Source organism: Podarcis raffonei, chromosome Z, assembly GCF_027172205.1.
Source record: "Podarcis raffonei isolate rPodRaf1 chromosome Z, rPodRaf1.pri, whole genome shotgun sequence".
NCBI lineage: Eukaryota > Metazoa > Chordata > Lepidosauria > Squamata > Lacertidae > Podarcis > Podarcis raffonei.
The window spans coordinates 18,585,450-18,657,538 of NC_070621.1; the positions used below are offsets into that span (position 1 = coordinate 18,585,450).

The window sequence follows — 72,089 nt, forward strand, 5'->3', positions numbered from 1 at the left end:
CATATTCCAGTAGTTTATTGCTGTTTCAAGCTACAGGCAGATGATCTCAATCCTAAAATCATAGAATTGTAGAGTTGGAAGAGACCACAAGGGTCATCTAGCCTAATTCCCTGCAATGCAGGAATCTTTTGCCCAGCATGGGGCTTGAACACATTATCCTCATGCTCTACCAGCTGAACCCTTTGCAGACAACCAGATTAAAAGCAGTAAGAGAACTTTCTGTGCTTTGTCTATCCAAAGAACTCAAGGTGCCGTGCATAGTTCTTCATATCCCATTCATCCTCACAACAACCCTGTGAGGTAGATTATTTATCTGTGTACGTGTGTGTGTGTGTGTGTGTGTGTGTGTGTGTGTGTGTGTACACACATACATATACATACATACATATACACACACACAGAGAGAGACAGACAGACAGACAGACAGACAGACAGACAGACAGAAACAGAGAGAGATTCTTTTAGACCTTACTAGAAAAAAGTAGATTGCTCTTGCTGTTCTTGATATTGGTCTGTGTGGCTGTGGGGAAGATATTCTGCTTGATTTACTGGTAGGCTGGCCTTGACAGGGACCAGATCCCCAGACATATTTTCTTTTAAACCCTGGGAGGTTGTCTGCTCTGCCTCACAAATGGAATTAAATAATTATTCTCTGTTCCTTGCCTCCCTCCAGGATGAGGCTTATTAAAGGCAAGAGCCGGATTGCAGACTGTCTACTATCTCCTCACAGCCTGTCTAGATTGGATTGTGTTCTTTTATCTCCATAATCCCCCAAGCGTTTTAATGCTGGGAAAGTAATGGCATCCTAAAGCCAAATTTAATTTAAGACTTTCCCTCGCTTTTCAGAGTTGGATTTTTTGCAGAGACAGCGATAAGTCTTGCTCACTGTCTGTATTTAAAATATCAATCATGTTTTGAAAGCGAGGGATCTTTGCGCGCGCGTACGCACACACACACACACACAGCAGTCTGGGCTAAAGAGACAGCTGTATGGGTACGTGTTGTATTGAGATGTGATCAAAAGCAGGAAATTGCTCATTTATAGAATCGTAAAGGGACCCAAAGGGTCATCTAGCCCAACCCCCTGCAATGCACAACACTCAACTAATGCATCCTTGAAAGATGTCCATCCAGCCTCCAAAACCATGTGACAGCCCTTTATATATTCAAATATGGCTACCCTGTCTCCTCTCAGTCTCCTCTTTTCCAGGCTAAACATTCCCAACTCCTTCAACCATTCCTCATAAGGCTCAGTGGGAGAGCATCTGCTTTGCCTGCAGAAGGCCCCAGACCCAATCCCCAGGTAAATCTTGGGGAAAACTCATCTCTGGAGAGCTGCTGCTGGTCAATGAACAGAAGAACTTAAGAAGAGGCTGCTGCATCAGGCTAAAGGGAGTCCCATCTAGTCCAGCATCCTGTTCTCACAGTGGCCAACCAGATGCCCTGATGAGAAACCCACAAGCAGGACCTGAACCCAAAAGTCCTCTCCCCTCCGGCAGTTTCTAGCAACTGGCAGTCAGATGCATAACTGGTTTTGATGATGGAGGCCAGATACAGTGGTACCTCGAGTTGCATATGCTTCAGGTTACAGATGCTTCAGGTTACAGACTCCGCTAACCCGGAAGTAGTACCTCGGGTTAAGAACTTTGCTTCAGGATGAGAACAGAAATCGTGCAGCAGCGGCAGTGGGAGGCCCCATTAGCTTCAGGTTAAGAACAGTTTCAGGTTAAGAACGGACCTCCGGAACAAATTAACTACTTAACCCGAGGTACCACTGTGTAGCCATTGTGGCTAGTAGCCATTGACAACCCTGTCCTCAATGTATTTGTCCAATCCTCTTTTAAAGGCGTCCAAGTTGGTGGTCATCACTGCCTCCTGTGGCAGTGAATTCTATAGTCTAACTGTGAAGAATGGTTTTCTTTCTTCTGCAGCATTTCTTCCTAGGGGAGTTGCTCCACCACCATTTTTTTTTCAGTTTGGTTGCCCTTTCCTGGACCTTTCCCATCCCTGCTTAATCTTCTCTGAGTGTCTGAATAATGAGCAAGATGGGCCTAAGACAGCTTCTTATAATATGAATGACCAAAAATTGTTGGAAGGTTGGAAGGCATCCTGAAAAATCAAACACACATGAGGTTTTAATTTTAATTTTTTTTCAACCATTCTGCCAAGAAACATTCATGAAAAACTGTGAGCAGTTTTTGGCTCAGCCAGGACTGCATCAAATCTAAAAATATAATGCTATGTGTGAGATAATTACAGGCTATTGGACTTAGATCAATGTTAGCTTTTCAATGCAAAAACAGAGAGGCATTATGGGGGGAGAACAAGTGGGAAAGTTTGTTTAAGAACAGTTGCTCTGGCAGAGGCCCTTGTTCATAGAATTGAAAGAGAACCCTAAGGTTGTCTAGTCCAACCCCTGCAATGCAGGATTAACATTTAAATAATCCCTGATAGACAGCCACCCAACCTCTATTCAACTAAAGCATCCTTGACAGGTGACCATCTAGACTCTGCTCAAAAACTTCCAATGAGGCACACCTTTCCATAATAGGTGGGATATAAATATTTTAATAAAATATATGTTATTCAGACTGTCATTTTTTAAAACCAACCATTATCAACTGATGGCTTTTTAATTGATGTTTATATTCCCCTCGTTGATATTTTACCTGGCGTGTGTTGCCTTGCTGTAACTTTATGAAAGTGTAGATTACCAAATACCTGCATTGTATGGGGTTGGACTAGATAACTCTGTGGGTACCTCCCAACTATAAAATTCTATGATTCTATGAAATAAAATAAATAAAGGAATTACCTCCCCACCCCCAACTACAATTAAACCTGACCTTCATAAACCTTCTATCTGAGTGTGGGAGGTGAGAGGTGCCCTTTCTTGCCAATATTCTTCAGCAAAACACTTTCTCCTGATTATGTCCACCACCCTGAGCAGGACTGCATGCTGAGCCTTGCCCTGGAAGAGATGAGATTCTCATGCGTAACAACTCCATCTGGCTATCTTCATGAGCGCAAACCCCGAAGAAGTGTCTCAACTCCCTTTAAAACTTCAGTTGGGATATTTTGTTTTGATGCACACACATGCACACACAGAAAGTAGTGTGCGTGTGTGTTGTTGTTTTTACTGCTCAATTATAATAAATAAAGTCATCTGATTCTCAACCATTGTACCTCAGTATAAGGAAGTTGAGAGCCTAAGCAAATGAAGATTTTGTATTCTGCAAAAACTCTGCAACACTTCCGATAACTTTTTTTTAGCATGAAGCTGGTCAATTATTTCCAGGTGTTACTTGATTTGGTTAAAACATGCACAAGAACATGAGAAGAGCCTGCTGCTGGATCAGAACAAAGGGGGCATACCCAGTCCAGTTTATACTTTCCCCAGTTGCCAACCAGGTGCCTATTCTGGACCTTAGCACAACAGCTCTCCTCCCTTGCAGTTTCCAGCAACTGGTGTTCAGAAGCACTGCTGCCTCAAACCGTGGAGGCAAATAGCCATCAATAGCCCTCTCCTACATGAATTTGTCCAATACTATTTCAAAGCCACTTAGATTGGTGGCCATCACTGATTCCTGTGGCAATGAGTTCCATAGTTTACCTAATAGGTCAAAAACTAGATGGACATCCAAATCATTGTTGCATCTCATTATATACAACACGTTTCATTGTGCAATGTCTTGCAAACCCATTTTCCACCCCTGCCACCCCAATAAATTCACTGGTGGTGATGATAGTACTAATTTTGGATATATATCCCTGCTTAACGTTAATATCTCATAAACTATGGAACTTACTCCCACAAGTGGCAGTAATGCTCACCAGCTTGAACAGCTTTAAAAGAGGATTGGACAAATGAAGCTTTTGATGGCTACAAGCAATGGTGGCTTGGCTTTGCCTCCCCAGTCTAGAGGCAGCAATGCTTCTGAACACCAGTTGCTGAAATCGTAGGAGAGGAGGGGGCTCATGGGTTCAGGTCCTGCTTGGAGACTTTCCATTGGAGCATCTGCTTGGCCAGTGTGAGAGCAGGATGGTTGGCTAGATGGGCTGCATTTGGCCTGATCCGGCGGGCCAAATGGACTTCCTATTGGGGCATCTGCTTGGCCACTGTGAGAAAAGGTTGCTGGACTAGATGAGCCATGGGTCTGATCCAAGAGGGCTTTTCTTACGCTTTTGCATTACAAATTGGCTAAAACATACAAAACTCTTGTCAGCGCATTGCTGAACAGAAACACACATCCACCAGAATTTGCCTCCTCCCTTGCAACCTGCTCTGTTTCAATCCACTGCGTAGCACAAAAGCCCAGTGGAAGTATTTATTTCCAGACGGTCTCTCTTCCTACACTAACGGAAGTAAAATTAGACTTCGGGGAACAGATTGCTGGAGGGGCGGCAGACTGAGGCTGCCAAATCACTCTCCAAGCGCGCCATCTCAGGCTTTGTAGCAAAATGACTGTCATTGTCACCATGAATTAAAACAAACTCAACTGTTGATGGATGGTTTCTTGAGAATGGCTGAGGGAGAGAGGGCGGGTCTGATGGATGGATGAACAGTGCCGTTCTAATTCATGCACTCCAAGGAAATTTTAATTAACGCAAACAGGAACCATTTTGTATTGATACAGCAAGCAGCAGTGCTTAAGAACATATGAATGCAAGTGCCTTCTGGGTCATCCCAAAAGGAGCCCATCTAGTCCAGAATCCTGTTCTCACAGTGGACCACCAGCTGCCCTAATGGGAAGCCAACAAACAGGACCTGAGCACAAGAGCAGCACCTTCTCTTCCTTCAGTTTCCATCGTTATTCAGAATCATGACTGCCTCTCCAACTTAAAACAAAGCAAGATGCTAGTCCTCATAGTTCCAAACAAATGGACTGGATTACATAGGCACATAAGAAGCTGCCTTAGAATGACTGAGAAAATTGGGCCCATCTAGTTCAGCAATGCCTACACTGACTGGCAGAGGTTCTCTGGGGTTTCAGGCAGAGAGTCTTTTCACAGCCATGTCTGAGACGCCATTGGGGATTGGACCTGCGGCATTCTGCATGCAAAGCGGATGCTCCACCTCTGAGCTACAGCCCCCTCCATGTTGTTATTATAGAAGCACTTCTTCTAAACTGAACAGCGCTTGGATTGACTCGTTTATTACTTTTCTCTGTTACAAGGCAGCAGATGCTACATAAAAGAAAATTAAAAATCCTGCCATGTTAACATATAGTGGGAGTGGAATTGTAGGTGCAGATTAAATACAACAAACCTCCCTAGCCTCCTTTTCTCACAGTGGCCAGCCTGATGCCCAATGGCAGAACCTGAGGACAAGAACACTCTCCTCTCCTGCAGTTTCCACCAGTTGATATCTAATTGTAGAGGCAGAAAACAGCCATTGTGGCTAGTAGTCATAGAAAACCTTCCCCCCCTCCTCCTCCTCTTCCTCCATGGATTTGTCCAATTCTCTTTTAAAGCCTCCAAGTTGGTGGCCCTCACTGCCCCCTGAGGGAGTGAGTTCCATAGTTTAACTACATGCTGTGCAAAGGACTTTCTTTTATCCATCCTGAATCTTCCTACACCCAGCTTCATTGCATGTCCCCAAGTTGGGGGGGGGGACTTTTCTGTATAGACTTTCTCTGTGCCATGCATAATTTTATAAACTTCCATCGTGTTACCTCATACTCACTTTTTCTCTAAACTAAGAAATCCCAAATGCTGCAACCTTTCGTCATAGGGCTGTCACTTCTTTGATCTTTTGGGTTGCCCTTTTTCTCAACCTTTTCCAACTCTACAGGGACCCCTGACTATTAGGTCCAGTCGCGGACGACTCTGGGGTTGCGGCGCTCATCTTGCTTTACTGGCCAAGGGAGCCGGCATTTGTCTGCAGACAGCTTCCAGGTCATGTGGCCAGCATGACTAACCCGCTTCTGGTGAACCAGAGCAGTGCACAGAAATGCCATTTCCTTTCCCGCCGGAGCAGTACCTATTTATCTACCGGTACTTGCACTTTAACGTGCTTTCGAACTGCTAGGTTGGCAGGAGCAGGGACCAAGAAATGGGAGCTCACGCCATCACGGGAATTTGAACCTTCTGATTGGTAAGCCCTGGGCTCTGTGGTTTAGACCACAGTGCCACCCGCGTCTACAATATCCTTTCTCAGGCAGGTGAGTGACCTTCACAGGCCAGCCTGTAGACAGATAGATAATTAGATTTACTTACTTACTTATTTACTTACTTATTTCAACAGATTTATACACCACTTGATTGCCGCCACCCCCCACTCAAACCACAAAGCAGTTTACAAAGAGAATGAAGCAATTTGTAACTCATGTAAAATATTTGCCCATAACAAGATACATTACCCAATAAGCCATCAATTGCCTTTAGGAAGAGAATCTAGGAAGAGACTGATTGCAGCGTTAGCTGGTAGAGAAGGTGTCCAAGTCGACACTTACTCTTCAGAGCCAGAGGTTGGAAAATAAACAACAGGATGGGAAATTCACTTTCATGCCTAGCTTTGAAATTCCCACTATTATTATTATTATTGTGGTGTTGTTCCTGGAAATAGTAAATGGTACCAAATTTTTGCTGTGATCTAGCAAAGTCAGTCTTGCTGCTAGGCCCAAGGACTGAGGAAGTTATAACTATCAATTATTTTATTTTATCATAAAATTTATACACTGTTTGATTGTGTTTTTTGGAGGGGGACACAACCTCAAAGGGGTTTACGAAAAGAGTAAAACAATAAAGTTGTCAGTATATTTTAAAAATCAGCAACACACTAAAAACAGATTAAAATGTACATCAACATTCTACATGGGGTAAAAAGGTAAAGGTACCCCTGACTGTTAGGTCCAGTCACAGACGACTCTGGGGTTGTGGCGCTCTTCTCGCTCTATAGGCCAGGGGAGCCGGCTTTGTCCGCAGACAGCTTCCGGGTCATGTGGCCAGCATAACTAAGCCGCTTCTGGCGAACCAGAGCAGCGCACAGAAACGCTGCTCCCACCGGAGCAGTACCTAGTTATCTACTTGCACTTTGACGTGCTTTCAAACTGCTAGGTTGGCAGGAGCTGGGACCAAGCAACAGGAGCTCACCCTGTCGCGGGGATTCGAACTGCCGACCTTTCGATCAGCAAGCCCTAGGCTCAGTGGTTTACACCACAGTCCCTTCTACATGGGGTAGGCTTGCCTAAATGAAAATGTTTGTAGTGGACTCTGAAAAGAGTACAATGAAGGGACCTGCCTAGTTTCAAGAGACAGAGTTCCAAAGTCCACAGGTGCTGCCACACTTAAAAAAACAACAACAGATTTCTTGGAAATGTGGAATGGTTATTCTGTGCCAGTGGTTGAGTGAGTGCAGGTGGGGCAAGGCAACATTGCGAGTAAACCGGTCCCTGTATCTCGCAAGATTTGGCCCTTTTTCCCTACTGCAAAGCTCACCTATTTCAAGCACTGTGTGCTATCAAACTTCTTCCAGGAAAATGCAAGTGGTGAGGAACAGGGCCCAGCTTCTCCAGACAATTAAAATCAGTGTGTGTCCCTTTAAGAGGGGGCTCCCCATCCCTCAGGCAGAGCATAAAGCTAATGCAATGAGGCAGTTGCCACGGTAACAGCACCAACATCCTTTTTTGAAAGGGGTGGGGAGAAAAGAAAGCAAAAGGGAGTCTTCTAGAGCAAATTGGCATCCAGCAGTAAAACCCACATCTGATGCCAGCGCATATGTTAATCTGGCCGATGGGTAACATCTATTTAAGAGATGGCTCTTCCTTTAAAAAAAGAAAAAAAGTGTATTTGTGTTTCATGAGTGTGTCTGTGTGTGCCAGAATTATGCGTGTTTTAAACTGCTGCTCACACCAGTAGATTCTTCCCTCAATCCCCAGAGCCTGACTGCTTGCTAAATATTATTTTTTTCCTATCCTCCTCCTCTTTCTCCATTGCTCTATGAAGCACATTAAGAGTACTGCCATTATTTATTGATTTATTTAAATTTATTATAATAATACCGCTCACTATAGAATATTAAATTATTTGATGTTGTTATTTATTTATCTATTTATTTTTAAAAAATTGTACACTGCTGTGTCATAATAAAAACATCAGAGTGGTTTACAGCAATGAAAACATAAAAACATACACTAAAAGCATCAAACAGTTTAAAACAGACATCAATTAACCACTGTGGAAGGATAAACTCGTGTTTTGTTGAAAATAAATGTCATTCATAAAAAAGAAAAGATCACTTGTATCCTTTCTATGTTTGCATCCGTGGTCAACACTGTTTCTCTTCTAGAAGAGTCAAAGATGAGGATGTCAAAGAATCATAACTGGGTGTAACTGGAAAGGCACCCAAAAGTCACCTAGCCCAGCTAAATAATCCCTGGCACATGGCCACCCAACTTCTTCTAAAAAGTCTCCAGTGAAGGAGAGTCCACCACCTTCTGAGGGAGTCCTTTCCACTGCCAAACAGGATGCAGCTCAGAGGCATATCTAGGGGTTGGTGAAACTGGTCCCCACCATGGGCACAGGCACAGGGTGGTACAAAAACCACTTCAGAAAACCATCTCCAGTTATCTGTGTAAGGTTGTGAGTTTAGACAAGAGCTGGGAGCTGAGCCGTAAGAGAAGTGCCAAGGTGATGTGAAGGTAGACCACTGGAGACTATGGCGTGTATAATGTATATTATTGTGGCAATGTGACACCTCTGTCATGGTGAGATCTTGCACCATGGCACAAAGATGCGTGAATTTTTTTGCCCTTCCTCCTTGCAACACAGTTACTCCAGATGCTTCGAGAACTTGAGTCACATAAAATGTAGTCATTTCTAATGTGGCTATTGCAGTAAAGTGTGTGGGGGTTTTTTTCCTGTAGGGGTGCTGATACAGCTTGCCAAAGGCAAAAGGGACCCTAGGTACACCTCTGAAACTTCCTTATACAGAGTCATGCTGGTCCAACTAGCTCAGTGGTGAAGACACTGACTGGGAGCAGCAGCAGCTATCCAGGGTTTCCCAGCCCTATGTGGAGACACCACTGGGCTTGAGCCTGGGAACTTCTGCAAGCAAAGCTGGTACTCTTCCACCAAGCTATGCATCGTCGCAGAAATATAAAGTACAATTCTAGTCCTCATGGTTCTGAATAAAGAACTGAATGAAACAGGAAGGGAGAAATCTGCCTTATATCTCAGCATTAATTATCTACACTGGCTGGCAGCAGAGCTCCAGGGTTTCAGGCAGGGGGCATTCCCAGCCCTGCCTAGAGATGCAACTGGGGTTTGAGCCTGGGAACTTCTGCATGCAAAGCAGGTGTACTGTACGTTGAGCTACCTCTCTTCCACAGAGGGACTGCTCCTCCTGGGAAGGCTATTACTGCCAGGGCGTGTCCACTCAGTCGCTGCCCCCCACCCACCCACAAAGCTCCTTCACCTTGCATATTCAAAGCAAAGCAGTTGAGATTATTGGGGGGGGGAGGACCCAGTATTTCCCAGTTTATCTCTAGTAAAGGTTCACTGAGCACGTGGATCTGCCCCTGAACTCCCCCATCCGTGGGAATTTTGGGGTGGGGAGGGCATGAAGCTTAGTTGAAACGGGAGGTTTAGAGGAGGGGCTACGTTTTCCCATATGGAGCTGGGGTGCATCTTCAGAAGTGGAGGTCTGACCATAGAGAGCTGTTCTCGATCTGGGGGGAGGGGAAGTCTTTCCAAACACCCTGGACCCCTGGTCAGCCCCCTTCCCCTCCCTCCCAATGCATCCACCCACCCGATCCAGCCTCACTTTCCCTCTGTTTAGTCAAATTCACCCCGCCTTGGCTGATGTCACATCCTGCTCCGACAGCCCCCCCCCTTCCCAGTCAGTGCCTTGCAAAGCTTCCTCTCTTTCTCTCTTTTTCTTATTTTTAATCCTTACTTTAGCCCCCCCCTTCTTTCCTCCTTCCTCCTCAACCCCCCCGCTTTTTTTTCCAAGGCAAACTTTTGGCAGGAGAGAGAAAGGAGAAAGACACACCATCCTTTGGGGTTGGCTTGAAATCCTTCCTCTCCGATGCTTTTCCGATCAGGGGAGCCATTGAAACACCCAGTGGGGGGGAATCATATAACCAGAGACCGGGCAAGGAAAGAGCTCTGAGAGGACGAGAGATAGAGGGGAACTGGGGGGCGCATTGCCAGAAATAGAGGAAGATGCCCGGGGCCGCTGAAGCTGGTCGCTGTCCCTTCCCAGGGTGGTGCTGAACCTCCTCAAGAGAGGCAGCGAAGCATCCTTTGCAACGGGCTGCGACGGAATCCGGGAGCAGAAGAGGCGGCGGCAGCAGGAAGGAAGAGACCCCCACCCCACCAAGCCCCGAGGACGAGGCGGCTCAGTCTATGCCCGAGCCTGGAGCCCCCCGCAAGAGCCATGCGACCCGCCAGCAAGCTCCTCAGCCTCCTCTTCCTCCTCCTGATGGGCACAGAACTCACCCAAGTAGGTGCCTTTCACCCTAACGTCACCCCATCCTTCCTTCCCCCTCCCATTAATGCCATGCACAACCAACACCACTCCACACACACACAAACACACACACACCAAAGCACAGAAGCTTTTCAGCTGTCCCTTCTCCACCGTTTCCCCCTCACCCCACATTTCCAAACCAGCATGCCATTAAAGGTCATTATTTTCTCCTCCTTCTGTGGGGCGGGGGGGGGCTAAAATTGGTCTGGAGAGGGTGGGGGTGTCTAAGGCTGATGTATTTCATTTGTGGAGAACCGCTGCATCTTTGGAGACCAGATGCCTGAATGCTCCCCCGCGCGCGCACACAAGCTGCAACTTCAATTAAAAGTTGAGGTCCTGCCCCAAAGGGCAGAGTCCCTTTTTCTGTTGTGCTTTCGCACTTTTCGTTTGGGGCGAAAGAGTGGGAAGGAGAGGAGACTGAGGTCAGCGGTGGCAGGAGCTATCCGATGTCCTGAAGACGGGTGCTGGGTGCTTCCCCCACCACCCACAATCTTGGGAGTGGTGCGGAGCAGGTGGGACGCTAGGGAGGGAGGGAGGGAGGGAGGGAGGGGGGAAATGGGGGCGTTGCTTCTAGGGGAAGCCTCTAAAGGAAATCTGGCCTGGCAGATGCTTCTCAAGTTACTTAGCAAGAGGATAAGCCAGGAGGAGATGGGCAACCAAGACTTGAAACTGAAAAAGAGCTGCAGATCTCAAAATATCTATTATTTCATAGATTTCAAAAATTGTAGAGTTGGAAGGGACCCGAGGTGTTTTCTGCTCCAACCCGCTGCAATGCTTCTGACTATGTATGCTTCCAAGTTCAGATTCTATAACCTGTGTCTTTTCCTACCCTTTCAAGAAAAATCATAGGAAGTGGAGGGTGTTGGGATTTGCAGAGAGTGGTATTCAAATTTGGATGTTTCTTGCTGGAAGAGTGTGGGAGCCCTTCCCCCACCTTCACTTTCCCCTCCCCCAACCAGGTAAATGAGTCTGCAAGGGAGAAAAAAGATGACTTTTTCCATAGGGAGTTATTTGCTTTTCTTCAGCCCGTTTTTCCACCCCGTGCTGGGGAGAGGGCATGGTGAGAAGTCCTCTGGATATGCTGTATCCAAGCTGTGTCTAAAGAGAGAAAGGAAGGGAGTAAATAGGAATAAGAAAAGGACCCTCTCTTAAAGAATCCCTGTTCTCTACTCTGTTCAGAGGGGGAAATCCTGCCATTTTCCTGCCTTTTACATCCCTTCCCTTGTTTCCCTGCCTGGTTTCCTTTGAACCTGAAATGTATTGAAGGGAACACATCTTTAAAACTGCTTCCAACACAGGTCTGTTAATAATACAGAGGACTGGTGGCTAACTGGGAGGGTGTTAGAAGGATGTGTTTTTTAAAAAAAAACAGGGATGGGGAGAGAGGGTTTGGGAGTGGGGATGTCTGGCTTTTGGGGGGAGGCTGAAGAAGGCTTGCACCTGGCAACCAAAATTTCGGTGTGACTGTGTGGAGAGGGGGGGTGATCATGCCTGTTAAGGGAAACTGCGCATGTCCCAGGGTTGGACAAAGGCAAGGGTGAAACGGGAAAGACTTGCCCTGAAATTGACAAAGAGCAGCTGGTCTGTTAATGTGCTGAGACAACACTGTGTTAAAGTATCCCTGCTGAGTGGTACAATTCTCTATCTCCCACCTACCCCCATAGATGAATAGGGGAGGCATTTCTTTCATGGGGTGTCTCAAACTGGTAGCTGGTGCCCCTTCCCTACCCACCACCCCCATCCCTCCAGTGCAGCCCATACTCCTCCAAATTGCATTTATGATCGGAGCACCTGTTCTCCCCACACTGATTCCCCCCTCCCCATCTATTTGGTCAAGGACAATGGAGGCATTTGTCAGGGAGAGGGAGGGGAACAGGTCCTTGCATTCTGCATCTGGACACAGGAATAGTGAGGGGAGAGGCAGGTAGGAAAGTAGATGAGGAGGACCAATGAGACAGGGACAGGCTTCACTCAGCATCACTCTCAGGTTTATTGCATATACCCCAGAGATGGAGGGTGGTGGGTGAACTGGGTGGCAGAAAGGGCATGGCTTGTTTCCTGTGTCCTGAGAATGGTGGTGGTGACAATAATAAGGAATCAATTATTATACACACACACACACACACACACACACACACACACCATGCTTAATTGGGGAAGGGCCATGGCTCAAGTGGCAGAACACCTGCTTTGCACGCAGAAGGTCCCAGCTTCAGTTCCCAATGGCATCTCCAGGTGGAGATGAGAATGTTCTCTGCCTGAAACCCTGAGGAGCAGCTGCCAGTCAGTGTCTAACTCAGTACAAGGCAGCCTTCTGTGTTCCTATTCAAATTAGCCTTTTACTCAGAACCATGAATCTTAATTTATTGGTGGGGGGAGAGAGGGCCACACAGCTCAGTGGCAGAGCATCTGTGTTGTATGCAGAAGGTTCCCCCATTTCTATTTATTCAGAACAATGAGGACTAGGTTGTTACTTTTTGTTTAGGGGAAGGGCCATAGCTTAGTGGCGGAGCATCTTCTTTGCATGCAGAAGGTCCCACATTCAACCCCAAATGGCATCTCCAGGTGGGGTTGCCTGAAGTCCTGGAGAGCTTCTGCTGCCAGTCAGTGTAGACAATACTGAGCTACATGGACCAATGTTTGGACTCTGCACAAAGCAGCTTCCCATTAACTGAATTATGATTTGATAAATGCATATCCAGAGATTAATATTAATGTTGTTGTTATTTCCAAACCAGAGCAGCACTGATGATGACCACAAGTTGCACAACAGTTTACGGTACTGAAAGCATGTTACAGGGATTCAGTCATCCTTACATAACAACTCTGAGAGGCAGTTCAATATTGTTGTTACTTATCCCCTACAATGCAGGCTGAACGGGGGGTGGGGGGTGGCAGATAGGCCAAAATGAATTTATGGCTGAGGTGAGATTTGGAGGAGGGTGTCTCCTGGTCCTCTGTGGACTCTTTGCCAGAAAGGTGCTGGTGTGGTAATGGTGGCATTGGAAAGAACGTCTCTGAATGTGTGGGTTTCATTCTTCTGGCTTGCACTGCTCCATTCCCATCACAGGCCCACTTCCATCATCCAGAAGACCTCCTGATAGGACAGTGTCTGCAGGGTGCCTTCTCCTGAACAACACAGGGGTTGGTTGGAGATGTAGGGGATTTTTATTTCTTTATTTCATGAAATTTATGCACTGCTTAATTTAAAAACAACAACAATCTCAACGTAGTCCCCCCCAAAAAAAAAAAATTTGGCGAATAAAATTATCAATAAGAAAAATTAAGAGTAATTTAAGATTTCCAGAAAAGTTAAAATAACAGTAGGGATAAATCAGATTAAAACTCGGAGCAACTTTCTAAACATCCAAGTAGGTTTGTCTGAACATAAATGCTTTTAGCAGGTGCCAAAAAGAGAAGGTGAAGATGCCTGCCCATTTTTAATAGGCAGGGAGTTCCAAAGTGTAGGTGCTGCGACACTAAAATATCAATTCCTTACAAATGCACAATGGTTATTATGTGGCTCTTGTCACAGTGACAGTTCTACCCATCACAGCAGTCAAGTGGGCATATATGAGGGATGATGTGATCTTTTGGGAAATCTGCATAAGGCTTTATACACCAATACCAGCACCTCGAACCTAGCCAAGATTTATTATGTGAATATTGTGTAGTAGATTGGAAGGCGTGGTTGTGTGGGCTTCCAGGAGAATAGCAAAAGTTCCTGCCTGCTGTAGTTGGTTGTTGGGCATGCAAACAGAGCTGAGGCGAGGGCTGTGGAAATATTTCCATTTCCACAGTTCCAAGTTAGAAGCAGCAGGGCGGTGTTGGGAGCTCACTTCTGGAGGAAATGCTTCTCTCACACACATTTCTGACTGTACATCTGACTGGATGCTGCTAAAGCATCTCCAGGCTCCCAGTTAAATCCTGATGAATATAAGGGTATAGGAAGATAGATGGATGGATGGTCCATTGCTGTATACGGCAACTTTCTAAATTCTATTGTAATCTCACCCTTTGTTCAGAACAATGAGGACTGGAATCTTGCCTTATAGAGGTGAAGGGCCAGCACTTAAAGGTAGATAAACTGCTTTGTGTGAAGAAAGTCCCAGATGGCAATTGCCCCAATTGCATCTCTAGACAGTGCTGGAGAAAGGCTCCAACTTGAAAACCTGCAGAGCTGTGGCCACTCAGTGTGGACCCCACACTGAGCTAGATGGACCAATGATCTAACTCAATATAAGACAGCTTTCCTATGTCTCTGGGAAGGGCAGTAGCTCTCTGCTTTGCATGCAGAAGATTCCAGATTAAACCCCTGGCATCTCCTGGTAGGGTCAGGAATTTTCCCTGCCTGAAACCCTGCTGAGATGCTGCCAGTCAATGTTCACAATTCTGAACTTGATGGACCAAGGGTTCTATGTCCCTGCTCCTTGCTTTGCTAACTCAATGCTATTTGATTTCTGCAAAGGAATCAAATTGAAGCTCTTGCTCTTTCACCACATAGCCCAGTTTCTAATTCCTGGACTCTGCAGGGGTTTCAGGTTTCCATTAATCTTGCTCACCTGACACACACAGTCCTCACTAATGGCTTTGTTCCAGACTCCACCCAGTCCCCATTGCCTGCAGGAACTCATTTATATTTCTGTGCCAAATCTACATTTCCAATTCCTTCTCCTGGCCATTCTCTTTCTCCTCCAAGCCACTGTCTCCCCATCCCTGCTGAAAACCAGCCCAAGAAAGGCATCATTGAACTTTAAGGAGATATAATGTTTTGGTCCATGGGGAAAGGTTTGTGTTTGTTCATGATGGCTCAGAAAAACAATGTTCATGGCTAAATGCAACAATATGCACTCTGCTTTCGGAGCCAATGGAACAGACATTGCAATAGTGTAGCAAAGGCGCCGGGTTAACCCAAAGTTTGGGGGGGGGGCTGATGCACATTGCACTCATGTGACATCATACATGTCTCCCAACACTATGCAGGCCAGACCAGCACATCCTAGCAGAAAGTTGGACCAGCCTGTGTGGTGTAGGGAGACACCACGCAGGCTGGTGCAGCCTTCTACTAGGCCTCACTGGTCCCCATGGCATCAGAAGATGCTGCAGGGGCTGGCACAGCCTAGCACGAGGTCGCACAAGCCTGTGCGGCATCTCCCAACACTGTACAGGCCAGTTCAGCCTTCCACTAGTGTCAGGAGATGCTGCACAAGCAGGTGCGACCTTGCATCTCCCCACAGTATCTCCTGACACTGTGCAGGTCATTGCAGCCTTCCATTGATGCTACGCTGTGCTCGGCTTGGCAATTCGGCCTTCTTCACCCTCTCAGTATTTGGGGGACTGAGGCCCCTGTTAAGGAATATTGAGGAGGCTGATGACACCTCCCCCCCCCTAAAGTCTACAGCACATGCCTGAGTAGAGTAGGAAGATTGGCTCATAAGAGCATAAGAAGAGCCTGGCTGCTTGATCAGGCCAACGGCCCATCTAGTCCAGCTTCCTGTTCCCACAATGGCCAGCCAGATGTCTCATAAAATGGTGAATGAAAGCAGACCAGAGAAGGATGAAATGGGAAGTGGAATTAAAGAGGACTCAGAAACTTTGTAGAACAGTATGAACGATTGCTAAATTAGGAGGGCGAGGTGGTAGAGTTGGAGGCAACAGATGGTAAAATGGAAAAGTCCTTCACACAGGTGTCTCGAGGAACGGAACAGCCAAACGGCGGAGTTGTGATGTTGGAGGAGTGGAATAGAGCCATGGAGAGATGGAGAGACATTCTGAGCTGGCAGAGATAGAGTTGAGAGGGAAAGGACTCTGTGTACAACTTGGAGTGAATTCAGAGGGGAAAGCTATCAAACCTCTGGCACTTTTCTTGGAAAAAATAATGAAAGAAGTGTAAATGGAAGGGATAATTTTTAAAATCAAGATGTAAAACCACTGCAAATACAACAGGAAATGGGAATGGAAGATACAGATTTGGGTGCAATCTAATTAATACATAATAAGTAAAGAACTATGGAATATAATTTAATTAATTTAATATATTATCATAGCGGAGGGACTCTTGTGTGGACAAGGCTGGAAGGATTTGATTTGATTAGAGAAAATCTATTGCTGGCATTTATTAATTATTATTATTATTATTATTATTATTATTATTATAAATATATTTTTGGACTTTATTATATAAAAAAGAAAATCTGTTTTGTCTGAAAGGGAATCTGTCTGGGTCTGAAGACTGGGAAAATATTGCCTAACAGAAAGTTGATTGGTTGGGTGTCATTCTCGAGTGAATATTTTGAATAATTTCCTTTATGTAACTGACAGGTGGAAAATTGGAAATCCTTTATATTTTCCTATTTTTTGAGTTTCCTTTTCTCTCCCCCCCCCTCTGTTTTTGTTTTTATTTAGATTTGTTTCTTTTATCTTCTTGTAATCCAAAAAAACCTGAATATTTAAAAAGCAACAATGATGAAAGGAACCAGGTTCAGTCCCTGATAACATGCAGCTAAGGCTACAGAAATAAAACCCTGGAGAGCCACAGCCTATCAACAGTACTTAGCTAGACAAAAACAATGGTCTGACTCTGCCTAAGGCTGTTTTCAAGGTTCCTGTTTAATGCAGCAATTCATTCCAAACTAAGGGCCACATCTCTCTCATAGAGCACCTGCTCTGCATGCAGAAGGTCTTGGATTCAATCCCTTATGGCATCTCCAAGTGAGGCTGGGAATGTCCCCTGCCTGAACCCCTGAAGAGCTGCTGCCAGTCATTGTAGGAAGAGTTGAGCTAGATGGACCTGGGGTTTGACTCGGTATCAGGCAGCTTGCTTCCTTCCTACGTAATTCATCAGAACTAGGTGGAACAGAATCTTCTTTAGTTTGGTGGTCAAGGGCCATAGCTCAGAGGTAGAGCACCTGCTTTGCATGCAGAAAGTCCCAGAATTAATCCCCAGTGGCATCTCCAGGTAGGGCTGTGAATGTCCCCTGCCTGATGCCCTGGACAGATACTGCCAGTCAGTGTAGACAATATTGAGCTGGATGAACCAGCGAGCTGACTCAGTATAAGGCAGCTTTTTACATTCTAGATTTGTCAATTCATAGCAAGTCCATGACTGAGCTGGGTCTTTTCATTGCTTTTGATTGCTTTATTCCGACCTGTTCTCTTATGAGGTGCGGGAACCTATAAACTGAGATAATGCACTAGACATGTTGGTAATGAGTAGCACTTAGCAAACTGTGTGCAGATCACTTTGCATTCATGATCGTAATAATCTTTATAGTAATCAATTATGGTAGGATGTGTTTGGGGGTCTTTGCTTTATTTTGCCACCCCTTCCCGTGAATCAGACTATTTCATTCCATTTCTCATTTCTCCCGTCATAACTTTATTCCCAACCCCTGCCATTTCTGCATCAATATGCAAAAAAGAAATATCCCTTGTAAAGATTTGCCTGTGTTTTCACACACTTCTCTCCTAATATGCCCCAAAACATGTACATTTTTGCAAGAAATTTTCCTTAATCAACGTAATGTTATATGCCACCCCAATCTCCATGAGTGGTGTGAGATTCCAGGGGTTGCAAGCAGGGCCAGATTTAGTTTTGATGAGGCCCTAAGCTACGGAAGGTAATGGGGCCCTTTATGTGTCCAGCTGTCCTTTATCAACAACAAATTGTCGGGGTTTTGTGCTGAATATATGCTATATGGTAATTTATTAAACTAATATTTTATGAAATCCCCATGACAGGGTGAGCTCCCGTCACTTGGTCCCTGCTCCTGCCAACCTAGCAGTTCAAAAGCACATCAAGTGCAAGTAGATAAATAGTAGGTACTGCTCTGGTGGGAAGGTAAACGCCGTTTCTGTGTGCTGCTCTGGTTTTGCCAGAAGGGGCTTAGTCATGCTGACCACATGACCTGGAAGCTGTCTGCGGACAAACGCCAGCTCCCTCAGCCAGTATAGCGAGATGAGCGCTGCAACCCCAGAGTCGTCCGCGAATGGACTTAACGGTCAGGGGTCCCTTTACCTTTACCTTTACCTTTTAATAGGTATCTAAAGCCATTTGCACACCACAAATAGGAGCCTACACAACACAAGATACTGTTGCTGTGTGTAGGTTTTATTTTATTTGTTTTATATTTTGGAAATGTACATCCAGGGTTTTTTTCCTTAAAATTTTTTTGGGACCTCCAAGAGAGAGGGGCCCTAAGCTACAGCCTGTTTAGCTTATACATAAATCCAGCGCTGGTTGCAAGTAGTTTATTTACACATACATACAACCTGCACCTAGATGGAGAGAGTGCAGGTCATTTACATCCCAAGAGGGTCCTGTTTCTCCCATTGCTGTAGCCTCAGATTCCAAGAGACCCCAAACATCATGTCTGACCCTCTCTGCAGTATAAAACAGACTGCCTGACTTCATTCTCTGTGGCTCCCCCCTGCTTGCAAAAGGAACACTTCTTTTCCTATATTGCTTACCACATCGCCCACTGTAACCCAGGAAACTTTCCCCACCCATCTCTGGCATTGTCTTTTGCTAATTACCCAGAGCTCAGGGCAGGGTGTCCTTACTCATTGAGCTCCTGCTAGGCTGGCCTGGGTCGTTAGCACTAGCAGGGTCTAGGGATTTCCAAGTTTGGTACAGTTTAATCAAACCTTGATTAATTCTAACTTTTACTAAATCCAAGAATTATTGGGGAAGATCCGGCACCAGGAGTTTAAGGGATCCTTGCCCCCTCAAAACTTATAACAATAACATAAGCATTTTGGGTGCACACTCTCCTCTAGTTTTGGAGTCAGAGTGTGTTACCAGTGTCAGAAACTGAGATATGAAAGCTAGGAGCTAAATGGTACCTTAAACCTAGGTTATGGGCGCAACAATGGAATGTCTAGGCATACTTCTTTACAACAAGAATACAAAGCTGAAAATGAATGAACTGCAGCTAAAATATTATGTTCATTTTTCACATGGTCTAGTCCTTCCCCTGCCTACCCCCTTAAAATTATTAAGAGGGTCTCTTCTCCAGTCTTCAGGGAGTAGCTGGAAGAGGGGAGGCAGAAAAAAGGTCCTCCTTTCTTTCCACTCTGTTTATATCCCTGCCTTTCTGCTTGAAAGAGCCTGGAGTGGCAAAGAACAGGCAATAAAATCATAATAAACATCTTTAAAACAATTATAGTGCAGATGCAGACTGGGAAAGATCTCCATTTCAAAGGCTTGTTGGAAGAGGAAGGTATTCAGTGGATGCCAGAAACAGTGCTAGTCTAATACCAAAGGGAAGTGAGTTCCAAAGGGAAGGTGCAGCAATGCCAAAGAACTGATTCCTTTCACTGTGCAGAACAGACCTTCTGATAAGATGGCATTTGCAGGAAGCCCTCTCCCACACAGCACAGTAATTGACTGGGTGTGTAAGGGGTGAGACAATCATTCTGGCATCCTAGTCCCAAGCTCCATGGGGCTTTATGCGCCAAAAACAGCACCTGGAAATTAGCCCGTGGTCAGGTGTTGTGTCTACCTAGAGAGCCAGCCAAAGAGCCTCCTCTCGTCATCACCAACAGTCCAAGAGAGGGAAGGACAGAATGGATACAGGATTCAGCAATGGACTAGAAAGAAGTGTATGTGTTTTATAAGCAAAGTTCTGTTTATCTTGAGTGTAGGTAAGTAGATAGTTAGATAGATGATAGATAGATGATAGATAGATATAATTTCATTTGTCATTCCACACTTTCATGAAAGTCTTGGTGTTTTCTTCTATTCTGTTATGGGCTATGGGATAATGCAATAAACACAATTCACTCATTTGTATTGATTAAAAACTCTGGAAGCTCATATTGAAGAAGGTCTAGTCTTGTGGAGAAATCCACTTCCCTTCAAAAGTGGCTATATATATATATATATATATAGAGAGAGAGAGAGAGAGAGAGAGAGAGAGAGAGAGAGAGAGAGAGAGAGAGAGGCCCCTGGAACCCAGAGCGACTGGGTACTGAGATCTCCAGCCTCATCTTGGCATGCACAGGATTGTGTTGAGCACTCCCACTTTGTTAAGCAGCATGGAACCAGGTGCCTGGTGTTGTGAAAGAGGGTCTCATCCATGCAGGATTCAGCAGTGGAAAAAAGGGCTGGACTCTTTGGCCCTCCCCACAGCTCCCACCATGCCTGGTCATTTGACACAATGACAGAGTCCAGAAGCATCTGAAGGGACCAAGCTCCCTGACCAATGTTAGAAGAGGGACCTCTTGATACCTTCATGTTCCTGGTGGAGCACAGGGGGCCCTAAAAGAAGCCAGAGTGACTTGGGTCTCGTCCTCCTCTCTGCTTGTCCTATGCCTAGAAAGCATGGGGTTGAGAGGGGTTTTTGCTTGTCCCGTGCTTTCTAGCCACATGTCTGAGTGGTCTTTTCTGTTTGCCCCACTACTTTCCCCAGGAAAATCCACTGTTTACGACTGAACCAGAGCAAACATCAATCCATGGAAAACCCAACAGGCGTATGCTCTAATTCAGTGATAAACAGTGGGTTTTCCCAGAGAAAAGCGACTGAACAAGTGGAAGTGTGGACGAGCCCTTAACCCAGGGGCAACAATTCAAATGGGCAAGTTGCAAATTGGATTGTGGTGGACTGAGTTCAGATCTTGCCTCTCTGCCACAGATCAGGCCAACCAGCTCCATATCTTTGCTGCTCAATCAATTCCAGCAATGCCTGTGGCTCAAATCGGGGGGGGGGGGGGAGGAATAATCATGCCGCATGATATTCCTTGCCACCTGGCCATAAAAGAGCAAAACAGATGAAGGCCATGTGTGGATCAGGAAAATTAACTTCGAGCCCCCCAAATTTGGGATCCTCTCCAAACTGGCACCAAGGATTTTTTTCCTGCAGCATTTTGCAGCAAAAAACCCCGTGTTTTGCAGTGCTCCACAAGCTGAGCAATTGGTATATCAAACACGGGGTTTGTACTTAGCATGAACTATGAACCCCGACATTCTGGATCCTCTCCAAATGGTGCCAAAGTGTGAATCCACAGCCAAGCAAATGAAATGGATGGCTTCTTGTTCATAAGCTAACCTTGGGCCCTCTCCACACAGACACACACACACCCCTCCACTGGTCAATGCCTCTTACGCTCTTCACCTGTCCAATTCAGTTCAATGGCAATTAGTTTGGCATCACTTTGCACAAGGACACTAATCCTGATTATGAGGACAGATAAGACCAGTAATAAATATAACCTGAGGCTGAAAATGACCTCTCTCTCTCTCTTTATTGGTGGAAGCTGAAGTTGGTGAAATGTGACATGAATTGGCTCATGAGATGAGGCAGCTACCTCAAGTGATGGACTGGAGGGTTGCCATTTGATTCTTCCTCTGTTTCCACAGGTATCCTCCTCTCATCATGCTGATAACAAACAGGTGTGAGGAGGAATCAAGGGCAGAGGTGCCTTAACAGGCAAGGCAAGATTTGGGCCATCATTATAATTTATAACATAGCAGGGCGAGAGGCAGGCAGGCATGATATCTGGGACACAATCCGCTAGCAAAAATGGAAATTTGCTGCCAAACAGCAACTGAGCTAAGTTAAAGGCACTGCTTCAGTTTAGGACCTGGATACACCAATCGAGCACTGCACTCTGCAAGTGAAGGCCTCCTGTAGATGCCATCACCACACTGGCAGAGGAAGGGGCGTGCGGGGGGAGTGCACTGCCCCTGGCAGTGCGATCCCAGCAGGGTGCCATTGTGGCTGCACCCCCACCCGCGCTGGGCACCACGCTGCTACGGGCAGCACACCACACCTCCGGAACACGCGTCACGTCCCTACAGGCGGCACGCTCCACCTCCTGGGACTGGAGCATGAAGCTCTGCCCCTGCATCACCCCAGGATGTCCCTTATGCACAATATAGGAATCAGGCCTTTAGTGTTGTGCTGCCTGCCTTTGGAATGCCCTGCCCTTGGGTGTTAGATATGCTCTATCTCTGCTGTCTTTTCGGCAACCACTGAAGACCTTTTGAAGAGCCTTTTAAGTGGAGATCTTTCACAGTCTGCATGTGTACTGGAATTCTTTTTAGCATGCTTTTATTGTCTTATCGCTTCCTGATTGCCACCCTGGGCTCCTTTTATTAAATATAAATTTAAATACTGTAAATAAATAAATAAAGCTATCTAATCATCTCTTCCCTGTCTCTTCTTCTGGCTACAAGTATAAGCTGACCCCATCCACCTTTTCCTCGCTGGCCCTGATTTCAAGGCCACACAATATCTTTGTCCCCTTCCTCTCGGGACATGCTCCAGTGTGGTCAATACCCTACTTAAAACATGGAGTCCAGTTCCTGAATAATTTAAACCCAACAGTACAAATTAAGCAAATGTTATTTGGTCAGATGCCATCAGATTTGATTTATGAGGCAGACACCTGAGCTGGTGTCATCTCATGGATCAGTCCAAGCTTTGCTTGCATGAAGACGCTGCCAGAGGATGACGCAGGAAGCCCCTTCAGTCTCTAGTGATCTTGGGGTGATGAAACCCCACGTTCTTTTAGGGGAAGAGTCAGTCAATAACCAAAACTTCAAGAGAAAGAATAGAAAGGAAAGGAAGGGAGCAGATAAAAGAAAGGACTGCTTCACACAGTGCATCGTTAAACCATGGAAATTGCTTTTTCTGCAGAATGCAGAGATGGCCACCAACTTGGATGGCTTTAAAAGAAAATTGGACAAATTCATGGAGTTTTAGTAGAAAGCTCCCAGTAGCTACTAGCCACAGTGGCTATGCTCTGTATCCACAGCTGGAGGCAGCAATGCGCCTGAATACCAGTTGCTGGAAATAACAGGAGGGATGTTCTGTTATTGTGCTCAAATCCTGTTAGCTGGTTTCCCACAGGCAACTGTTCAGTCACCGTGAGAACAAGTTGCTGGAGTAGACGGGCCCAGTCCAGCAGCCTCGTCTTATATTCTTAAAGCTTACTCTCCCACCCCAGTCCAACTGAATGACTATTTTGCAATTTGTCTTGCAATTCACATCTTTAGCAACTTTCCAACTGATCCAAGTTTCTCATTTTGCTCTTAAACAGCACAAAGCCTGATCAGCTGGAATGTTGCTAAAGATCTCACGAAACCCTCAGCTGCTTAGGCATTGCCTAGGGAGGGCTTATTCCAATCAACTAAAGCAATGGTTCTCAAAGTGAACAGGGACTAGGGAGGGCTAGATGGCTTTAAAAGAGGTTTAGACAAATTCACGGAGGAGAGGCCTGACAATTATGTTCTTCCTCCACAGTTGGAGGCAGCAATGCTTCTGAATGCCAGTGGCTAGAAACTGCAGAAGGCGAGAGTACTGCTGTGCTCAGGTCCTGCTTTTGGGCTTCTAATTGGGGACATCCGGTTGGCCACTGTGAGAACAGGATGCTGGACTAGATGGGCCACTGGCCTGATCCAGCAGACTCTTCTTGTGTTCTTATGTTAAGGGAGGTACTGAAAACTTATTGTAGGGAGTTTTTTCCTCTCTTTTGCTGAGTTTGCTGGGGAGAGGAGGGGACGTATTGTCAAAAAGAAAGGGAATAGGAAGAATGGATTTTGTGTGTGGACCTTTGGGAAAGCAGGATGGTCATGCCCCATCGATATTTGCAAAGCCAGACCAAAGTAGGCACCTCCTAATTTAATTTTAAAATCTTGATAGAGAGCCACCTGTTCCCATTTAAAATTAATTGTCATTTTTTCATGTACTCAAAATGAAATGAAGACTTTCCCCGTCAGCTCTGCTTTATTCTGGGGCCTTCACTGCTCAGCCTACATGCTTCTGCCATATGTGGCTTGTTCCATTGCTGATGTAAGGACCAGCTGCTCTGAGAAAGGAAACATCCTCCGCGCAAAGCAGAGACATCTGCCAAGTGGGAAGAGGAGCATCACTAGATGGGCTTTAAGGATTTCAAAAACATCAAAACACGTCTTGATGTCCCTCTGCCAGTCCTCGGTGTGGCAGGTGGTTGGGTGGGAGGCAGGTTGGAAACAGAGCCTAAAGTTGCATGGAATAATCTCCAGTTTCTTTTGGGGTTACCAATTGCAATTTAAGAGGAGCAGAAATATTTATTGACAAGAAGGGAAGGGGAGGGACAATTCACATGAACTCATGCAATACTAGGCTGCATCAACAGAAGTCTCCAAATCAAGGGGCAGAATAAGACTGCTGTATTCTGCCTTGGTCAGGCGCCACCTGGAGTCCTGTGTCCATCTCTGGGCACATAAGTTTAAGAAGGATATTGACAAGTTGGAACATGTGCAGAGGAAGGTGACCAAGATGATGAAGGGTCCAGAAACCAAGCCTTAGAAGGAATGGTTAAGGAAGCTGGGTATATTTAGCCTGAAGAACAGGAAACTGAGAGGAGCCGTGAGGGCAATCTTCAAATATATGGAGGTCCATCCCATGGAAGACGGAACAAGCTTGTTTTCACCAGTACTTGAGGGTAGGACCCCAAACCAATGGATTCAAATGTGAAGAAAGGGGATTCTGACTAAAACTTAGGAATACAGTGGACGCTTGGGTTGTGAACGTGATCTGTGCGGGATGCACGTTTGCAACCCGCAGCATCCACAACCCGCAGTGGTGCGTCTGCACATGCATGGGTTGCGATTCGGCGCTTCTGCACAGGCACAAATCACGATTTAGCACTTCTGCACATGCACGACCACCAAAACCCGGAAGTAACCCATTCCGGTACTTCTGGGTTTTGGCGATTCGCAACCTGAAAAACGCAACCTGAAGCGTCTGTAACCTGAGGTATGACTGTAGCTTTCTGGGGGTGAGAGCCATTTGACAGTGGAATGAACTCCCTCAGGAGGTGGTGGACTCTCCTTCACTGGGGGGGTGTTAACCAGAGATTGGATGGCCTTTTGTCAGGGATGCTTTAGCTGTGATTCCTGCAATTGAGAGGGTTGGACTAGATGATCATAGAATTCATTCTCTCAGGCAATTGTTTTAGGGCTGCAGAGAAAAGTCTTTCTCAGCCATCAAATACCTGGGTAAAGAAAAACATTTAAAAATTCCTCCTGAAAGTCAGTAATGTTGAAGACAGGCACACCTCACCAGGGAAGCCATGCCACAAATGAGGAATTTGCACTGAAAAGGCCCTGACAGGGGTTAAAGCCAGCTGGTTAGCACCCCAGTGGTGTCACCACCAACAATGCCATGTCTGTCAATCATAGTATATTATTGTTACAGTTATTTAATTCAGGCTTGTGTGTTCATGATACGATTTTTATTGCATTGTGTTTTGTTATGTTTTATCATATATATATTGTAAAGAACTTTTGAGACTTCCTTTTTTTACGTGTATTGCAATATGCAATAAATCAACTCAAAATCAAAGCCCTGTACACATGCAAATCACACACAGAGATACAAGAAGGGGAAATTTGGTTCTGCAGAAGTATTAATATAAGCATCTAAAGACAAGTTGAGCATAAGCCATTCGTGTGATGCAGCAGTTACTAAAGCTAATGCAATCTTAAGGCTCTATTAACACAAGCATCGTGTGCAGATCAAGAGAGGCCATAGTTTCATTCATATTTGGTGCTGGTCAGATTAGTCCTTGAGCTCTGCACCCAAGGTGTGGGCACCACTTTTTTGACAAAGAATTGACATGGGAGCCTGTCCAGAGAGAATGCATAACCATGATGTTTATGCAAAGGCTTTATTAAAGGGAAATCAATGGGCATCAAGAACCCAAAAGGGAGGTGCTGTAGCTCAGTGGTGGAGCAGAACACCCCAGGTTCAATCCTCAACTGCCTCTCCAGGTAAGACTGGGAGAGATTCCTTGCCTGAAACTTGAAGAGTCCCTGTCAGGCAGTGCAAGAAATCCTGAGCTATGTGGATCCAGGGCAGTAGAAGGCAATTGCCTATGATGATTTATTTACACATTTAATCATAAAATATTTATATACCACTATATCACAAAAATAATATATATCAAAACAGTTTACAATGGTAAAACTAAGACATAACAATACAATAAAAGCATAACAAGCTAAAAACAAAAATGCTAAAAAAAAATTATATATTGTAAATAACTCTTCATTCCTTTATTCAGAATTATGAATATAGCCCTTTTTCAGGTAAGAACTGTAGCTCAATGGTAGAGCATCTGCTTTGCATGCAAACGGTCCTGGGTTCAATCCCCCAGTGGCATCTCCAGGTGGAGCGGGAAATGTCCCCTGTATGAAACCCTGGAGAGATGCTGCCAGTCAGTGTTGGCAGTACTGAAAGAGATGGACCGACGGGCCAACTCAAAACAAGGCAGCGTATATATATGTATATATATATATATATATATATGTATATATATATATATATATATATATATATATATATTGCCTATACAATTATATTTATTTATACTCCATCTTTTTCTCCAGACAGGCACTCAAGGTGGCTTACAGCTAAAATAAGAACAGCTAAAAACATGGGGGGAATCATTAAAAATCAATTAAGCATTAATGAAATTAAATCTATAGCTATATACACAGAGAAAGAGAGATAGCTATAGCTAAACAAATATGGAGAGACATATACAGAGATATGATATATTTTTAAAAATACAGACTGTCCCAATAAAAACAGCACAGCACCATCCACCTCATTAAAAGCAGTCAGTTCCCTAAAGCCTGTTGGAACAAGAAGGTCTTTGCCTACCGGCAAAAAAACCAGCAATAAAGGGAGCCAGCCTGGCTTCTCCAGGGAGGGCGTTCCAGAGTCTGGGAACAGCTTGTTTATTTAGAATCATAAGGACTGGGATCTTAGTTTTGAGGGAGAACCATAACTAAGTGGCAGAGAACCCCTTTTGCATGCAGAAGGTCCCACGTTCAATCCCCACTGACATCGCCAGGTAGGGCTGGGAGTGATTCCCTGCCTGAAACCCTGGACAGCCACTCCCAGTCAGTGTAGACAACCCTGAGCTAGGTGGACCAAAGTTCTGAATTGGCATAAGGCAACTTCCTTTGTTCCTATTTAATTCACCCCTTCTAACTGCGGCACCTCCTTGGGGGGAGACTGCAATTCCAGTCTACTCTAGAAGGTGGCACCAGAGCCCAGCAATTCCTCAACATCTCTGGTGACAGATGTGTGTCACCCCTCCTTTACGGTCCTTTGTCTGCAAAGAGGACAGAAACTCTGAACATCTGGGTTTTGAGGGGAGGATACTGTTTTTGTTTTGTCTTCTTGAGCAGGCCCCTGGAAAGAAAGGAAATGAATTATTATTCCATGCTTTCTCCCTTCGCAGCAAAATATTGCACGTACTTCAGCAAATATTAGCCCCTACAGAGTTCATGGAGACTTACATAGGGAAACGGGTGTAGGATTGCAGCCTTTTCTTCAGGTATCTGGGGAGTAGAGAAAGAGTTTGGTATTGGCATTGAGGGACACTCTAAAGTGACATTTGGGGCTTCTGATCTTTAATGATTAATTCAATGGGGAAGCTTCATTTCACAGAATCATAGAGTTAGGAGGGACCCAAAGGGTCATCAACTCCAACCTAAGAATGCATCAAAAGAGTCAGTGGGTGCCTCATCAGGTAGCTGTAGTGTGTGTGTGTGTGTGTGTGTGTGTGTGTAAGGAAAATACCAGCCGGTGCTGTAACTCCTAGACCACCTTGTTTGAGGAACATAACTCAGTGGCAAAGCATCTTCTTTGCATGCAGAAGGCCACAGGTTCAGTCCCCAGTAGCATCTCCAGACAGACCCCTGCCTGAGACTCTGGAGAGACAATGCTGCCAGTCAGTGTTGACAATACTGAGCAAGTGGACCATTGGTCTGACCCAGCAGAAGGCAGCTTCCCATGGTGCTATTTGATTCGGCTCTTTACTCAGAACTATGAGGACTAGAATCTTACTTTCTTTTTATGAGACAGGGTACAGTTCAATAGCAGAGTGCTTGGTTTGCATGTAGAAAGTCCCAGATTCAGTCCTCTGGTCACATCTCCAGGTAGTGCCGGGAATTCTCCACAACTGAAACCCAGGAAAGAGTTACTGCCAGTCAGTGTTGACAATACTGAGCTACATACTAGAGCTTTGTGTCTGACTCGGTATAATGCAACTTCCTATGTAAAAAGAACAGCAGGATTGCAGATCCTGAAGAGAACTCATGATCCAATACAGCTCATGATTAGACCAGATTGAATCGTGTCAGTCTGTTTTGGAATCTGACTTTGGCAGAATCCTCTCCCATCCCTTATGTGCACTTTTGCATGACTGGGGTGTGTCACCAACTGTACAAAGGCACTTTTTTCCTCTGGCACCACCCATGACTTGCAGGAAGGGTCAATCATGAGGGGAAGTGGCCCTTGGGCTGAATCAAATGTTTATAGCCGTTTGGAGAAATTAAGATGCTTGCATGATCTTTGGCGACATTTTGGTTGGGCTCATTTCTTGGTCCAATTATGGATTTTTGAATTTAAGGAACAGGAGACTTTAAAGTTGCTGAGGGTGGAATGATAGTTGCAGGGAGGGACGTGAACATCAGAAGAATCCTGCACCTGGATCAGGCCAGCCCCTGAGTGCAACAGACATTCTCCCTACCTGTGGTTCCCAGCAAGTAGAAGCATAGAATCACAGAGTTGGAAGGGGCCCTGAGGATCCTCTAGTCCACCCCCCTGCAACGCAGGGATAAGCAACTGTCCCATACAGGGATCAAACCTGTGACCTTGGTATTATCAGCACCATGCTCTAACCAACTGAGCTAGAGACGACCCCCCAAGGTATACTGTCTCCAGCAGTGGGGATGTCTGGCTGCAGGATCAGCACAGAAGCCCATCTAATCCACCAGGCTGTTCCCATAGTGGCAAAGCTGATGCCCCAATGGAATGCCCACTACAAGACAAACGTGAGCACAACAGCAGTTCTCCCCACCTGTGATTCCCAGCAACTGGTATTCAGAGGCATCCTGCCTCCAATGCTGGGAGCAGAACATATGAAGAGCCCTGCAGCTGGATTAGGCCAAAAAGGGTCCATCTAGCCCAGCATCCTTTCCAGACAGTGGCCAACCAGATGCCCCAATGGAAAGGAGCCCACAAGCAGGATCTTAGTGTAACAGAAACTCCGCAGTTGTTTCCCCCCATCATCTGGTATTTAGGGGTAGACTGTCCCTGGGCATGGAGGTTCTGCTAACCCAAGAGACTTCCATAAGAAAGGCCCTGCTGGATAAGGTCAGTGGCGCATCTGCTCCAGCATCCTATTCTCCCAGTGGCCAACCAGATGCCCATTATGGGAATGACCTAAGTGCTACAGCAACTCCCCTCACCTGCATCTCTTAGGAAGTGGTATTCAGAGGTGGAATGTCCCTGAGCATGGAAGTTCTGCTATCACAATAGACTTCCATAAGAAAGGCCCTGCTATTAAAGGCCAATGGCCCATCCAGTCCAGCATCCTGTTCTTACAGTGGCCAACCAGGTACCCCACAAGCAGGACCTGTGTGCAACAACAATGCACTCCTGTGCTTTCCAGCAACTGGCATTCAGAAGCATTGCTGCCTCCTGATGCAAGGAAGTTGGATCGCTGCTGGATTTTTCTTTCTCCCCTTTCCCTTCCCGTTTGATCTGAGACAGTTCCTAGGCAGGATTTCTTCTCGGCGCCTTACCAAGAGAGGTCCTTTGCGGTCCCCTCCTTTCTTTGCTGCTGGATGCCGCCAGGGGGCGTCAGCGGGCGTCAGAAAAGGCCGGGCGGGAAGAGGAGGGAGGGAGGGAGAAGAAGGTGGGCTCTGGAGGACGGCAGAGTAGAAGGATGCTTTAACACCAGCCTGCGCTTGCTGGGCACGGCGGCTCCTCCTACCCTCTCTCTCCGCCACCCGTTACATCCCCGCCCCGCTCGCCCAGGCAGAGCCAGCGCAAGAGGCGCAGGAACAGGGGATGCTTTTGCAGAGCGGGCGCCGTCCAGGTTTGCAAAGGCGAACAGAAGCAGAACCGCTAGCCTCCGCCCCTTGCGTCTCCGTCTCTTCAATCTCCTGCTTTTTTGCAGAGCTTCCTGACTGAACCATCAGCCTGGTGCGACGCCCAGGAGCGGGTGAGGAGCGCCCAGGAAGCCTAGAGGGAGCTAAGAGGTGGTTGTAGTAGCCACCGGGTAGGGACCAGGTTGCCAGGCGCCAGGGCGAGCGGGATGTGGCAGGGTTGGCCGGCTGGTTTGGGTGGCTGGTGGGCGGCGGAGCCCAGCCTGGCGCGAAGCATGGAGCCAGGCTCAGAATGAAGGCGGCGGCGGCCGGGCTGCCCGTCGAGGCGAGGAAGGGGCGAGTCAGAAGAGGAGGAAGGAGGTGGAGGCGCCCCCCGACGACGCGATGTCGGTGCCTTTGCTGAAGATCGGCGTGGTCCTCAGCACCATGGCCATGATTACCAACTGGATGTCCCAGACCTTGCCGTCCCTGGTAGGGCTCAACACCACCAAGCTGACTGCAGCCTCCGGGGGCACCTTGGACAGGAGCACTGGGGTGAGTTGCCCCTTTCTTTGACAGAGGATGGGCTTGGGAGAGGGCGGGGAGGAAGGAGCAGCAGAGGAACATGGACCCTTAGTCCATCGGGCTCAGTAGTGTCCACACTGACGGGCAGCTGTGGCTTTCTCCAGGGTTTCAGGCAGAGGACCTTTGCAATTGAATCTGGGACCTTCTGCATGCAAAGCAAATGCTCTACCCATTAAGAAATAGCTGCTCCTGGTGAATGTAGGAAGCTGCCTTATCAGACCCTTGGGCCATCTAGCTCAGCAGCACCCAGACTGGCAGCAGTCGCTTTCCAAGGTTTCAAGCAGGGGATTGAACCTGGGACCTTCTGCATGCAAAGTAGATGTTCTTCTGCTGATTAACCTTAAGAGCTAGTCAGACCCTTGGTCCCTCTAGCCCAGTCCTGCCTGAACTAACTAGAAGAGGTTGTCCCAGGTTTCTGGCAGGGACATTCCCAGTCCTGTCTGAAGAGGCCGTTGCAGGGTCAAACATGGGAACTTTTGCATGCTAAGCAAGCGCTGTCACTAAGCTATGATGGCCTTTCCCCAAATGGGTGGGTTCTTGCAGAACTGGGAGCCTCCAAACTCTCTCCTCCTAGGAGACACACCTTTAGGAGGGCAGGGTGGGTGCTGGCTGGCTGGAAGTGTGTAGATCACCTTCTGCCACCTGTGGTCAACTTGGCAAGCATCTACCCAATAGGGAAGGTTACATACACAGAGACAGGCACACAGACAGACAGACATATTGCATCCAATCCATCAGAGTCTTTTTAGCAGGTGGCTTGGAGAGGGGCATATATCTTGTGTCACTCCCTTCCTCTCTTTCTAACTTAAAATTGTGTGTGTGTGTGTGTGTGTGTGTGTGTGTGTGAAATCATCCACCCTATAAGCAAAGTTGTCTTAAAATACTAACTTTGCTTATAGGGTGGATGGTTTCACACACACAAACTCACACACACACCATTTAGTCGCCTCCCACCACCTAAATCCCCCCTCTGTAGATTATCAGGTGCAAATTTTATACAAAGGCTTGCCATTGCAGGCCTCACTGCTTTGAGTCCTTAGCAATGCCCCTGACTACCAGCAGTCCTGCCTGCAGTTAGACATTTTGGCTTTCAAAGACTTCAGCTCTCTTTCCTCCTCATCCAGTCCTTGGGTGTCTTAAGATTGGGAAGTGGCTGAGGATCCTCTTTAAAAAAGAAAAAAAGAAAAAGCAAGCAGTGTTTTGCGGGGGAGGGGGGCTCTGCCCTCTCCTCTCCATCCCATCCATCAGAGTCAGAGGGAGGAGAATGTGGTACCCAATTTTTGCATCTGTCCACACATATGACCTGGTGCAGCACTTTCTAAATGAAGGGATGGTTTGCATACCATCCTAGGACTGAAACATCAGGTGAGGTCTTGGAACACCTGAATATGCTTCCACATGTCAAACAATGCAGAAATCCCCCCTTAAAAAACAGAATCACAGGAACTGTAGTTTTATCCCCCACAGGGTGACCATTTTCAGCACCCTTCACAAACTACAGTTCCCAGGATCATCCAAGGAAGGACTATGCTTTAAATGCATGGCATGTATTCAGTCATGTACAATGCTGACCCAACCCTATTGCATGCAGAGTTTCATTCACACTTCTTTCAAGAAATGGCTTGTTCACCTTCATGTGTGAGCAGGTTCTGGGGTGAGATTTGGAAATGTACTGTGGAGCAGGACAGCAAGCGAGCCTCAAACAAAGAGAGCTTGCATCAGGGTCCCAGTCATGTGCATGCTTATATGTCCCATATAAAGATAAAATTGGTGTGTGGAAAGATGGATTGAGTGGTGACTGTGATTGGTGGGGAGCATGGAAATACCCACTCTAAGGGGAATCCTCTTAGTGTTGGTCTAACAAGTGGACTTAATGCAGCGGGTTTGGAGTCTGTGATGTGCTTTGCTGGTGGGGGGGGAGAGCACTTTGTGGCTGAGAGCATGAACCCCCCCCCCATAATCCGTCTCCCTAATTGTAAGCCCAGTGAACTGTGGCTGACCATGTTCATTCTCCTCCTTCCTGTTTATCAATTTCTTGCCCTGTGCATTGTCAAAATTGTGGTGGTTTTTTTATAGCCACCTTATGGTGTTGTGCAAGAAAACGGTGTACAGGTGGAGAAGTGTGATGGGGCCCACCAGTTCCCACCTGTCTCCTCCTCCATGACCACCATTCCCTTCCCTTCCCACACACCCACACCCACCCCACCCCACACACCCAAAAAAGAGGCATGGAGGATATAGGAAGGAGCAGCCTTGATTTATGCAGCAATTCATTTTATTTTTTCATCTTCCAAACGGGAGGTAGTTTTTGTCCAGGAATTAAGATGGCAGGGTGCAGTTGACTCTGGATTAAGCCCCATCGAAAACAGTGAGACGTCCTTCTGAGCAAACAGATGCTCAGATTTCTGCTGCAAATCACGCTGTTCATTGCAATATGGGGTGTGTGTCTGTGTGTGTGTGTGTGTGTGTGTGTGTGTGTGTTGCTCAGAAATGATTGCTGACTAGGTCAATTACTGTGTGTATAGGGGATGAAACGCAAGATTTATAAAGCAGCTGTAAATCTTTGTGTGTGTGGAGGGAGTAAAAACAACAACAACCAACAAGACCATGTCCTGTATTTGCTATTAAAACACAGGCTCTTTAAGGGATTAGAGCAAATGAAATTGAAAGAAGCAAGCTGTAGCGTGTGCAGAAAAGGGCGGCCAAATTGATAAAAGGTCTGGAAACCAAGCCTTATGAACAATGGTTGAGGGAGTTTGGGATGTTTAGACTGGAAAAGAGGAGAAGGAGAGGGGATATGATAGCCAGTTTCAAACATCTGAATGCTTGTCACATGAACGATGGAGCAAGCTTGCTTTCTATTGCTCCAGAGGGCAGAACCCAAATCAATGAATTCAAGTGAGAAGAAGGGAGATTCCAACTAGACATTAGGAAGAACTTTCCAATAGTAAGGTCCATTCGACTGTTGAACAGACTTCCTTGGAAGGTGGTGGACTTCTTTACTGGAGATTTTCAAGCAGAGGTTGGATGGCCACCTGTCAGGCATTATTTAGTTGTGATTCCTGCATTGCAGAGGGTTGGGCTGGATTACCCTTCCAATTCTACAGTTCTACGATTCTATGAAACCAATATGCTTTTGGGAATATTCCCTGTTGCTGAGGCTGATGTGCCATTTTTACAGTGGATGTCTCAGCTGAGCAGGGAAGATTAATGATCTATTCAGGGTCAGGAAGAGGAGAGGGAAGAATATGCCACCCAAACTCTTTTTAGACTGTTCCCTCCAAACTCTTCAGATGAAATCCCACCCCCCACCCCACGAAGAAATCGCTCGGTTGTGCTCATTATGGCTATGATTTAAGGTGTCGTTTTGTTAGCCAGTTTCCTGAATTTAGGTTATTTTAGAAAGCAGAAGTCTGATGTGGCTGGAGAAGGGTCTGATATCTTTTCAAGGTGTGGTTTGGGTAATTTGCAAAAGGACCAGAGCTCTTGCATATGTGAGCCCCTGGATTTGAAAAGTACATTATTATTATTATTATTATTATTATCAAGGTATATAGTTCTCCTGCCTATTTTATCCTCACAACAACCCTGTGAAGTAAGTTGGGCTGAGAGTAAGTGACTGGTGTAAGAGTTTCCTGACTGAGCAGGGGGCTTGAACCCTGGTCTCCCAGGTGTTAGTCCAACCCTCTAACCACTATGCCATGCTGGCTCTATTAAGATGAGAAAGACAAAGGGGAGTTTGAGAGAATGTAACTCTTTGGAATCAGTGCCAAAAGGGTGTGTGTGTTGTTATTGAGGCAGGATAATGTTGTGGTGGGGATGGAAGGGGTGTGTTGATGTGGGAAGGGGAGACAGTGTGTGAAAGCAGAAGACATCCCAGTGTCCCAGAAGCTGGGTCAGGGATGGTTTTGCTATGATTCCTGCATTGCAGGGGGTTGGCCTAGATGAGCCTTTGGGGTCTCTTCCAACTCCACAATTATAAGATCCAGTGATCCCTGACCATCAACCAGGCTGGCTGTCGGGGCTGGTGGGAACTTTAGTTTATTTATTTCATAAAATGTATATACTGCTTGGTTGTATAAAACCTCAATGTAGTCCAACAACTTCTGGAAGGCACCAAGCTGGAGTCAACTCTGGCTGGCAGCAGCTCTTCGGGTAAGGGAATGCAGAATCCGGGGTCTTAGTCCTCTGTCTCCTTGTCTGAAACATACAGATTAAATGTGGAAGGGACTATTTTCATTTGTAGGATTTTTTCCCCCTTCTCCTCCTTCTCCTTCCCCACCCCCCACCCCGCCAACTTTGGTGAAACAGACTGACCATAAAGATGCTTTTAAAGTGGTTAATTATTTACAGAGCTACAAAAATAGTCCCTAGAGCCGTTCTCTGGAACTCCAAGTACCTGGAAAATTTGGACAAGATGTTTCTCTGTCCATTCTAAAAGAATCACAGTAAACAGTAATGTGCATGGTTGCAAATGGAAAGGTGGAAGTTGCCCAGTTTATCTGAGCATTGGGTTCTAAACAACCAGGTTCATACCCTCCTACATTTCTCTGATGAAATAGGGGTGTCCTATTCCATTAGTAGTAGTAGTAGTAGTACCCCGGACATATGACTGGGTTGCCCCAGCCACTCTGGGTGGCTTCCAACATATAATAATAATAATAATAATAATAATAATAATAATAATAATAATACAGTGGTACCTCGGGTTAAGAACTTAATTCATTCTGGAGATCCGTTCTTAACCTGAAACTGTTCTTAAGCTGAAGCACCACTTTAGCTAATGGGGCCTCCTGCTGCCACGGCGCTGCTGCTGCATGATTTCTGTTCTCATCCTGAAGCAAAGTTCTTAACCTGAGGTACTATTTCTGGGTTAGTGGAGTCTGTAACCTGAAGCGTATGTAACCTGAAGCGTATGTAACCTGAAGCGTATGTAACCTGAAGCGTATGTAACCCAAGGTACCACTGTAATACATTAAACATAAAAACTTCCCTGTGCAGGGTTGCCTTCAGGTATCTTCTAAAGGTTGTATAGTTACTTGTCTCCTTGGCTTGGGGGGTCACAAAACTCCATACCTTCCAACATTTCTCCGATGAAAATAGGAATGTCCTAAGGAAAAGAAGGACATTCTGGGATTAAATAAAAAACCAAGGTGGCTTCTGTAAATCCAAGACTGTCCCTAGAAAATAGGGACACTTGGGGGGGGGGTTGTCCTGCAGGTTTCACTCAGAGTAGACCCACTAATATCAATTGGCCAATGTTAGTCACGAGTGTTGATTTTAATAGGCCTGCCCCAAGTATGACTAATGCAGGATACAACTTCATGGAGGAGAGGGCTATCAGTGGCTACTGCTTTCACAGTCAGAGGTAGATGATAGATAGATTTCATGGTGGGTCCAAGCATCAAGGAGTTCCAGTGTGTGCTGGAGGGGGCCACCTTTTTGGTTCTTGGGACTTTGCAGTTTACTCTCTATTCAAGAGGAATCGTCCTCACACAACCTTCAGATCAAAACATCACAGTAAAAAGGCAGATTTTTTAATGATGGCTATGCCCTGCCTCTACAGCTGGAAGCAGTAAATGCTTCTGGACTTCTGTTGCTGGAAACTGCGGGAAGGGAGAGGGCTCTTGTGCCCGGGTCCTTCTTTTGGAGTTCCCATAATGGGCATCTGGGTGGCCTCTGTGAGAACAGGAGGCTGGACTAGGTGGACTAGATGGTGTGAACCAGCTACAGAGCTCTTCTACCTCCACTGTCAGAGGCAGTGTGTCCATGAATACCAGTTGCTGGGAACCACAGGGCTCTTGCACCCAAATACTTATTTCAGGCTTCCCGGGAGAGGCATCTGGTTGCAGCAGCATAGCATAGCATGCCACGAAAGCCAAGCGGGGCCTGCCCACCCACGCAAGGGGGAGCCTGGCTGGCCAATGCAGCTCTTGGTGGACAAATTCCCCCTAATGCCCTCAGAGAGGAGCGCCAGGCCAGTCTGCACTGGGATCTTCCCTTCCCACCTCCCTCCATCTGTGCCCACTCACTGTGGGCCTGGGCTATCCCGCTACTGTCTGGGGAGCGCAGTCTGCTGAGCAAAGAGCAAGTGCCTCTGTGGTTTCTGGCCTCTGCTGGGGTCAGGGTGGTGAGGCCAGGCTGGGCTCTAGGGCTCAGAGACCCCTTCCAGGCAGGCTGGCTGTCAGGCACGGAAGCCCGGAGAGCCAGGGATAAGGCCTGCCAGAACCTGCTTGGGCGGCGGTGGCAGCCCCTGATGGGTTGCTCTGTCACCTTAGCAGGATGGGACAGGAATCCTAACAGAAGCTGTAGGGGTGCCTGGTTGTATGCTCAGGGCCATGGCCCCCCTAGTCTCCCCCATGCTATGCCACTGTCTCGTTGTGCACTATGAGAACACAATGCTAGACTACGTGGCCCCCCCTTTGGTCTGATCCAGCAGAGCTCCTCTTAGGTTCTTAAATTCTTGGCAATGTTAGATGTGGGGATTGATGGGTCTGTGTTGGGCAAGGAGGGACCTCAGAAGCCCCCTCTCTCCAGCTTGAAGCATTGTGAGGCTCTAAACATTACTTCTCCCATGAGTTCACTTAAAGGTAAAGGTAAAGGACCCCTGACAGGTAAGTCCAGTCGCGAACAACTCTGGGGTTGCAGTGCTCATCTCGCTTTACTGGCCGAGGGAGCCGATGTTGAGTTCACTTAGGTGGTCTTAAATGAGAGACACCCACACACCCAAAGCCACACATCCCACTATCAGCTGCAAGACAGGGACAATAAAGAATTCCAGCCTACCCAGTGGTGTTGCATGAGCAAGCAGTGCCTGGGGCAGGCAGGGCAAAGAGGGTGGAAGGAACCAGCCGTGGCACCGCAGCCAACCCCATGAGAGTGACCCTGCCCCGCCCTGGAGCCAAGCAGGAGCACAGTGTGCCCACCCACACAGAGGGGAGCCTGGCCAGATGAGGTGGCATTTGGCTGGCAAGAAGCAGGTGCCCCCATGCTGGGACCCCCAGCATGGCCTGTCCCAGTGCTCTGCTCCACGAGCATTGGTTCCACCAACATCAGGAGAGGAGCACCAGACCGGGCCGTGTGGGGGCTGCCTGCATGGGGGGGGGCTGCTTTGCGCCACCTCAAAAATCTGCGTCCGGGGCAATGGCCCCTCTGGCATCCCTGTGCTACACCCCTGGACCCACCTTACAGGATTGTTGAATAGATTACTGAGATGATGTCTGTACTCTGAACACTGTAGTTGCTAAACATTTTTACCTGTAGCATCTGGATGTGTAATACTTTGAATTTTATTCTTTCTCTATATAATTATCATCCTTTGCATTAATTGTCACTCACAACATGAAATAAACAGAATACAAAATTCAAAATAACACCAAAAGTATAAAAAGAACATGATGGACTAAAGCTGTCCATCCTGTAATAAAATAAAAAAAGGACGAACCCTACCCCACCTGGCTGAAAAAATGTGGTGTTGTTGTTTTAATCTCCACAGTAGAAACTGGTAATAATGGTGACATGCATTCTTCTGTATGGCAAGTGCTCCTTATGGAACAACAGGGTGGCAACAGGGAAACAAGACCTTTCAAAGATGGCTTCAGAAATCCAGGGTCAGGGAGAAATTCAGAGTCTGGGAACCACCACTGAAAAGGCCCTGTTCCTTCCATAAGAACTTGTTTCTCTTCTTCCTCCTCCTTCTCCCTCCTTTTTCAATCTTTGATCCATTTCCTTATCTTGTCAGTCCTCCCCTTTCTACTTTCTATCTAGCTCCCTATTGTCTGTCTCTCCGGTACGTGGGGAGGATGGGGGGAGTGCTATCCCTCATGCATCTACCCGCATTGCCAGTTCCCCACAAGCATCTGGTGGGCTGCTGTGGGAACAGAATGCTAGGCTAGATGGCCCATTGGCCTGATCCAGCAGGCTCTTCTTATGTTCCTATGGACCCTATGGACCCTCCAAATCCAGAGGCAGTTCCTAGATTCTGTGGGGTATTTGGCCCCTGTAAGAACAGGACACTGGCCTAGATGGGCCCCTTTTGGTCTGACCCACCTCTCAGGTTCTTATTCTGTGTTCTCTTATGCTTCCTTCCCCTATGCCAAACCAGGTGTTGCCTACCAACCCAGAAGAAAGTTGGCAGGTCTACAGTTCTGCTCAGGACAGCGAAGGGCGGTGTATATGCACAGTGGTGGCCCCCCAACAGACAATGTGCTCGCGCGACGCCAGGACGAAGCAACTGCGGCAGCTATTAGAAAAGGTAACCAGGTGTCCCAGGAAGACCAGAGGGTGGGAGGGCCTAGTGGCTACTCTGGAATGCAAATGGAGCTGAGCTTAACTACTGCATAACCAAGTATGGATTTGAGATAAAGATTGCCCAATTGCTCTCTTGTTTTTTGGGGAGGGGGGGAGGAGTGAATATTTGTAACTTCAGCTTGAATGTGTGTGTTTCCCTATGCTTGCCTTGCCCCACAACTACAACCTCTAATGAATTTTGGTGATAGGTTAATCATCTAAAGTTTTAAGTTGATTAATTGGTGGAACTTGCTTTTTTTAAAAAAACAGAACAACCACAACAGCGGGTTATGTCCCTCTACCTTCCACCAACCTACTGCTATAATCTTTAATGAACTTCAGTAGTAGATTAATCTTGCTTTAACATGCAGGTCCCCCTTTCCAAACACAATGCATCCTGTTCGCTAGGCAAGCATTCACATCTTGAGCTGATTATTTCCCTTATTTTCGGTGGGAACATTTCTCATCCGGGATCTGTCCCTGCCACTCTCCATAGTTTCTGCCTGGAATTGACTGCTGTTGACCAGCAGCGCAAACACAAGTAAGGGAGTGGGCAAACTCCAGCTGCTCAGATATGTGAATCAGCTCTGCCTGGAGCATGGTTTCAGGGTAATTCTTTATGTTCAGGTAACTGAATTGCAGATAATTAGTGTTCCGATAGCGGGACCTGCATGCATTTTTAAAAGGTTGTGTCTCCCGTCGTTACTTCACTCCAGAAATGCAATATTTAATGAACTTCAGTGGTAGGTTAATCAACTCAATTTTAGTTGATTAATTGGTGGGGCTGAAAGTTGGGAACTTGTTCCTTTAAAAAAAAAGTCTATTATTATTATATTAGGAAACAGAAAAACTGGTGATGATTTCCAGCTGAGCCATCCTGAATGTCACCCAACAACTCTCCCTTCAGTGTATAAAATGTCAGTTATTTGCAATTTTATTTCATTTGAACCACCTGATTGAGAAAAAGGCAGTTGGTAAAATGGCTAAAATGTTTAGTCTCTGCATAAGGTTCACAGTTCACAGTTTTGAAATTCTTGCTTTCAATCAATAGAATTATGTTGGTTTGAGAACTCAGACACATAATACCAAGTCCAGTTGTATGGGTGAAAACCTGGGTAATTAGGAAATTTTGAGCAAAAAAAATGCATAAAATCACACACACACACACACACCCTTCTCCGGTTCTGAACTGTGATATCTTTATAGAGGATTTGGCCTTCTTCCTTCTGCAGGTACCTTTTATGAGATATAACCCTTCCACGGTCAAACTCTAAATACCAGCGCATGTCTGCTGCCAAACCCTGCCAAATTTCAAATATAGCAATTGCATGTCATGGGGTTCTCACATTTTAAATACCTGAGCACCCAGGAGCATCTACCTAGGGAGAATATCTGACATTTAAAAACTTGCAGGAGAAACTTACTGGGAAGAGCAAATTTTGCTCTGGCTGTGGAAGGGATCAATTAATTTGCTTTCATTAATTCGCTATGCTTGGATGTTACGGTGCTGAAAGCCGCAGGAAAAAAATATTTTTGAAAGCTTGAGGCACTCTGATGCATTCTTGTTAATTAAAACCGTGAAAAGATCAAAGCCTTGGGTGTCGTCCCAAATAAATCAGCAACAGGAGTGGGTGAGTATTACTATCATCATCACATTGCCAATTGGCATGCATTACTCTCCATTCATAGAACGCTTTAACGTTTTCAAAGAGCCAGTCGGCCCAATTTCCCCCCCAATATATATATAAAAAAAAAAAACCATAGGAAGGAAGCAAAATTAAAATGGAGCACCATGCTGTTGCCTCTCTCCTCCTGAAAAGCTCAAGTAAGATGACAGCATGGCCCACATCAAATGCTAGCCAAAAAGAAAAGGAGTTGTGATATGTAGTGATGTATATTTTACACCAACACTCATGTGATCTGATTTTAATAGCCTGCAGGGCAGAGAGATCAGAATAATCTTATTAAGGGATATAATCTTGGGATCTAGGGATTCTTTGCTTAATGGTTTCCACTGATCATGCATAAATTCCTATGAAATGACATCTTTTCTGCCCCCCTCCCTTTAAATTACCGTATTTTTTGCACCATAACACTCACTTTTTTCCTCCTAGAAAGTAAGGGGAAATGTCTGTGCGTGTTATGGAGGAAATGCCTACGGGTGGCATGCCTACGGATTTTCCTCCTCTAAAAGCTACGTGCGTGTTATGGTCGGGTGCGTGTTATAGAGCGAAAAATACGGTAATTGGATTCTTGTGGGTGATACCATTATCCCTGGCATTTGGAAGACTATCTGCCAGGATTTGATTAATATTTCCATATCTATATATCTATCTATTTTACCTCCAACTCTGGAAGTAAATCTTAGCTGGTCCAGAATTTCTGGATCTATACTTCTGAATCCTTGCATAGGTTCAAACTGAAGTCCACTTGAGCTGCTGGTTCCCAAAAAAATTCTAGCCGCCAACTCCTTTCTTCCATAAACTCATCCCCTGTGCCCCCTACCATACCCTACAAAAAAGAAAAATTCAGAATAGCAATCTGCATGAACCACTAAGGAAGATAATAACAATAAAATTCAAAGCAGACTCCATGAATTGCACACCTATTCAAAATCCGATTAAAAGTATTTAGTTTAATTAATTCAACAAAATTGGTGAACTTGATCTGTTGATATCAGCTTTTTAAAGTCTGGTAGTCATTTACCCCTCCAGCACGTCCCTGCCAACCGCTTGCCTCTTAGTGCATCCCAGGTAATCCCATCTCCCCACAGTGGGTGTACTGCCTACTTTGGGAACCATTGATTTAAATGAACACTCCATTTCTGACTGTGGACAGCCATTTACTTCTGGGAGGTTATGTCCTTCCACTGACAATGGCCTCCGAATGATATTCAGAGGTATAGTTCTCCTGAGCATGGAGGTTCCATTGAATGGTTAGAGTTCGTAGCCACCCAGCAAGCCAAATCCTCTGTGAAGAAAGGTGGACTCTTGTAACTTTTGTATTACGAAAAGTCACACCATACTTCATGGAGACGTTTTAAGCAGCAGTGCTAGCATAGCTTGACCCCTGGGAAGGGAAAGCAAGCTTAACTATGAATGATCAAAGATGGACTAGCCTTAGAGTGGGGGCTTGTACTATACTTCCAGAGGGGAAATTATCCTCCCAGGAGACTGGCGTGTGACAGAGGTGATCCCATAGCTGAAGGCATTTTGAAGGATAATATGGTGCCTTCTCCCCGTCCCATTTGCAAGAAGTGATGGATCCCATGCACAGAAAATGAATCCTCCCTTTCTCATGACAATAGAACTTGTGGACATCCAAGGAAGCTGGATGTTGAAAGATTCAGGACAGATAAAATGAAGTCCTTCTTCATGCACTGCAGAGTTAAACTATGGAACTCATTGCCGCAGGAGGCAGTGATGGCCACCAACCTAGATGACTTTAAAAGAGGATTAGACAAATGCATGGAGAAGGAGAAGTCTATTGATGGCTACTAGACGCAAAGTGCTATGCTCTGCCTCCATGGTCAGAGGCAGCAGTGGGAATCTGGTTGGCCACTGTGAGCACAGGATGATGGACTAGATAGGTCATTGGCCTGACCTAGCAGGGCTCTTCCTATGGAGGCCTATTATGATAGCAGAACCTCCATGCCCAGGAACAGTCTACCTCTGAATACCAGATACTGGGGCTTAAGAACTGGAGGATACTACTGCACTCAGGCCCTGCTTGAGGGCTTCTCATTGTGGCATCTGGTTGACCCCTCTGGGAACAGGATGCTAGACCAAACGAGCCTACTTTGGCCTGATCCAGCAGGCTCTTTTGACGTTCTTGTGTTGATTTCCTTATGCTATTTCCACATCACCATTTTTGCTTTTAAAGAACAGAATAGAGACACTTGTTCATCAGCCTCCCACACAGAGAGAACTGCAAAAAAGAGGAAAAGGAAAATCTAATTATGTTTGGAGAGGTTGAAAGTATAACATACTATTAGTGGATTGTTATAGCAAGGCAGATCTGTAACACATGGAAATGAAGGTGGTTAAACACACACACACACACACACTTGGTTCAAACATAGAGAGAGAATCTTCTAGAGTGGCTTTTCACAACATTTTTAATAGAAAGTTGACATTTCTATGAAGGGGTGTAACCCTCTGCTGTTTGCAAAGCATGAAGGCTGCATACAGAACTGGATTAAAAGAACATTAAAAGTATTCCTGGGCTCATTGTTGCTCAATGTTTTTGTAAACAACTTAAATTGAGGGAATGCTCATCCAATTTGCAGATATCACCAAACTGAGAGGGGTACTCAATGCTGCAGAAGTCAGAATTAGGATTCAAGATGGCTTTAACAGATTGGAGAACTGGGTCAAATCTTACAAAGTAACATTTGATAGGGACAAATGTCAGGTTCTATGCTTAGGCAGGAAGAACCAGCTGCACAAATATAAGATGGGGGTGCCTGGCTTGCCAGTAGTGCATGTGAAAAGGAACTAGGGGTATTAGTAGATAACAAGCTTCACATGAGTCAAGAGTGTGATGCGGCAGCAAAAAAAATAAATGCTATTCCAGGCTGCATCAAAAGAAGTCTAGTGTCCTGACCAAGGGAAATAATAGTACCTCTCTATTCTGCCTTGGTCAGACCACACCTGGAATACTCTGTCCAGTTCTGGGCACCACAATTTAAGAAAGCTATTGACAAGCCAGACCAAAGCTAACAGAAGGAATTTCAATGGAAAAAATGTCAGGTTCTGTGTTTAAGCAGGAATTAGAAGCTACACAAATACAGGATGAGGGAAAGCTGGGAAATGTTATGTACTGTGTGTTATGTACACAGCCTAAGTGTATAAAATCAGGCTGCATACATGCCATACATTTAAAGCATGCAGAAGCATGTACACACACACACACACACACACACAGAGAGAGAGAGAGAGAGAGAGAGAGAGAGAGAGAGAGAGAGAGAGAATTAGTTTTGGGAACTATAGTTTACCCACCACAGCTGCCAGTTTCAAGCACCCTTCAGAAACCACAGTTCCCATGTTTATTTGTTTTTGTTTTTAATGGTGGGGTTCTTTAAATGAATGGTGCATAGCCAGCCTTGGTCTCATTCATTAGATGGCTTTTTACATGGCACCCACCTCTTCCTGAGTCTCTTCTTGTGATTGATGCTGTAATATATCAAGGTGAGTTCATGGTGCCTAGCAACTGTCTCTATCGCTGGGGTTCCCGCTTTATCTGTATCCAGCAATCGATGACTGCCGGGTGTAAATGAAGAGGTGATCATTCACCTTACAGTGAAGACATCCTTCTTAGTCAAACACACCCAGGCGGTAATGAATCGCCTCCTCTGCTTCAGAAGACAGGTGAGTGAACAGAAGAATGAAAAAAGAGGCTCCATGATTGTCCTCATTTGCACCAAAGATGATGAGTTTAACTGATTATAAGAACGTTGGGGATGGGCCATAGCACCTACATGCTTATTCAGAACCATGAGGACTAGAATCTTGCTTTATTTTTAGGGGAAGGTTGGTAGCTCAATGGTAGAGCAACTGCTTTGCATGCAAAAGGTCCCAGGTTCAAGGCCCAATGGCATCTCCAGGTAGGGCTGAGAGAGAGACCCCTGTCTGAAATCCTTCCAGTCAGTGTTGTCAGCACTGAAGTACTTGGATCAGTGGCCTGGCTCTACCTACTAACACAGTTTTCTGTTTAATTCAACCTTTTATTCAGAACTATGAGGACCAGAATATTCCTTAATTTTTAGGGGAAGGGCAATAGCTCTGTGGGTAGTGCCTGCATCCTCACCAATTTCATGGATAATAAAATGAAACAGCACCATAAGTTCAGACCAGGAGTCCATCCAGTCCATCCAGTTCAACAGCCAATTCTCACCGTAGGCACCAACAACACAAACACTCGTCAGATGTTCCCCATTCTCTGGTATGTAGAGCTAACACTCCGTGGGCATGGAGGTTCTTCTATCACAATGGGCATCTATGAAAAGATGTCCTGTTGGATCAGGCCAATGGCCCACCAAGTCCAGTATCCTGTTATCCAACCAGATGCCCACTAGAGGAAGCCCCGCCCCCCAGCAGAACTTGAACACAATTGTCTTCTCCATTCCTGTAGTTTCCAGCAACTGGTGTTCAGAAGCATTGCTGCCTCCAACCATGGAAGCAGAACATGGCCATTATGGCTATTGAAACCCTTGACCTCCATGAATTTAATCTGTCCAATTCTCTTAAAAGCCTGTGATTCAGAGGGAACATGGCTTCCAGCTGATAGCCACTGATCAGCATGGATTTGTCCATTACAGTACCAAGCATAAGTAGAAACATATTCACTATTTTTCCTCCATTCACCTGTCTGTTGAAGCTGTGCTTGTGGGGCGGGGGTGGGAAACTGGCTGCTTCTCAAGTTAACTGCTTCTGTTTATCTTCTGTGTGTCCCTGACCTGCCTCCCTCCAACCCACCTTTCTGCTCAGGTACAAAACATGTCCCAGTCAATAGAAGTGTTGGACAGGCGGACCCAGCGGGATCTACAGTACGTTGAGAAGATGGAGAACCAGATGAGAGGCCTGGAGTCGAAGTTCAAGCAAGTGGAAGAGAGTCACAAGCAGCACCTGGCCAGACAGTTCAAGGTGAGCTTGCTTCTTGCCCAGGGGATGAGACTGAGCTGCCTTTGGGGCGGGGGGGGGAGGGTGGTCTTAGCTCAGCAGGTAGAGGGTTTGGTTTGCATGTAGAAGGTCCAAGGCTCAATCCCCAGCTAAAGCTGGGAAGTTCCCCTGCCTGAACCGCTGAAGAGCCTCTGCCAGTCAGTGTAGGTAATGCTAAGCTAGATGTACCAATGGCAGAAAAGGGCAGTTTCCTATGTTCCGATCGACTCAACCATTTATTCACAGCCACGAGGGCTAGAACCTTGTCAAAAGAAAGGCACTAGCTCACTGATAGAGCATACGCTTTGCATGCAGAAGGTTCGGGTTCAATCCCTGACATCTCTGGATAGGGTTGGGAAGAGATTCCCTGCCTGAAACCCTGGAGAGCTGCTGCCCATCAGTGTTGGCAATACTGAGCTAGAGAGACCAGTGGTCTGACTCAGTATCCCACAGCTTCCTGTATTCCTATTATTCAGCTCTCTCTTCAGAATTGTGAGCGCTAGAACCTTTGTTTGTGTGTGAAGGGCTGTAGCTCAGTGGCAGAGCATGCAGACAGCTCCCTAGCAGTATCTCCTATCATGGCTTAGAAAGTCCCCTGTCTAAGACCCTGGAGAGCCACTGCTAAGTCAGTGTGGACAATACTGAGCTAGACAGACCAATGGTCTGCCTCAGTATAGAGCAACTTCCTATGTTCCTATTTAATTCAGCCCCTCTTCCAGAACCATTAGGACCAGAATCCTAATCTCCTTTTACCTGGAGGTGCCTAGAGCCAAACCATTTTAGGACTGCATCGCAGATGCTCTATCACTGAGTTATGATCTTTCCTCATAGAAAGGATGCAGGGCTGTGCACTTATGGGGCAGTTTACATAAAAGTCATGATGTGAAATCATTGGAAGGTTCACACACACACTCACATACACCAGTGTATTCATTTAGAGGAGGAAGGAAATTGTCCATCCGCTCAGGCTGGCTATTGACCCTGCAGGAGTTATCACCCCTTAACCCATCCTATCCACAACTGAATTTAGAAGGGGGTTTTTGTTTTGTTTTTGAGAGGGACCTCTTAAACCTCAGGGTCCTTTCCCCTTTACAACCCTACCATTGACAAAGTCACTGTGTGGATGAGAGAAGGATCCCATTCACACCACACATTGAAAGCATGACAAAAGCCACTTTAAGCAGAGAATTTTGGGAGTTCTAGTTTGTTAAGGGTATGCTGAGAGTAGTTAAAAGGCCCCCTTAGTCTCCTCTCAGAGTGGTTTAACAGTCAATGCCTCTTTCAATGGAACTCTGGGAATTGGAGCCCTTTGAGGAGAAGGGGGGGGTGTCTCGGCACTCTGAACAAACTACAGTTTCTAGAAAATCCATAGCTGTTTAAAATAGTATCGCGGTGTTTTAAACATAGGGTGTAACTGTGCCCAAGTCATTAAAGTGTTTTTTTCTTTTCTTGCGGGTGGGCTGGGGGTGGGCACTTGTTTTTCCAGATTGCAATCCCGCTAACTGCATTGACTTCCGAGTAAACCCACCGGGCTTGCTTGAGAGTCAAGCACAGTTAGGAAGACCAGAACCCATTATTTTATTTTGTCTTAATTGATTAATTCATGTTTTAAAAAGAAAAGAAACAGTCTGTTAATAGCTGCTGTCTGTTTAAGGAGGTTAGCAAGCTAGCTGTTCAACCGCCTCTCATTTTCTTGCTTTCAGGGCTAACTTAAAAGAAATTTTAACACCCAATGTCGCACTGACTGAAGAAGCCGTTCATTCCCCCTCCATGTAACCATGAAAAAAAAAGCAGAAAGCAGAGAGCCTTTCCCGCCATCCTTTGATTTCCTCTTCATTTGATTATTCTTAATTATTTTTGTTTTCGTTTTTTGGCAAATTAGCACCATTATTCCAGCGTCACAAACAGCCGAGAGTTCTGACTTTTGCATGTAAACTGTTAGAGATGCATTTCATGACTAGTTTTGCAAAAATCCTTGTTGATGCATTAATTATTTATTATTATTATTATTATTATTATTATTATTATTATTAATTTATGGAAAAGGGAAAAAAAGAATTTGTGTATGTGACTGAAGCATGTAACCTTAAGATGTTGCATTCTAAAAAAAAAAAGAAAAAAAATTCTAAATAAAGGCCTTTTTTCCCAAATAAGATGGTGTGCTCCAGACTGTTTAATATTATATAATATATTTATATTTATATATCCTTTCCACATTTGGACACCCACCCCCACCCCTACTCAGCAAGCATTAATAATACTAATAATAATGGTGGCCTTTTGTTGTGAGGGTGTTGGAGAAAGTACATCCCAGGCAGGCAGCTCTCTTAGAGGTAGGCAAGGGGTGAGCAGGGCTTTTGCAGACCAGAGCATTGAAACCAAGCTTATTTTAACCTTGCAGGCGATTAAAGCGAAAATGGAGGAGCTTAGGCCCCTGATCCCTGTGTTGGAGGAGTACAAGGCCGATGCCAAATTGGTTTTGCAGTTTAAAGAGGAGGTCCAGAATCTGACGTCAGTTCTTAACGAGCTCCAGGAGGAGATTGGCGCCTATGACTACGAAGAGCTTCAGAACAGAGTGTCAAATCTTGAGGAGAGACTCCGGGCTTGCATGCAAAAATTAGGTAGGCCTGCACGACCCAAGCGAGCAGGAGGAGGAGGAGGACCTGCCCTGGTGGAGGAGAGGGCAGGGGGCACATGCCTCTAACCCGTTTAATGTCAACCAGTCACCAAGACTCAAGAGGTTTAGGAGCTATGTGTACAGATCCGAGCTTTATGTCAAGATGACATAACCCTTCCTTGAGGGGAAGGGGGTGGTAGCGCAGTGGGTAGAGCATCTGCCTTATGTGCCAAAGACTGCCCAGTTCGATCCCCTGCATCTCGTGTTAGGGCTGGGGAAAGACTTGCTGGAGAGCTGCTGCCAGTCAATGTCAGAAACACTAGCTGTGATTCCTGCACTGCGAGGGGGTGGGGTTGGGACAAGATGACACTTGGGGTCCCTTCCAACTCTACTATGTTATGATTCCATGACCTTGACAGATGGTGGACTCTCCTTTATTGGAGGTTTTACGCCGGCTCCCTTGGCCAATAAAGCGAGATGAGCGCCGCAACCCCAGAGTCGGCCACGACTGGACCTAATGGTCAGGGGTCCCTTTACCTTTACTAAGCAGAGTTTGGATAGCCATCTGTCAGGGATTCTTTAGCCTTGATGCCTTCATTCCAGGGAGTTGGGCTAGATCACATTTGGGGTCCCTTCCAACTTTACAATTCTCTAATTATATGATTATACTGGGCAAGATACACCAATGGTATAAAGTAGCTTCCAATGTTCCTATTTAAGGCAGCCCTTTATTGAGAACAATGAGGACTAGAACCTTACTTTATTCTTAGCGGGAGGACCATAGCTCAGTGGCAAAGCACCTGCTGTTTATCCTCCCAGGAGGTCCCAGGTTCAGTCTCTGACATGTGTAGCTGGAGCTGGGGAAATACCCTTTTCTGAAAGCCTGGAGAGCCAGTGTCCATTTGGCCCCTTAATTCTGAACAATGAGGACTAGAAATGTAATATTTAGGGGAGGGTCCATTACACAGTGGCAGAGCACGTATTTTGCATGCAGAAATCTCCATGGTCAGTCCCAGGTGGGCCTGGAAATGCCCCCCTGGTCTAAAACTCTGGGAAGCTGTTGCCAGTCAGAGCAGATAGTACTAAGCTAGGTGGAGCTTGTGCTCCTAACCCAGCACCTGTTTTCAGTGCCAAAGTTTTAACCATGGAAAAGAGAGGGAGGGAGAAAAAAAGAAATAATGAGAGAAAGCGTAGGCAAAGGTGCTCATGAGGTGGTGCAGAGTGCATTTCCTTGAGTCTCATAGGATCTCCACAGATCAGGAATCAGGTTTCCAAACTGGGTGGTGTTGTTTGATTAGACTCCAAAGTATCAGGCAGCATGTTTCAGCTGCTCCTTGGGGCTTTGGATCAAGTGATTCTTGGACAGCACACCCCCATGGCGAGCCACATTGGAAGTGATAGGGAGTACTTCGATATGTGTTTAGGGTGTGTGTGTGCATTTGCTGTACAGAGGGAGAAGTGAAAAATCCCACTGAACACACAAATCCTTGCAAGCACCAAAATATGTTCTTTGGCAAGCACTCTGAACATGCTCAGAGATACTCTCCTTTTTATCCAGTTTGCAAAAATGGAGGGGGGGATAAGATCCAGCTACTGCATGATTATGGTTCCAGCCCCAACATGTCCTAGATGACTATAAGCTGGTCTGTGAACTTGGAGATAGCAATGCTCTTGCCTTGTTCTACGTCACACATTCCTGGAATGCATTGCTCATTGGCTACCATTGGGTCAAAGTTCAAAGGAGAACCTTGAAAGGAAACAAATGATTCAGGTAGCAAGGATATTGTTCATTAACTGCACACGTCAGCACATTCACACAGTAGGGAGATTTCAGAAGCATTGGAGTGATGCCCACAACTCTGTGCCAGGAGATAGGCTTGACATTCAGAAGGCCCCAGGTCCAATCCCCAACAGATCTCCAGGTACAGCTTGGAAAGCCCTCCTATCTGAAATTCTGGTGAGCTGCTACTTGTCAGCATCCACTGAACTGAACCAGGGGTCACCAACCTTTCTGGAGTGTGATTTTTCGGGGGGCGGGGGAGTGCTACCACTCACCAAATGGCTGCCATGGAGGCAAATGCTGGGAATCACAAGCAGTGAGAGTTGCTGCTTCTGTGGTCAGGTTCTGCTCATTGGCTTCCTATTGTAGCATCCAGTTGACTGCTGTGGGAACAGGACACTAGACTTTAGAGGTCCCCTTTGACTTGATGTAGCACCCAGGCTCTCTTTATGCTTATTACGAACACAGAACTATGAAGTCTTGGTCACCCCCTGACATCCTGCTGCTGATGCTTTTACTCCTGGGTCCACAACAGGTAGACCTTAGGCCCTATCTGTTTTCCTGGAGGGTGACTTCTGCTCTGCTGCCCTTCAGTTTTCAACAAAATAGGTGGCAAACTGGATGAGACTGCTTGAAAGGATGAGGTGGAGCCTTTTCCTTGTTTCCCATTACTTGTCTCAAAGTGATCCTCAGGCCAAATGAATCCGTTGTAGCCAATGATACTTCTACTTAGAGAAGCCCCACTGAACTGATGGATGTGGCAAATTTAGGTATATTAATTACAACACCTCTTTTCTGACTAGAACTTAAGTTGGATGCCACCATAATTGTCCAGTGTTATTTATTGATTATATGCTGCTTACATGCCAAATTGGCCTCCAAGCGGTTTACAACTCTAAAACCAATCTGTAATTAAAACAGGCAATAACAATTCCATTGAGGCACTAAGACATCCTTCATAAAAATAGACAATAAAACAAGCAATTGAGAAGCAAAACAGTTTTTAAAAATCAAAAGAGGTAAAACTATAAAATCAGAAGTTTGGTTCGGGGAATGGTGTGTTCTCAGGAATCAACAGGGCTCATATTTGAAATCACTGCACTGAAAAACCCTAGTCTGTCCTCTTTCTGATTCACCAACTCTGTAACTAGGACCAAATTGTTATCTTCTATTTCACACACACACGTTCATCAGAACTTCAAAACCTGGGTGTTGAGTACCTTGACAGACTGAGATCATTTTGAAAAAGGATTAGATGCATTCTCTGAACCCACTTTTTGGGGGGCGGGTAAGTTTTCAGTGGGGACGTGGGTGGTGCTGTGGGTTAAACCACAGAGCCTAGGGCTTGCCGATCAGAAGGTTGGCGGTTCGAATCCCTGCGACAGGGTGAGCTCCCGTTGCTCGGTCCCTGCTCCTGCCAACCTAGCAGTTCGAAAGCACGTCAAAGTGCAAGTAGATAAATGGGTACCGCTCCGGAGGGAAGGTAAACAGTGTTTCCGTGCACTGCTCTGGTTCGCCAGAAGCAGCTTAGTCATGCTGGCCCCATGACCCGGAAGCTGTACGCTGGCTCCCTCAGCCAATAAAGTGAGATGAGCACCACAACCCCAGAGCTAGTCACAACTGGACCTAAAGTTTTCAATGTAGGACAGAAAAATGTGTAAAATTGTACATTCATTCAGAATGAGAGCCAAAGCACTGCTCTCATTCCACATGGGCTTTATGACACCTGGGGGTGTAACAGTACAGCCTCAACCTGCTCAGAATGCGATCCCCAATAAACTGAGATGTTAGATCTTAGCAAATGGCACCAATTGAGGCAAGTAAGGAAAGGTGTCGCTACAGTTAATGTGCAGGTAGGAAATAGTCACAGGAACTGTGAGCAAAGTTTTGGAGAGTGGTTGTTTCCCCAGCCACCTCTTTCCACACTGAAAATGATTGCACATTATCATTTGGTGAAGCCAGTAAATGGATGCTTACTTCATATATGTGTGAATGCTAGTAAATGAAGTTTATATAAGAACATAAGGACAGGCCTGCTGGATCAGGCCAATGGCCCAACTAGTCCAACATCCCATTCTCACAGTGGCCAACCAAATGCTCCAATGGGAAACTCACAACCTGATCAAAAGAGCCCCCTCCCTTCCTGGGATTTCCAACTGGCTTTTAGAAACATTGCTCTCTCCAGCTGTGGAGGCAGAGCACAGCCATCATAGCTCCATGAATTTGCCCAGTCCTCTTTTAAAGCCATTCAAATCAATGACGATCACTCCCTCCTGCAGGAGTGAGTTCAATAGTCTTAACTATTTGCTGTATGAAGGAGCACATCCTTTTATCTGCCCCGAGTCTCTACCCACTTTCTCCATGCCTTGCATCATTTTAGAAGCTCCTATCATGTCACTTCTTACTTGCCTCTTCTCTAAACTATAGTTTAGTCCAAAGTCACTCTATCCCCTTGATCATTTTGGTGGTCCTTTTCTGAACCTTTTCCAACATCCTGTCTGAGATGAGGGGACAAAAACTGAACACAGTACTCCAAATGTGGCCACACCATAGAACTGTATAACAGCATTATGCTTCAATTCAGCAGTTTTATTTTCAGTTCCATTCCTAATTATGTTCCAAGGTGCCCCCTAGAACATTGTGTGCCCCCTGTTTTGAGTGCAAGGTGCACATAAATTTATGGAACTGGCTAGGGGTTTGTGTCTTATTTCTGTCTTCCCGGTAACAGCTAGGGTCACAGACAAGAATGTAGGAAGGAAGGCCCATGGAAGGCTGTCTTGAACCAGATTCTTGCTGGAGAGGGTCAGGACCCTGGACAGAGACAACGGTGCAGGGTGGGGTACATGTCGAACACACATGTCAGGACTATGGACACTGCAACTGACAGCAGGAAAGCCCTATTTCAGGCATGGCCAAACTTGGCCCTCCAGCTGTTTGGGGACTACAACTCCCATCATCCCTAGCTAACAAGACCAGTGGTCAGGGATGATGGGAATTGTAGTCCCAAAACAGCTGGAGGGCCAAGTTTGGCCATGCCTGCCCTATTTGAACATACTTGGAACTGATCCTGGGACCTTTTGCATGTGAAACATGTAAAAAAAAAGCCCATCTCCTGAACTGGCTTAAACTGAGTCCATCAGTGCCTATCAGAGAATTGATCCATCTAAATCCATGAGAGAGGAAGAGGGGTCTTTGGACATCTCCCAACACCCTTAACAAACTATAGTGCCCAGAACTCTTTGGAGGAAGTCATAATTGTTTAAAGTAGCATCATAGTGCTGATGTGAACATGGCATAGGCAGTCCTAACAGCTTTGAAAACATCAAGCAAGGAACTCTCAGTTAATACAGTGACATGCCAGTGATCAAAAATGCCAGCTTAGATGACTGAGAAGCACTATAATTTTTGGCTCAATAGCAGCTGGCAAATACCAGTCATCCAACAAATCAGTGGTTTTGTAAGCAAGATTGAAAACATGAAAGAGTTTTCTCTGCTCCATCATCAAAAGTCCTGATTCTGGTCAATTTCCTTTTTTTGCTCCTTTGAACCATTAGCAGCCCAGCTGTTTTCAGAACAATTTCCTTTCTTATGAGTGCCAGGAGGCAGTTTTCTTAATAAGGCTGCTGTTTGTTAAGAGAAGGAGGTCACTGGATGTGGCTGACAATTCTCAATTTAATTACCATTAATTAGAGAAGGAGGAGGGAGTCATAGGCACTGTAACCGCTCTAATGCACCGTGATGATGATGTCAGCTGCTGTTTGGAATGTGCTGTTCAGATCTCCACTGCTGCCCATTGTTTAGCACTTTCACAGCTGACTCGAGGTTACATTTTGCTACCCAGAAAGAATCCTAGAACTGGAGTGTTGGAACCCCAGGGGTCTAGTCCAATCCCCTGTAATGCAGGAGTCACAGCCAAAGAACCCCCAACAGATGGCTATCTGACCTGTGTGGATGATCATTGGATGATCTAAGAAGGGAACCCCTGCTGTATCTCACAAAGCCAATCTTTTTGTTTTTGTTTTCACCTGAGCAGTTTATGAGTGTTCCGTGGCATCACAAACACCCTGGGTGGTGATTGAATCATAGGATGGTTGAGTTGGAAGGTTCCCAAAGGGCCATCTAGTCCAACTCACTGCAATACAAGGGGCTACATGCCTATCTGGGTGCAAGGTGCACTGGAATCCTAACATCCTATGTTTCCTTCACTCACTTTGGTAAGGTCACCTCCAGGTAACAACTGGGAAAGTCCTGAACCCCTGGACAGCTGCTGCCAGTCAGTGCTAACAATGCTTATCTAGATGAACGTGTGGTTTGGCTCAGTTAAAGGCACTGCCCTGTGTTCCCTCTTGAAAGAGGAGCGCTTTCTTTGTAAACTCCATTTTTGAAAAGAGGGAATTTCCTTGCAGATGGATAGAACAGAAGAAGCTAAGAAGAGCCCAGCTGGATGAGGCCAATGGGCCATCTAGCCCAGCACCCTGTTCTCACAGTGGCCAAGCAGAGGTGTCAATGTGAAATCCATAAGCAGGACCTGAGCACAACAGCAACACTCTCCCCACTTGTGATTTCCCAACAACTGGCATTCAGAGCTAGACTCCCCTTGGGCATGGAGGTTCTGCTCTCACAGTTGACCTCCACATGGAGAGCATTGCTGGGGGCCCATCTAGTCCAACCTCCTATTCTCACAGTGGCCAACAGATGGTTATTATGGGAAGCCCCAAGCAAGACTGAGCACAATAACAACTTTCCCCTCCTGCAATTCCCAGCAAATGTTACTAAGAGTATGACCACCAGGGTTAGAAAAGGGTCTTCTCAAGACACAGTGAAGTGTATACCTGTATAAGAATTCTGCACATGGTCTGCTAATGTTTACAGGGGCTTTCCTGTTCACATTCAGTGATAGTCCTCCAGCCAAGGACCTGACTGGATGGCTTATGAAATGGAAAGCCATCCCTCCCACCCCACCCCCCAAAAAATAATTCCCAAGATAATGGCTGATTTAGACAGGGCACCATTAAAAAAATCACATAGTTTGCTCACTCCCATTGTGTTCAACCTTTCTGCAGCCTGTGGGAAACTGACAGCAATAAGTGACCCAATCACAGTCAAGACATCTGGATCCAGGTTTGGCTCATGGATGACAGACCCACTAGCTCCAGAGGGTGAGAGCAAGGTAAGATGATGAACCTCACTGCACCTGTAACATGATCCGGAGCTGCTTCCTTTGATCCTATACTAAACCATGGACAGAATGACAAGGGATATTTGACAGTTCCCATTCACAGAATTATGCTTTCATGAAAACACACACACACACACACACAACTTTTCATTGTTTCTCAAAATGTGTCCATTTTTTTTGCAGCTTGGGGCCACGTTCAATAAGGAACTGCCTTGTCCCATATATTCCTATGCTCTTTAGATGGGATGCTGCAGAGAGTGTCTTGTGCCCTTTAGTATGTAATAGAAATGGGGCTTTTTAAAGTCATCACTTGATTGCAGGGTATTTAATTACTATATTGCTTTACAGGACATGCAGTTAAATGTGTGAACTGACTCCGTAGAAATATATTCCACCTGTAATGGTATTGTGGAGACCCCAATTTCCCAACTGAACTCACAAGCTGTCGATTAGCATTGAAGCACATGGCTGAATTAGTTCTCAGTTCATTCTTGGTGCTATTTACAACAGCAGCAAATCAGAGTGTTGCATACAACTACTCAGAGTACACCAATTTAAATTAGTATACCTAAACGGGTCAAGTCCAGCAATATAAGAAGAGTCTGTTAGATGAAGCTAAAGGCCCATCCAGTGCAGCATCCTGTTCCCACAGTGGCCAACCAATTGTCCATTGTGGGAAACCAGTAAACAGGACCTGAGCCCAAGAGCTCTCACCTCTCCTGCAGTTTCCAACAACTAGCATTCAGAAGCATTCCTGCTTCTGACTGTGGGGGCAAAGCACAGTCATCGTAGCTGGCAGTCATTAGTAGCCTTCTCTATGAATTTGGCTCCTCTTTTAAAGCCATCTAGATTGGTGGCCATTACTTCCTCCTGTGGAAGTGAGTTCCATAGTTTAACTATGTTCTGCATGAAGAAGCCCTTCGTTTTATCTGTCTTGGATGTTGCAATATTCATCTTCTTGGAATGTCCATGAGTTCTAACCTTATGAGAGAGGGGGGAGAGAGAAATCTCTCTCCACTTTCTCCATGCTGTGCACAATTTTATAAATGCCTATCATCTTACAGTTTCTCTAGACCAAAATGCTGCAACCTAAATTGTTGTTGTTGCTGTTGTTTGTCCTACACCCTAAGGTCCCAGGCATTAAAACACAATAAAAAAACATTTAAAGCAACTGACAAACACATAGTATATAAGGTGGTTCCTAAAAAACATGCACGTCAAGTGTCAAAAGCCTGGGTAAAGAGGGTGATGGATCTACTCTGAGTAGGACTAACTTTGGGCACAACCTGGTATCTATACAGAATGTTTCTCAAACATCTTTTTTCCTTCTTCCTAATGCTGACATCTGTATGCATTTTCTGTAGGTCTGGTATATGGACAGCTATCACAACAATCGCTTTGTCCGGGAGTACAAATCCATGTCCGATTTCATTAACACAGACAACTTCACCTCCCACCGCCTCCCTCACCCATGGTCTGGGACTGGACAAGTGGTCTATAATGGCTCCATCTTTTTCAACAAATACCAAAGCCACATCATAATCAAATTTGACTTGAAAACGGAGACCATCCTTAAGACTCGTAGCCTGGACTATGCCGGCTATAACAATGTCTACCACTATGCCTGGGGTGGCCACTCGGACATTGACCTCATGGTGGATGAGAATGGCCTGTGGGCCGTCTATGCCACCAACCAGAATGCGGGGAACATTGTCATCAGCAAGCTGGACCCCAACACTTTGCAGAGCATCCAGACTTGGAACACCAGTTACCCCAAACGCAGCGCTGGAGAAGGGTTCATCATTTGTGGCACATTATACGTCACCAATGGTTACTCGGGGGGTACGAAAGTGACCTACGCCTATCAGACCAACACTTCAACTTATGAATACATCGATATCCCCTTCCTAAACAAATACTCCCACATTTCCATGTTGGACTACAACCCCAAGGACAGAGCTCTCTATGCGTGGAACAACGGTCATCAAATCCTTTACAATGTCACCCTCTTCCACGTGGTCCGATCAGACGAATTGTAGTCCACTTTTTTCGTCGGGAAAGGAACTGAACCATTTAACAAAAAACAAACAAACCTGGAAGGGATACATACTATGGAAATATATTTTAAAAGAAAAAATAGATATAGAAATGGAAAACAGCTGCCAAAATGTCAATGTGGGAGTCTCCGGTATTTAAACCTGCAAGAGATCTGCGCTCATACCTCTCCGAATTTTCAATCAAACATCTAACTCGTGTTATAGACCTTTGGGAGGGGGGGAATGAAACCAACTTATTTGCAGCTGGAACTGCACTTGACAAATTAATTTTCTGTTCTTGGGTGTCTTATTTTTCAAGGGCAGGTGGTCTGTCTGTTCTCTTTCCCTACTGTTCTGATAGCAAAGTTGTAGTTATAAAGTACAAAGTAAAAGGCGATGACTGTTGGGGGGAAAACTTTATCATGGGGGTGTGGGGGGGAGGGGGGACACCTGATTCTTGCTCTCTTATTTTTTGGTGCATTGCATGGACAGTTCCTTCCATCACAGTCAGCTATGATGAGGTGTTGAAGTTGACTCACATCAATGGGCTTCTCAATTTTAATTTTTTGATTTTACTTTTAGAAGGAATGTTGCAGGTAGATATTGTCTCCCATGGCGCCTACTCTCGAGTATTTCACTCTCTGCTTCTTCTTCTTTTTTTAAAAAAACAAACAAACGAACATCTCCCCCCTCTGTGTTTTATGTCACCTTTAGATTCATTGTCCTGGGACCCAAAGTAGCTAATGGATCTGTGTCTCTTTAAGTAGATATAAATACACGAATAAAAAAAAAGAAAAAAATATATAAAAAGGTATGTATTATGGACAAGTTGTTGTACCCAAATATTTGTTTGAACATGTATCCAGCCAATATCTTGTACAATGTTATGTCTGTTATTAACCAGAGGTGGTAAAAAAACAAAAACTTTGTATGTCCAAGTTTATGCAATGAATGTTGTAAATGCCAATGATGTCATTTCGATTAATAAATGAAGGTTTCATATCTTAAAAAGTGATTAAAGGTGTGGTGTTTAAATTCATAGCACCATAGAACTGTAGAGTCAGGGTTGTATGGGGTGTATGGGGCGTTTGAAGAGGGGCAGTACCTCTATTGGGGGACACATCTTGCTTCTAGGGTACTTCATACACCTTTGTTCCCCACTCTTACCTGTGTCTACTAGAAGCTGTCCGCAAGTGACAGCAGCCACATCCAGGGAAATGGCTTTGACTGGCTGGCTAAAACAGCTGAAGGTGGGTCTCAAACCCTCAGTGAGTTAGGGATTTTGCCTGCATACAAAGACAGGCTCTGGTAGACTGAGCGGATGAGACCACTAGTGGGCCAATGGTCAAGAAGGCGGTTTCTGCAGCTGGGGCTTGTCAATCTGAGAAGGTAGCCCTTCTTGGAGAAGGAAAACTCTTTTATTGCCTTGTGGGATATATTCGGGAAAAGGAAAGGCTTATGGAGTAAACCTACACAAATCTGGAGTGGGTCCCTAAGGCGGTTGGGTGGCACCTTGTACATCTCCTTTGGGAAACTCCTCCAGCCAAGTTGGTGCCAAATGCATTGTTCTAGTTTCCTTTGGACTACATTAGCGAAGCCAAGAGGGGTGTTGCGTTGTCTGGGCACCCCAGGACCTCCATACACACTGCGCTGCTAACCCAGCAGTTTGACTTCACCCCCAAAGGCACACTCCATAGTCTCTCAAGGCAGATAGATGCCCACAACTGTTAGAAGGTATCCTAGAGGTCATCCAGTTCAACCCCCTGCCATGCAGGAAACACAACAAGCCTGGGTGAGGGTGGGGGGAGGCTATACAAACCCTATTAGTTTGCTTCAAACAATTCACACTTTTGGCGTAATGTGAACCATGGGTTAAATTACACAGTACTTGGGCTCATGTCTTGAGGAGCACATCCCCCACATCTGGATGTGCTGAGATAAGGGTGCCAGGCGCACTGGGTTACCATAGCAACACCAGCCAGGTCGACTGCGTGCCTTGCTGAGCCATTCACCCTCCCATTGGTCCAGTCCGTATGCCTATGTGTAGAGACGGATATCATAGTCTCCAGGGCATTGCTTTCATTATGTCTAGTCCTGTTGCATGTTCGCGTCCTGCCCTGTTTTGCTGGCAGGGTCTGACTCTGAATCTGTGAGAGTCAGGGGAAGAGACTGTGGGTTTTCCATGGCAGCGTTAGCTAGCGTGGTGATAGTGTTGATGGATCTCTCTGTACATATGTATCTTTACCTCAAAGGCCATAAGGATTGCACATAGTAGATAGCAGTGTTTAGCTTTGTCTTGCATCTGTTTTTTTTTTAAAAAAAGATATTTATTCAAATTTTACAAAATAAAAAACGTAGGTTTACAAACTAGAAAAAATTATAACAACAATTAACAAACTAAAATTATAACAACAGTTAACGAACTAAGAAAAAACACACATAGAAAAGAGAATAAAAAAGAATACAAAATGCGAAAAGAAAAACAGGCAATTGAAAAAGAAATTTAAAAAGAAAAAATATCCATTTTTCAATATCTTTGGACTCTTTTACTTGTTTCCTTGACCTCCTCTCTCCTCCCCTTTTTGTATTCCCATTCACAAAGACATTTCAGCAAATCCTTACCCTCTTTCAACCATCTTAACCTATTATAACTATATATTTTCATTCATTATCAATCCATATTTGTATATTCTTGTTAATCTTAATACCAATACCACATATTTTCAATCCAACATCATTTTAACATTCATTAATTTTACAGTATTTCTGCAAATAGTCTTTAAATTTCTTCCAGTCTTCTTCCACCAACTCTTCTCCCTGGTCTCGGATTCTGCCAGTCATTTCTGCCAATTCCATATACTCGATCACCTTCGTCTGCCACTCTTCCAGTGTGGGTAAATCTTGTGTCTTCCAATACTTTGCAATCAGTATTCTTGCTGCTGTTGTTGCATACATAAAGAAAGTTCTATCCTTCTTTGGCACCAATTGGCTGACTAGCTTTGTCTTGCATCTGGAGACAATAAACACTTGGTTACTTTGAACTGTGTGGGAGCGGAGTTTTCCTCTTAACTGGGGGCTCTGGAAGAGGACGTTCTGCTGGGAGCAGGAAATCTCTGAAGACTGCTGGGGCTCCGCATACTCTGCTGATAACATCACACTGGTTGGGGTATGGTGAATGACCAACTGACTTCCACAAGTCCCAACACACACAACCTAGGAGATAGCTAATGAACAGCACTGGCTTTGCAGAGCCTTCGTGCCTCACCTTCAATGCTTACCCCCAAACTATGGGAGCTTTTCAAACAGCCAAAGCATACCATCCATTCCCTGTGGCCCCTCTGGTGTGCAAGTTAACTGAATTTGGTAGCTGTTGGGAGCATCCTCAGCATATTACTTTTCAGAAAAGCAGAGGTTTGTTCCACTGGGAGAGCTGACAGATCTTTAATTACCAGCAGTCATTACTGCATTATCATAATGAGAGTACACATAGAATTCCCTTTCAGCCTGCCAGCTGTTCTCTTGACTTGGAAACATTTCAGCCCTCTGGCATCTGCTGCTTGACTTCAAATCATTCTTTCTAGGTGGCCTGAAAAACCACAGTCAGTTGTATGAAACTAAGTGCATGGCACTGGACGATCAGCAACGATTGTGGCAAGACTGTGTAACTGCCTGTCACCAGGCTCTCCAGTCGTGCCATGCACCGGATGTCAACCAAGGATCAAGATAAATTTGTGAGGTTTGGGAGACTCACAATTTGCAAGCGGGATCCTGAAATTTCTACCTGGCTCACCTTTTAGATTTGTATCTTATTTGTATCTAGTCATCATAGAATCATAGTTGGGAGGGACCCTAAGGGTCATCTAGTCTAACCCTCTGCAATGCAGGAATCCTGCCCGCAGCCATCCCTGGGTGGGCTTGAACAACCAGCCTTCTGGTTGGTGCCCTGACCTATTAAGAGAAGTCAACTCAGACCCAGGCCAAGTGCAGCATGAATGGATTTTATTTGATTTATTCCATTTATATCCCCCCCCCAAGGAGTTCAAAGTGGTGTGCATGGTTCTCTCCCTCCGCATTTAATCCCCACAACAACCCTGTGAGGTAGGTCAGGCTGAGAGGCAGGGCAAGTGGGGATTCGAACCCTGGTCCCCTAGGTGCTAGTCCACCACTCTAAAGAGTATACCACCCTGGCTCAATGTTAAGTTTCCCTGGCAAATCACAAGATGCCCCTTTAAAAAAGAAAGACTCATTTAACAATTTTTGGAATGGAATAAAATGAATGTATACAAATCTGAACAAAATCTCTCAAAACCTAAAAGCATAAAACAAGATCTAGACACTCCCTAGGAAGATGTAGCATCCCCTCCTAGGAGTCCTCCCATCAGTTGCTGAAGATGAAAAATGTGCTGTCTTCACTGTTGGGTATTTCTCATGTGCACCCAAATGAAATATTCATAGTCTGACATCTTCTCATCTCTCCTTAAACTTTATCCCAAGTATTGTTTTCTCGGTGCATTATATACTAGACAACAATTGATGCTGTGAGTATCAGAGGTCAGTCTGGAAAATGCCCTGAGTCCCTTCCAATTCTGGGGTCCTGTACCCAGTGAGGATTAGAATTTAATAGAGGATTGTATTGCAGAGATAGTCAGACAAGCTTCTTAGTAGGACAATGACCTTAGCTGGCCACTTGAGTATCCTCATCGGCATCCCCAAAGAATGGCCCAGGTCGCAAGATCCACAACTAAGTGATGGGGCCCTCCAGGTTAAGGGCTGGTGGGCCTTTCCTCCAGCCCTTCTCACTTAGCTCCTAGGAGAAATCAAGAGCCCGAGTGGAGTGTGAGAGCTGAGCTGGAAGCAGCCTGGAAGCTGGAGACACAGAGACCTGCTTGCTCTGCGCTGCATCCAAAGCTGCAACTAATGAAGAAGCAAGATCTGTTCAGAGTGTTAATGCTGTGAACCCCTCGGGCTTATGCTCAGGTTGTATAAAGGTAAAGGGACCCCTGACCATTAGGTCCAGTCATGACCAACTCTGGGGTTGCGGTGCTCATCTCGCTTTATTGGCCGAGGGAGCCGGTGTACAGCTTCTGGGTCATGTGGCCAGCATGACTAAGCCGCTTCTGGCGAACCAGAGCAGTGCACAGAAATGCCGTTTACCTTCCCGCCAGAGCGGTAATTGCGCTTGGACGTGCTTTCAAACAGTTAGGTGGGCAGGAGCAGGGACTGAGCAATGGGAGCTCACCCCGTCGTGGGGATTCAAACCGCCAACCTTCTGATCGGCAAGTCCTAGGCTCTGTGGTTTAACCCACAGCGCCACCCGCGTCCCTAGCGCCACCTGCGTCCCTTCAGGTTGCATAGATTTGTAAATAAAACCATATATCCTAATGACACCACAGCCTCCCAAACCAACATTATGTACAAAATCTTCAGCCCAGTTTAAACCACAAGCACCGTCATGTTCTTGGCCTATTGACTAGGATCAGGAAAGTGGCTGATGTCTATCCACAGTTTAAAAGTGTCGTCATTTTAAGAGATCAAAAGGCACGAGGACTAGAATTTTACTTCCTCTTTTTGAGAGGATAGGCTATAGCTCAGTGGGTAGGGAATCTGCTCTACATGCAGAAGGTCCCAGGTTGAAGCCTGAAAGGTTCAGGCACAGCTGGGAAAGTCTCGTCCAGGACTAAACCTTTTCAGGTTTGCAAAACATCACTGAGCTATGATAGAAAGGATCCTTGTTGTCCTTTTGCTGGCGTGCCCTGGTCCATGGGGTCACGAGGAGTCAGACACGACTAAACGACTAAACAACAACAACGTTTGGGAAGTCTGTATTTAAGGAAATGACTTTTTATTGTTTTTTATCTGTAATTTTAATAGATTTGCTTTTGTATTGTTTTAACCTTATTAGTTTTTAAATAATTGTCCTTTCTATGATTGTAGCTTCTTTTCCTATTTTATCTGTGTTTTGCATTTTTATTTCTAAGCCACCTTGAGTCCCAGTCCGGGGAAATAAGGCTTGTAAATAAGAAAAAGACTAATAATGTATAATGAATGCACTAAGTTTAAATAAACCTCATAATGTGGAAGCAGCAGAAGTTTCACCGCACACAAACACAGACTCAGACTGATGTCTTCATTTCGATGGGAGAGACTGGTGGCTAGTGACTCTTCAGGAGAACACTGGGTTGGATTGACCAGTTGCTGACTCTCAATATTATGCAGTTTCCTGTGCTTCTATGGAACCCCATACCCATCACCCTCCTTGGGTGACAAGGAGGAGCAGATCTTAAGTCATCTATAAATACAAATACCATCTCCAGCCTTGCCATGAAGCAGCTTCACTAAGTCTCTCCCTTTTGCTTGAAATGGTCCTCGGCTCTCCACAGGGAGAGAAAGACAGATTCATCCTGGGCAAAGCAGGATTTGGATTCCAGGGCCATATGGTCCTCCTGCAGCAGGAGGAATTGAAAAGGAAATTGCTCTCTTTTCAGATAATCAGCTGAGGAGGGTGGGGGGAGAAATGACAAGAAGGCCATCTACTTAATGCACGCGTTCTCGAGACTGATTGACGTGTTGTAACAACATAAGCCTTCCACCGAGCGATAGAGAATCCCCTAGCTGCTAGAGTTAAAGACTGGATTGCTAGCTCTGCTCTGAATGACACACAAACGCGCACACACAGAGGATTAGATTCCTTCAGCTGGAGACAGAATCAATAAGGTGATTATGACCTTGTTTTTCTTGCTACGGTTGGGAGATATCCATGGAGCTGGGGCTTCCAAAGACGGGAAGGGGGAAGAAGTCGCTAGGCAAATTGCAGGTCTGAGGCTGCATAAGCCTGTTTTTTTAGTATGCTGTAGCAGATGGTAGATAGAATAATAGAATAGTAGCCTTGTAAGGGGCCCCCGAGGGTCAACTAGTCCAATGCAATGCAGGAATCATGGTCCTCCTGGCAGGGCAGCCCTCCAACCTCTGCTTGAAAACATCCAATGAAGGGGAGTCCACCACCTGGCCAGCAAGTCTGTTCCACTGTTGAATGGTTCCTACTGTCAGAAAGTTATTCCTAAAATTCAGCTGGAATCTCCTTTCTTGCAATTTGACTCCATTGGTTCAAAACCTGCCTTCTAGAGCAGCAGAAGGCAAGCTTGCTCCATCTTCCAAGTCAGCCCTTTAGATAGTTGAAGGTGGAGCCCTTCCTATATTCTGGAAGGAAGACAGTTAAATTTGGCCCTGCAGATGCCACAGCAATACTTAGGGAAAGTCAGATTATGTCCTTTTGGCATAGGAAAATATTAAGGGTTCTTATACTGAGTCAGACCCTTGGTCCATCTAGCTCAGTATATTGGTGGACTTGTAAAAAAGCTAAGAAATATTGGATACAAATATATACATGAGGTCCGGCTCCAAGGGCCTTCTGGCGGTTCCCTCACTGCAAGAATTGAAGTTACAGGGAACCAGGTAGAGGACCTTCTCAGTGGTGGCACCCACCCTGCGGAACACCCTCCTGTCAGATGTCAAAGAAATAAACAATTACATGATTTTCCAAAGGCATCTGAAGCCCTGTATCGGGAAGTTTTTAATGTCTGAGGTCTCACTGTGTTTCTATATTATGTTGGAACCTGCACAGAGTGGCTGGGGCAACCCAGTCACATGGTGGGGTATTATTATTATTATTATCTTCATCATCATCATCATTACTACCACTACTACTACATTGATGCAAAATATTTTAAAGTGTAACATTAAAATGAAGCTTGCTAGGAATAATGAATATAAAATTGAACATTATTTCAATACATGATCACAGTGGTGAAACTTTTATATGTACGAAAATGGAAAGACTCATCATTACGTACGATGGAGGAACAGTTATTGAAGTCATAGGACTTAGCTGAGATTATGTGCTTAATCACAGAAAAATAATTGTCAATATTTACTAAAGATTCAAAACTCGTGCAAAATTTTTGCATGAAAAAGAAAACAAGCTTAAATCTGGGTTTGAGGATCAAAATATTGTCTTATAGAAAGAGGAATTGTTGGGTGTTATCTTGGAGTGGATGTTCTGAATAATTTTTTTGTTTATAGATGACAGATGAAGAAACGTAAGGTCTCCTCCTCTCCCCCCCCCTTTCTTTTCGTTTTTCTCTTTCTTCCTTCTTCTTTTTTGCCTTTTCCTTCTTTTGGTTTGCGTTTTTATTTAGATTAGTTAATCTTTGGTGAAAAGCTATTGAATATTTGCTTAGAACCACTGTAGATCTTCTTTTTGATTTTTAATAATAATAATAAAATTATTGGAAAATAAGAAAAGTATTGTCTACAATCACTGGCAGCAATGGCTGTCTGGGGTTTCAGGCAGGATTTCCTCCCAACGCCTACTTGCTGACGCTGGGGATTGAACCTAGGACCTTCTCCTTGTAAGACAGATGCTGTAATGCTGAGCTGCTGCCTTTCCCCACAAGGACTGACAGGACCACACAGAGGCCTTTTCCTCCAGGGCACAGTGGTGTTGAGCTTCCTTGGACACCCTATGTGGCAACTTCCCACCTAAAGGTAGGCTGGTCCCTGTTGCAGCATCAGGGAGAGCAGCACAGCGTGGCTGCAGAAAATGACCCACTTTCCAAACCAGCTGGATGCTGATGGGGCAATCCAACAGCAGTCAAGATCTCCATGGCAACAGCCTTTAATTGCTTCCCAATGCAGATTTTTTGGGATCATTGGTAAAGAGGTTTGGGGATTTTATATATTTATTTATCCAGATAAATATCCGTGTGTTGCTTCTCAGGTTGGGGGTGGGGGTGTACCAAAGTGGATCAGTGAAACGCATGCACATAGCCTCACCACAGCCTCACTACTTGGTGTGTGGGTGCAGAGAGTGAGGAAGGAAGGGGAAAGCTGCAGACTCTGGTCCCAAAGCACCCACTCCATGCCTCTGTCTGACAGACGTGGAACCGTTTTTCCAGACCGACCACCTAGCTCAGTGTTGAACCTGCAGAGTAGCAGCAGACCCCAAGGGTTTCAAAACATAGGGGGGGTCTCTCCCAGGACTACCTGGAGAGATAATAATAATAATTTATTATTTGTACCCCGCCCATCTGGCTGGGTTTCCCCAGCCACACTGGGTGGCTTCCAACAAAGATTAAAAATATATCAAAATGTCACGCATTAAAAACTTCCCTGAACAGGGCTGCCTTCAGGTGTCTTCTATTTTTTTTTATTTTTCTTTATTAATTTTCATACACACATATACACACATATGTACAGAAAATAAATTCTTCACGAAAAAAAACAATAATAAGAACAACATAACTTAATTATAAGAAAACAAAAAAAAAAGACAAACATGTAAGTTATTGACTTCCCTCCACCTCAGTTTTGGGTTATGTAATACATTTTTTCCTGCAGTTTATCTTTAAAACTTTTGTATGTCGAAGGGTTATATTAAGACTGCTGTGATCTTTGGATTTTTTAAATCTACTTCAATATAGGTTATGAATTTATTCCATTCTTTAATAAACTTTGTTTCTTTCTGGTCTCTGATTTTTTGTGTTAATTTTGCCAATTCTGAATATTCAAATAATTTACTTTGCCAATCTCTTACTGTTGGGATATTGATTGATTTCCAATTTGGGGCGATTAAAATTCTAGCAGCTGTCTTCTAAATGTCAGGTAGTTGTTTATCTCTTTGACATCTGATGGGAGGGTGTTCCACAGGGCAGGTGCCACTACCAAGAAGGCCCTCTGCCTGGTCCCCTGTAACTTTGCTTCTCGCAGTGAGGGAACCGCCAGAAGGCCCTTGGTGCTGGACCTCAGCGTCTGGGCAGAACAATGGGGGTGGAGACGCTCCTTAAGGTATACTGGGCCGAGGCCGTTTAGGGGACTGAGCCCAGGACCTTCTGCATGCCAAACAGGTGGAAATAGGGAACTTACTCCCATAGGAGGCAATGGTGGTTGCCAATGGCTAAGTCGTCCTTAAAAGAGGATTAGACAAATCCATGGAGGCCGATAAGGCTATCAGTGACTACTAGCAACAATGACTTGGCTCTGCTTCCACAGTCAGAGACAATAATGTTTCTGAATATTGTTCTATGCCACCCCAGTTGCCAAGTGGTGCAAGATCCCGGGGGCTTGGGTTTCCCAGGTCTGGGGTTTCTTTGGATATGAGACTCCTGGGAATTGTAGCTTATTAAGAGAGCTGGATATTTTAGGGGTAAATGACAGCTCTCGGGATTCTTTGGGGGAAGCCGTGTGATTGACGTATGTACAGTGCATATGCAGCCCAAGGGTATCAAATATCTGTCACAATATTAATATGCCCACAAAAGTAAAGCTGTGATTTACTGGGGGCACATGCCAGATAAAGGGCTTGTCTGGGCAAAGGAAAAGCTAGGTCAACAGTGCACAGAGTGAAGCAGAATGAGGCTTCCCCACCCCCTTTGCAATGTGCTCCATTCCCTTGCCCCCTCCCCCTCCCCTTTGCTCCTTGGATGATAGATGCTACCGGGTGTTTGTATGAGCACCATAGAAACTGGATGGGTATGGTTTAATTACTAAATCCCCCAGGTGCATTCTTGGGAAGATAAATGGATGCAATATTTTTTATATATAAAAAACCCTATTGCAGCTCTCCCTGTATCTATATTTAGAAACCATTGCTCCCCCATTTATCCACATATGGCACACAGTCAGTAGTAGCACAGTTCAGAGAAGGTGAGCCAAGAGATGGCACAGGACTGCAGGTGCTTTTCTTCCCCAAAGCTTTTCTTTGCTGTGAAAACACACAAAATGAAAACATAAAATGCCATTGTTAGCAAAGTCATTTAAAACAGCACAAAGAGAAAAGTCCTGGCCTCACTTTACTGAGCAAACAAGAACAGCCTATAATTATTATATTTATTTGTATCCCACCTTTTTCTCGGCCAGGACTCACAGATAAAATACAAAAAACTAAAAACATATCTATAAGACCATCATTAAAAGTTAATTAAACAAAATTAAAACAACATAAAAACAAATATATTAAAAAACAGATGAAAAAACAGCACAGCACTGTTGAAAGCCCTTTTCTTAAAATGTAGCCAGTTCACAATGGCCTGCCAGAGTAAAACAGTCTTCACTTGACAGCAGGAGAACCAGGAGCGAGCCAGTCTTAACTTCTCCAGTCTAGCTTCTCCTGGGCCTGAGCTGTATGGGGCTTTATAGGTCATAACCAGCAATTTGAATTGTGCCCAGAAACAGATTGGTACCCAGTAGATTAAGAGTCTCATGCTCTACTGACTGAGTTTACAAATGTGAAGAAGGTACCATGTGGCACCTGGAACAGTGCCAGTTCTGCGAGCTGAAGTGGTATAGTGGGCACAGGTAGGATGAGGTGATCTTACAGGTCAACTGGTCGCAATTTGTTAAGGGCTTTATATACTCATGGGAACACCTTGAACTTGGCCCAGTAGCAGATCAGAAACCTGTGCAGGTCTCTGAGCAGGTTTTATATGCTAACAAGGCCTCACTCCTATCAGCAACCATGCTGCAGCATTCCACACTAACTGTGGCTTCTGGATCAAGCGCAAGGGAAGACCCACATGAAGCGCATTAAAGTAATCCATGATTAAAATCAGTTTGCAACAAATTACAGCCAAGGAACAGATCTTTATTTTGGTCTACATGGTTTTGTTTCGTTTCGTTTGGAAAATGCAAATGTTGAAGTCTGCCTTTCTATGCAGAATGATGCAAATTTCTCTCCATCTCCTACCTGATATGCATTTATTAGTTTTCTAAGTGTTGCAAAGCAGGTGAGGCGACTTTGCACTGAGATGGAGCGACCTGTAGACTTGCCAGTAGGCTTACAATTGAAAATTCCTTTAATCGGACATTTTGGCCAGAAACACACACACGTGCCTTGATTAGGGTGGGATTACTGCTTTGCAGCATGGATTATAGTTCAAAATCCAGGAACGCCTCTGATGTTTGGAAGCCACAGCAGGAAAAGCTGGCCCATTCAGAGACTCCCCTGATGGAGCCCAAACACTGGGGATTACAAATCATTTCTGAAGGATAAAGCACTAGGTAAGGGTGTAGATTAGCGGTAGAGCATCTGCCTTGCATGAAGAAAGTCCCACGTACAATTCCCAGCAACATCTCCAGGTAGGGCTGTGTAATATTCCCTGCCTGAAATCCTAGAGGGCTGTTGCCAATCAGTGTACAAAATGCAACAGAGGTATAGCTCAATATAAAGCATCTGGACTAGATGGGCCACTGGCCTGGTCCAGCAGGGCTCTCCTTATGGAGGTCTGTTAGGAGCATAATAACACAAGAGCTTCCTGGATCATACAAATGTCCCATCTAGTCCAGCATCCTGTTTTCACAATAGCTCGCCAGGTGCCCATTATGGGAAACCAGCAAACAGCCCTCACCCCTCTTACAGTTTCCAGCAACTGGTATTCACAAGCATTCCTGCCTCTGACCATGGAGGTAGAGCATAGCCACCAAGGCCTGCAGCCATCGATAGCCTTCTCAATGAATTTGTCTAATCCTCTTTTTAAAGGCATATGGCTTAATTATGCACTGTGGTAGCAGAATCTCCATGCCCAGTCTACCTTGTAATGCCAAATAATGGTGAAGGACAATTGGAAAATACTTTTGCACACAGGTCCTGCTTTGGGGCTTTGCATTGAGGCATCTGGTTGCCGCAGTAAGGACAGGTTGCTGCACTAGATAGGCCCCCTTTGGCCTAAACCAACAGGCTCTTCTCATGTTCTTATGAGTGAATCTTTTGGTCCTCCTAGGTAGGTATTGTCTACAGCAGCTGCTCTCCAGGGTTTTCAGACACTGAGCCTTTTCCAGTCATATCTGGAGGTGTCTGCTTGCAGTCCAATGTAGCTGTCATCTTGCTCCAAAAGACTCCTAGAGTAACTGCTGCATCGTTTTAGCTCTTGCCTCTTCCTTACCCTGTTGAGTGAAAAGAGAAGAGGCAGGTTAGCAACTAAGGATGCTTCATCTCTCTGCTCCTTTTCCTCTGAAAAGTGACTCTCCCAACTTGCTCTATTGTATTTGCTTTCACATCTTAAGCCCTAGAAATAAGCAGCTCAGAGGTTTCCCTTGCATTCCTCAGCATTGGGGGGAAGGGATATGTTTTGGCAGATCTTCCCAGTATAAAAATACAGGGTTGGGAGCATTGAGGACTAGGCACCATCTGCTCTGCAACAGAGGCACCCAACCGATTAACAGGTGCAAATACTGCATTATACTTCATTGGGTCCTATTAGCTCTCTATTGGATTTTCCTACGTATCCAATTAATGGGGTGCAAACCAGCACCCTAATAGTCCTAGTAGTCCTCCGTGGACACCCATTAGCTCTCAGTTTGATTTCCCGAGTTGGCAAACAAGGCACATTTGACACAAGTAGACAGTGCTGGATCTGTCAGATCGTTGACCTTTGCATCTGAAGCAGGTCACTCCGATAATGAACTTGCCCTAAGCTCCTGCAGCTCATATTCTCCAAGTGCCCAACTCCACAGATTTATGCCCACCCATCAGTGTTATTGCTTAATTGGAAAATAGATTAATTGTCTCTTTCAATGCAGCTTAATTGGATTTGCATTCACACCCTCAGGTCTTTCCCCCATGCAGAGTTCCCTTTCCTATGCATAGAGGCGTAGGAGATAATGGGGCCATCAATCTGGAGAGGAAGATGGGCTGGAGGGGTGTGTGTGTGTGTGTGTGTGTGTGTGTGTGTGTGTGTGTAATATCTCCCTTCAATATCATATTGATAATCAAGGACAAGATCAAACCCAGGTGTTAAATTAACTGCATCTCTGAGAAGAATCGTCCCTGAATGAATCTGAAACAAAACCCCATGCATATTCCAAACATGACTATGGTATTGTTCCATCTGTTAGGAGATGAAGTGGATTTGCCATGGGGCATCAAGAAGAAAGTTGAAGGGGAACCCCGGTGGTATTGGATGGGATCCTGGAATTGTGGCTTGAAGCTGCTGCAGAGACTATTTTGGAACCGAGGTGGGCTCACAATCCAAGGGAAGGCGAAAGCTCTACATGGGAACCTCAAGAATCCCTGGTAGATAGCAATCCAAATGGTCTTTTTAATTATTATTATTATTATTATTATTATTATTATTATTATTATTATTACTATTATTCTAGGAGTCCATTCCACTGTGGAATGGCTCTTACCTAGGGTTACCAGACATCCCTGTTTCCCGGGGACAGTCCCCGGATTTGTGAATAAGTCCCTGGACAAATTCCATCCCTGGAATGTCCCTGGATTTCATCTAATGTCCCTGGGAAACACAGCAGCGGCAGTCTCAGCAGCCTGGAGCAGTTGGCTCTGGCTGGCTCCAGGAGCTGCTCAGAAGTCCCCATATGATGGTGGTGCAGGGGCTCTAAGATGCAGCTTCCGGGCTGCCTCCACCTTCCCTGAGCCCAGCAACTAAGCTGTGAAGGGAGGCTTCATGCTGCCTATAGGAGCAGCCTCCCAACTCCTACTTGTGTGCAAGCAGGAGCAGGGCGGGGATCTCTCAGTTAGGCAACGGGAAGCCTCCTTTCCCAGCTGAGGGATCCCTGCCCCCTCCTGCTTGCATGCAAGT

The 72,089-nt window shown here is 45.4% G+C and overlaps 1 protein-coding gene across 2 annotated transcripts; it reads left to right on the forward strand.

Annotated features, from left to right (window-relative positions):
* The first annotated feature begins 9,811 nt into the window (after positions 1-9,811).
* On the forward strand, positions 9,812-58,510 carry OLFM1 (olfactomedin 1). Of its 2 annotated transcripts, none has more exons than XM_053373490.1 (6): positions 9,812-10,447; positions 39,040-39,189; positions 45,713-45,868; positions 48,285-48,504; positions 55,344-55,450; positions 56,824-58,510. In XM_053373490.1, exons 1-6 carry the CDS (start codon positions 10,382-10,384, stop codon positions 57,496-57,498), a joined length of 1,374 nt encoding a protein of 457 aa, XP_053229465.1. In that variant the 5' UTR covers positions 9,812-10,381; the 3' UTR covers positions 57,499-58,510. The 2 variants fall into 2 exon arrangements, with proteins under 2 accessions (XP_053229465.1, XP_053229464.1); XM_053373489.1 differs by lacking the exon at positions 9,812-10,447 and adding an exon at positions 30,195-30,905.
* Positions 58,511-72,089: the final 13,579 nt, after the last annotated feature.

Excerpts from the sequence above, each read along its gene's own strand:
- OLFM1 (XM_053373489.1), top strand. The coding sequence starts at position 30,756 with ATGTCGGTGCCTTTGCTGAAGATCGGCGTGGTCCTCAGCACCATGGCC. Across the intron at positions 39,190-45,712 it reads TGCGGCAGCTATTAGAAAAG|GTACAAAACATGTCCCAGTC; the intron begins GTAACCAGGTGT and ends CTTTCTGCTCAG. Across the intron at positions 48,505-55,343 it reads GGCTTGCATGCAAAAATTAG|CCTGTGGGAAACTGACAGCA; the intron begins GTAGGCCTGCAC and ends ACCTTTCTGCAG.